Below are 72,089 nucleotides of genomic sequence, written 5' to 3' on the forward strand. Positions count from 1 at the left end.
GATACTCTGCAGCACTGGCAGCTGGATTCAGGAGCAATACCAGGGAGGAAAGAAATGATTCCAGCTGGCATTAAATAGACTCTATAAAGATACTTATTTAATTAATTAAATAATTAAGCTCATATCTGTTAAGTGTCTTCTATATAGCCCCAGGCACTATTCTAAGTGAAATTCTGTGGATACAGCAGTGAAACATAGAGACAAAATATTTACCTTGAAGCTTCCATTCCAATGAGGGTGAGATAGGTAATCAGCAATTACATAAAATGTCAGGGAGTAATAAAACTTCTGAAGGAAATTAAAGCAGGGTGAGGGAAATAGAGAGTAAATAAGAAAGGAAATTGCTCTTTTATAGAGCAATATTTTAAAAAAAGGTCTCCCAAAAAGGTGAGGGGTGAGAACTGAATAAGTTCAGAGGAAAGTAAGGTTGAGCCATGCTGGTATATGTGGGAAGCTGCTTCAGGCAGGAGGAGGTCAAATTCAAAGGCCCTGAGGCAGAAGTATCCTTCTTGTGTTGAAGAAGAGAAGGAAACAGGGTCAGTGTGGCTGCAACATAGTAGAGAAATGAAGCAGGGAGGAAATGAGGTCCTACAGGCCACAGAATTGATCTGATAAGTCAGGGTAAGAATTTTAGTTCTTATTCTGGGTGTGGTGGAAAAATCATTGTATTATTTTATCTAGAGTTTTGATCTCTTCTGATTTGAGTGTTTAGGGGATCTCTGTATGAGAGTAGGATACAGGAGCACACAGGTAAGAGACTATTGAAATAATTCAGGTAAGAGATGTTGGTGATCTAAATCAGAGTAGGAGTCACGGAGGCAGTGAGAAGTGGTTGAATTCTAAATACATTTAGAAGGTATAGCTGACTTGAGGTTGGATTGTATGTAGAGTATGAAAGAAGGGAGGAGACAAGTATGACCCTTGACCAATTGGAAGAATTGGCCATAATTTCCAATACTAAAGTAAGGAAGAGTTTTAGAGGAGCAGATTTTGGGAGGAAATCAAGATATTCTAGATATGTTGTTTGAGATGAGTATTAGAAATCCAAGTGGAGATGTGAAAAATGTAGTTAAATATTTAACACTTGGATTTAGAGGCACATTCAGGCAGGAGTGATAAAGTTGGACGTCATCAGAGTATAGAGAGCGTTTACTGCCATGACTGGATGAGATCACTCTAAGAGTAAGTGTCAAAAGAAGTTCCAAGGCCTGAGCCCTGGAGGCACTTTATTGTTTAGGAGTCAGGAAGATGAAGAGGAATCAGCAAAAGAGATTGAGAAGAGGCCAGTGGGAAAAACCAGAAACAGTAATGTCCCAGATGGAAAATGAAATACATTTTCTAGAAGGAGGAAGTTGATCAACCATGTTAAATGTTGTTACATCACATAAAATGAGAACTGGGAATTATTCATTGGTTTTGGCAACTTGAGGTTAATTGGTGAAATAATAGGGACAAAAGCTTCACTGGAGTGGATTCAAGAGAGAGTTGAAAAGAAATTAGATCCTGAGAAGTTTTTCTATAAAATGTGGTGATTTGAGGGAAGCATGGGGTAAAGGGATTTTTTTTGTAATTTAAATTAAGAGATATTGTAGCAGATATTTAACTCAGTCTACAGATCCTAATAGGCTGCTGGCTGAAGTCTTTGGAACTGATAACTGGATCTTTGAGGATATAAGATACTGGATAGCTTTCTAAAGATGTCAACCATTGGCACATGTAGACAACATGCCAAGCTGGACCAGCAGCAGCTGTAGGTGTTATTGAGGCAGTCCTCAGTACCTGCCACTTTTCAAGAAGACCATCAAGCAGGTAATCAGTTTCAATCAATGTCGACAAACACTGGACTCATAAATTAAATCCCACAGACCTTAAATACAAGACACTGGCAGTCTTTGTAGGATTACCTGATATCTTTGGGATTTCTGTTTTTAATAGAAGATTTAAAAGATGATAGTTTGCTTTTTAAAATTAAACTTAGTGTCCAAAAACCTTTTTGAAAAGAAAAGTGTGAAGCTTCAACCCTTCCTCTTGGTGAGCAGCACCCGAGTAGAGCCTCCTCATTTTCAATGTAGAAAATGGCCAATTCCTGATGTGTCCCTTTGGGCAAATTTTAATTGTGGTCTCAGAGACTTCTTTTTTCATTTTGTTTTTTATTGAGGTAACATTGGTTGATTACATTGTGCAAGTTTCATGAGTACAACATTATATTTCTACTTCTGGGTACACTATAGTGTGCTCACCACGAAGAATTTAGTTTCCATCCATCACCATAGCGCTGATCCCCTTTACCCATCTTGCCTTCCCCCTGCCTCTTCCCCTCTGGTAATCACTACTCTGTCCTCTGATCCTCAGGGTTTGTTTTTGTTTGGTTTGGTTTGTTCTTTTATTTTGTTTGTTTATTCTACTTGTGAGTTAAATAATAAGGTCTTTCTCCATCTGAATTATTTCACTTAGCATAATACACTTCAGATTCATCCATGCTGTCACAAAGGGCAAGATTTCTTTTTTTTTATGGCTGGGGAGTATTTTATTGTGTGTGTGTGTGTGTGTGTGTGTGTATCACATTTTCTTTCTCCATTTATCTGTTAATGGACACTTAGATGGTTTCCATATCTTGGTTATTGTAAATAATGCTGAGATAAACATAGAAGATCATGTATCTTTTTGAATTAGTGTTTTCATATTTTTAGGACAAATACCCAGAAATGGGATAGGTGGATCATATGGTAGATCTTTTCTTATTTTTTGAGGAATCTCTGTACTATTTCCCATAGTGGCTACATCAATTGACACATCAACAACACTGCATGAGGGTTCCCTTTTCTCCACATCCTCACTAATACTTAGTATTCCTTGCCTTTTTGATAACAGACATTTTAATATGTGTAAAGTGATATATCATTGTGATTTTGATTTGCATTTCCTAATAATTAGTGATTTTCAGCATGCTTTCATGTGTCTGTTGGCCATCTGTCTGCATATCTTCTTTGGAAAATTTTAGATTTAGATTTAAGGTTAGATTAAGATTTAGATTTAATCTAACCCTATTTAGATTCTCTACCCATTTTTTAATTGGGTTTTTTGGTTTTTTATTGTTGAATTGTATGAGTTCTTCATATACTTTGGATATTAAACTCTTATTGGATGTATCATTTGTAAATATCTTCTCCCATTCAGTAGGTTGTCTTTTCATTTTGCTGACAGTTTCCTTTGTTGTGCAGAAGATTTTTAGTTTGATATAGTCCCATTTGTTTATTTTTGCTTTTGTTTCCCTTGCCTGAGGAGACAGATCTGAAAGACATTGCTAAGACCAAAGTCAAAGAGCATACTACCTATATTTTCTTCTAGGAGTTTTATGGCTTCAGGTCTTACATTTAAGTCTTTAATGCATTTTGAGTTGATTTTTGTGTATGGTGTGAGATAGTCGTCTGATTTCTTTTTTTTTTCTTCTTTTCCTTCCTTTCCTTTCCTTTCCTTTTCTTTCCTTTTCTTTCCTTATGTGGCAGTCCAGTTTTCCCAGCACCATTTACTGAAGAGACTATCCTTTCTCCATTGTATGTTCTTTGCTTCTTTGTCATAAATTAATTGTCCATATATGCATGAGTTTATTTCTGGGCTCTCTATTCTGTTCCATTGATCTACATATCTGTTTTTCTGCCAATACCATGCTGTTTTGATTACTATGGCTTTTAATTAATTTATTTATTTATGGCTGTGTTGGGTCTTCATTGCCGTGGATGGGCTTTCTCTAGTTGTGGCAAGTGGGGGCTGCTCGTTATTACTGTGCATGGGTTTCTCATTGCAGTGGCTTCTCTTGTTGTGGAGCACAGGCTCTAGGTGCAAAGGCTTCAGTACTTGTGGTGCGTGGGCTTAGTTGCTAATGTGGGATATTCCCAGACCAGGGCTCAAACCCATGTCCCCTGCTTTGGCAGGTGGATTTCTTAACCACTGTACCACCAGGGAAGCCTTTAATGTATTGTTGTACTCAGTTTGCTAACATTTTGTTGAAAATTTTGGGGTCTATATTAATTAGAGATATTGGCCTGTAATTTTCTTTTTTTGTGTTGTCTTTGTCTGGTTTTAGTATTAGGGTGATGTTGGCCTTGTAAAATGAGTTAAGAAGCATTCCCTCCTCTTCAATTTTTTTGTAAGAGTTTGAGAAGAACAGGTATTAAATTTTATTTGAATGTTTGGTAGAATTCACCTATGAAGCTGTCTTGTCCTGGACTTTTTTGGAGGGGGGAGGTTTTTGGTTACCATTTCAACCTCTGTACCAGTGATTGGTTTATTCAGATTTTTTTATTTCTTCATGATTCAGTCTTGGAAGATTTTATGATTCTAAGAATTTGTCGATTTCTTCCAGGTTATCCAAATAGTTGGCATATAACTGTTCATAATATTCTCTTATAATCCTTTGTATTTCTGTGGTATCCATTGTTATTTCTCTCCTTTTGTTTCTGACTTTATCAGAAACATGTCTCTTTTTTCTGAGTCTAGTGAAAGGTTTATCAATTTTGTTTGTCTTTTCAAAGAACCAGCTTTCAGTTCCATTGATCTTTTCTATTTGTCTTTTACTTTCTATTTTATTTACTTCTACTCTGATCTTTATTATTTCCTTCTTTCCGCTAACTGTAGGCTTTATTTGTTCTTTTTCTAGTTCTTTGAGATGTAAGGTTAGATTGTTTATTTGAAATTTTTCTTTTTTTCTTGAGTTGGGGTTGTATAACTATAATCTTCCTTCTTAGTAAATCTTTTGCTGAATCCCACCGATTTTGGCATGTTGTATTTTCACTTTCATTTGTCTTCATGTAAGTTATGATCTCTCCTTTGATTTCTTCACAGACCGAATAGTTGTTCATTAGCATGTTGTTCAGTCTCCACATTTTTGTGATTTTTCAGCTTTCTTCAAATAGTTTATTTCTAGTTTCATACCATTGTGACCAGAAAAGATGCTTGATATGATTTCAATCTTCTAAAATTTATTGGGACTTGTTTTTTTCCCAACAGATGGCCTATCCTTGAGAAAGTTCCATGTGCACTTGAGAGGAATGTGTATCCTGTTGCATTTGGATGGAATGTTCTGTACAAATCTATCAAATCCTTCTGGTCTAATATTTTATTTAAGGCCACTCTTTCCTTGTTGACTTTCTGTCTGAATGACCTCTCTGTTAATGTAAATGAGGTGTTAAATTCCCCTATTGTTATTTTGTTGTAAATTTCTCCCTTTTGTCCTGTCAGTAATTGTTTACATATTTTGGTATTCTTATGTTAGGTGCTCCTATGTATATTAATAATTGTTATGTCTTCTTGATTAATTGTCCCCTTTATCATTATATACTGTCCATCTTTGCCTCGTTTACCTTTTTGGCTTGAAGTCTATTTTGTCTGATATGAGTATGGCTACACCCTCTTTATTTTGACTGCCATTTTCTTGGAGTATCATCTTCCATCCCTTCACTCTGAGCCTATGTTTGTTTTTAGAGCTGAGGTGAGTGTCCTGAAGTCAGAATATAGTTGGGTCTTATTTTTTAATCCATCCAGCCACTCTGTGTCTTTTGATTGATGAATTACATTTATTTAAATTTAGGGTGATTATTGATAAATGAGGACTTAGTATTGCTATTTCATCTTTTGTTTTCTGGTTGCTGTATGTCTCCATTGTCTCTTTTTCCCTGTGTTTCTGTCTACCATTTTGGTTTGGTGGTTTTCTATGATGTTTTTCTCAGTTTCCTCTTTTTCTATGTTTCACATCTCTGCTCTAGATTTATGTTTTGTGGTTACCATTAGGTTTGAAAATAACTTCTCATAGGTAAAATAGTCTTTTTTCTGCTGATTGTATCTTATCTTTGTTGACCTATATGGATTCCATCCTTTTTCTCTTTCCCTTTTGTGCTTTTCTTGTCTCAAATGATTCATTTTTATGCCTGAGGTCATTACCAAATTGAAGTAGCTATAGTTATTTTTTCTGGTTTTTTTCCCTTTTAACCTTTATGTTATAATAAAGTGTTTAAAACCTACTCTAATACGGAATTTCAATTTTCTTATTCTGTCTGTCTATTTATCCCCTTAAAGTTTTGTGTACTTTTGCCTTTTTGTGTTTGGTAGAAGAACTCCTTTCAACATTTCTTGTAAGTCAGGTCTAGTGGTGATGAACTCTCTCATGCTTTGTTTGTCTGGGAAAATCTTTATGTCTCCTTCATATCTGAATGATAATTTTGTTGGATAGAGTGTTCTTGGGTGACAGTTTTTCTCTCAGTATTTTGAGAATGTCTTTCCACTCTCTTCTGGCCTATAAAATTTCTTCTGGGAAATCTGCTGATAGCCTAATGGGAATTCTTTTGTAGGTTACCATCCTTTTTTCCTTGCTGCCTTTAAAATTCTTTATCATTGACTTTTGACAATTCTAATATAATCTGTCTCAGAGAAGGTCTTTTTGCATCGAGGTAATTAGGTGTTCCCTTAGTTTCATGAATTTGTATATCCAGTTCCTTCTCCAGGTTTGGGAAGCTGTCAGCTATTATTCATTTAAATAAACTCTTTTCTCCCTTCTCCCTCTCTTTTCCCCTAAGATACCCATTACTCAAATGTTGCCCTTCCTAAAAGAGCTAAAGAGCTCTCATAGAATTTCCTTACTTTTCTATGTCTTGATTCTGTTTACTCTTCTACTTGTATTATTTCTATTTTTCTATCTTTGATCTTGCTAATTCTCTCTTCTCTGAGGTCTTCTCTCTTTATAATGCTTTCTAATGTATTATTGTCTGGGTTATTGAGTTCTTCAGTTCCAGAATTTCTTTTTTTTAAATAAATTTATTATTTTATTTATTTATTTTTGGCTGCTTTGGGTCTTCTTTTCTGCACATGGGCTTTCTTTAGTTGTAGTAAGCAGGGGCTACTCTTTGTTGTGGTGCACAGGCTTCTCATTGCATTGGCTTCTCTTGCTGCAGAGCATGGGCTCTAGGTGAGTGGGCTTCAGTAGTTGTGGCACAAGGGCTCAGTAGTGGCTCATAGGCTCTAGAGTGCAGGCTCAGTAGTTGTGGCACACGGGCTTAGTTGCTTCCCAGACCAGGGCTTAAACCTGTGTCCCCTGCATTGGCAGGTAGATTCTTAACCACTGCGCACAAGGAAAGCCCCAGAATTTCTGTTTCATTCTTTTTTAGAGTTTCATTATCTTTGGTAAAGTATTCCTTCTGTTTATTAATTTTATTCCTGAGCTCATTGAATTGCCTTTCTGACTTATCTTGTAGCTCATTGTTTCTTTATGACAGCTATTTTAAATTCTCTATCAGTTAGATTTCAATATTCTGTGACTTTAACTTTGGTTTCTGGAGAATAGTCATTTTCTTTTTGTGGTACAGGGTTACTAAGTTTCTTTATGGTGCTTGGTAAGTTGCTTCACTTCTGGCTAACTTGATGTAATGGTCACCTTTCTACTTGATTCTAATGATTTAATGTTAGAAATTAGAGGCATTTCATTTATTTTACTGTAGGTGGCGCTGTATCACAAGTTTTTGGTTTCTCTTGCCTAAGCTGCCTCTGGTTATATTTGAGAGTCAGCACTTTCCACTCTCCACTGCCTGTGTCAAAGCTGTTGCCCTGTGGTTTCTTGTGTCTCTGGGGTCATTGATGCCTTGCTACTGCCAGTGTTGCTCGATCATCACCTGGGGCACTGGTACGGTGAGCTCTTCCTGTACATCCAGGATCCCCTGAATCACAAGTTCGACCCCTGGAGGGAGGGAGTAGGTGAGTGGGGCACTGTGGTTGCCCCAGCTCCTCTGCAGTGGCCTATGTTGTAAGGTTTTCAGGCTCCACCACTGAGAGTGGGGTGGGGGCAGGGACCCCAGGGTCATGGGCACCTCAGTGGCTGGAGGGATGGGGTCCCAGGCCCCACTGCTATTGCTGCCCAGTTACCTGCGGCTGTGGGTGCTGCTGGGTCTGGAAGGCTGGAGTCATGTGCGTCATCTCTCTGCTGCGACCAGGTTCTCTGGGGCTGTGGACTCAGCTGCCATAGCCAGAGGCCGGGATCAAAGGAACTGCTTCCACTGTTCCCCTGGTTCTACCTCTTTTATGTTTTCCAGTCCACCCACCTTAACATGTAGAGATTTATGGAATTCTCTGGCATCCTGTTGGGTTGGGTGGGAGCACCTCTGATGCTTTGATGGTTGTAGGTAAAAGGGGAGAGACAAAGCAAGTGTCTCACTTTGCCATGCTATTGACATCACTTTCTCAGAGACTTCTACGCCTGCCTGCCTTGCCTTGTTCTTTTCATCTTTCCACTGCACTGTTATTTTGGCCTCTTTCTCTTTGTTACACCAACACCTCATTCTCCCCTTTTGCCTGTGTGATTCACCTGTTTGGCTCCTCACCTAGCTCTCCCTGCTCTTAACTCACATTGACTTTCTGATTTCCTTCTCTAAACCAAGTGGGAACCTGGGGTGCTGGTCTTGGTTTCGGAGTGTGAACCTTGAACTCCTAATAACTTCTTTGGGATTTCTGAGTTGGTCATGAAGTCCAGATCCAGGAGATAAAGACAGGACAATGCAAAAGGGCCCAGAGCCATGGAGACAGGATGTGGGAAGTAGGAAGACAGTACTCTAGGGAACTTCCTGATCCAACAGAGCTACAGAGCAACTCTTCTGAACATGGCTCCCAAAGCCTGCTCTTAGGGTTTAAAAAAACATGTCCTATATATCAGACTGCCAATTTAATATCTCCACTTGAATGTCCAATAATCACCTCAACTCATAATTTCCAAAACCAAGCTGGTCTCTTTTTACTCTCCAAACCTACTTCACCTGAAGCCTCTCTCATTTCATTTAATAGCACTACATCCTTCTAGTTCAGGCAAATACTGTGGAGTTATATTTGAGTGCTAATTCTCACCCTACATTCAGTATGTCAGGAAATTCTCATTGAATTTATCATCAGAATATATCCAGAATTTGTCTACATCTTACCGCCTCCACTACAACCACCAAGGTGAGAACCACCATCATCTCCTGCTTGGATTACTGCAGAAAACTTCTACTGTGTCTTCTTGATTTTACTATGGGCCCCTTAGAATCTATTCTCAATAGAGCAGCCAGAGTGATTGCTTTAAAATATAACTTAATTTTTGTCAGTTCTTCTAAATAAAATTCTGCAAAGTTTTTCATTTTTAGTAGAGAGCAATTCTGTAAATATATATTTGGGCTACTGAATCATCTGGGGTAGTTGTTCAAATGAAAATTACTGGGTCATACCCAGCAATCTCCCAAAGGTTTTCTATGCATAGGAAGAAAAACCTAGGAAAATTTCAAGGAGGAGATAGGACTTAGATGATGGACTGAATCTGTATCAGGAAAAAAATGGAAGAGTTTGAAGAGCTTCTGCACTTTAGAGAAAACCGACAGGCTGTTGTTTATAACTTTCCTACAGATACCAGCAGGTAGATATGTATGTGCTGGGCAGTCCCAATCTATCCACCATAAGGTTGGATTTGAGACCTCGTAATGGCTGTGGATTTGTCAAACCAGACTGTCAGCAAAACTGTACCTCCACGACATTGACAAGTGCTATCCATGATGTAGGCCATCAGGATACCTGTAGTTCCATGTAGGCATTCTTGCTCAGTCCCATGCAGGGGCAAAGCACACTGTTAAGGTTGTGGTCCCCTTGGCTTTGAGGACTTGGAGGCCCAATACGGCCCCTGCTCCAACAAGCCCACTGACTTATCACTTCACATTTTATTATCAACTGAATAAGAACCAAAGCCTACTTATCCTCCTCCTGTTATAATGTCAAGAAAAAAAAAAGTTCTATAAACACGTGGTATTTATAGGTAGCATACCATATATGATTTAAATTGTACAATTTGTAAATGATAGATATTGCAAAATGGTGTATATAGTTCAAACTATTGGGTAGACTTGATATTATTTTTATTTCCTTAGCACTAGAGAATATAGAGATCAGAAATGTTATGAAATTTTCTTCCCTTCCTTCTATTTCTTTTCCAAATTTTTTTAAGGAAAATGAAAACTATTAAATTTTTGGCTAGTACCCATTCTCTAGTTTTAGTTAGATTTTCCACCACCATAATTCACATGAGCAGCACATGTTGCTCTGAATGTCAGGGAAATGAATCTTCTGAATGTGGTTCATAAAGTAGTTGAAAGTCTTTTGACAAGAGACACCCCTCAGAGAAGACTGTGTGCTCCTTTCCCTTGAAAATGCCTCCCAAAGAAGGCTGACATTAATGTACACAAAGACCCATTAACAAGGTTCCCACCTGAGGATTCTTTAGAATAAACCTAATTAACATATGTGGAGTGGATGGATGTAGAAATTGTCACTATTAAATAAATGTAGGTAGAAACAATTTTTCTTGGCTACATTTTTTTTTTTTTTTTGCAGTACGTGGGCCTCTTACTACTGTGGCCTCTCCCGTTGCGGAGCACAGGCTCCAGACGCGGAGGCTCAGCAGCCATGGCTCACGGGTCCAGCCGCTCCGCGGCATGTGGGATCTTCCCGGACCGGGGCACGAACCCGCGTCCCCTGCATCGGCAGGCGGACTCTCAACCACTGCGCCACCAGGGAAGCCACTTGGCTACATTTTGAAATGATTTCCACATGATTAACCTAAGGAGAAATTTGTTTCATCAGTAGAACAATTCTATAGAGGAATACTTCAAACATTTAACTCCTAAGTTAATAACTTCCTAAAGTTTTAAAAGCTACATATTATTATAATGTCACAGTAAATAAGGAATATGTATGTCATAGTAAGACCTCATGTAGAATGTTGGTTGTGTATTTAGGAATATCCTTCTCAGTGCTATATGAAATACTTAGCTTAATTCTATTACTATATTCAACAGTATTTCATTTAATTTTTTTTGTGAATTAAAGAATTTTTTAAAAATTCTAAACTAAATTAGTAGTATAATATAAGCAATTTTTCTAAATAAAGTTTGTACTCAGTGAATTAAATAATACTTAATTTGTTTTTCTGTAACACTGTACATAAGGAATATTCCAAATAACTAGAGATTGTCTTGATTTCTCTGTAGATTCTGGAAGCTTACTTTACTTGAGAGTTTTCTCTCCACTCATTGTAAAAGCTTTTACTTTGGAGGGAAAAGACCTTTTTTACTGTAAACTATAAGATATACCAATATATTAAAAAGGAATGTTATTATAGATTTATGAGGGTAAGTCAGATGCAAAAGTTTAAAAGTCATAATAGTCTAATGATTACACATAAAACCAAAACAGGCTATTCACCTATTCTTCATCTTGTCTTCACAACTGACTGAGTATCAGCTACCTAGAAATAGTGGTTCTGCTTCACAGTGAATAATGATCTTAACCAACAACATGTTAACTCCAGTGGATCAAGGGCAGATGGGTAGGAACAATCACCTTGCTTTCTAGGAGTGGACTCTGGGTGGAACATCTTAAAGAAAGACCAACGTCAAAACAAGGGCATTTCACTTCCTTCCTCATCTGACTTTACAGAGCAGTATGACTTCTTATTCCCATGGCTATGTCACATTCTGAAATCTATTAAAACCATAACAATAAACTCCTAAAATTTCATGTCAGAAGCATAACATCTAAGGCTTAGTGATGAAAATTTAAAAGCGGTGGCTTGTATGTTAAAATAACAATAACAAAACTTGGCATCACTTCTCACTCCTTCTTGCAGGAACTGTTTCAAAGAAATTCTTGTTTAAAGGAAATGCACACTGTAGAAGCTAAATAATAAATGTGGTATGACTAAATAGGATTAAGGTTAATTAGGACTGGGGAAGTTTTCTGAGCATAAAAACAACTGTGAAGGGAAGAACATAGTTTAGAGTGCCAGGAGATCTAGGCCCTAGCTAACTAACCAGCCCTGCCTTACTAACCTGCTGTGTGTCCTAGAGATTCTCACATCAATCTCTGGGCTGAGATGGCTTAAGAAATTCTTTCTAAGTGTATTATTTTGGTGATTCTAAATTTTTTAGAAAACAATTTTCATATCTAGCAAGATATTTGTATGTGCAAACCAATAAGGTTTATAGATGGTTAGGTTTTCCCTGCATCAAATGATTTTTTTTCAGTTATAATCATGGAGAAGGGGGAACCCAATCACCAAAGAATTGCCAAAGTGACTGCCTTTGAAGCAATTTTGCAAATGTCTGAATGATATATTGCATAAAAGACCTATAAGCAATTAATAGAGAACTTATTAAAGAGTGAATTTTTAAGTTCAAATGCCAAAATATTCCTATAAAATAAACATATGTGCATGTAAGAGAAAAAAAGCTGCTTGATGTTAATATGTCAAATTAGCTTTCAGTACTAACCAGTCGGAGGAAAGCATGGAAATCATCCTTGGGAAAGATGGAAAAAGCTAACTCATTTACTGGAACTGAGAAAAAGTTCTTGATAATGTTTATTTTCAGATAAACAATTGAATAGTTGTTTAAGAATTCATATGTTATTTAAAAATCCACAGGATATTTGCCAAATCATCAACATTTTTCCAACTTTCTGTCTTTTATACTTCCATTCTGTGCTGTAATTTCTAAACCTGATGGCATGAAGTATGATTTAATAGAAGAGTAGATGAAGCACAGTGTAGTCCAGACCATGATTCTGAGAAGAAACGTAGTCCTGAAAATATAGAGAACACTATTTGTTGCTACTAAGAGAGAGTATTACTAAAACATAATATCCATTTGCCTCTGTTATGTATTTTTATTTTTTAATTATTATTTTCTTCTTATGAAATTAATTAGTGATTGTTAACAAATATAAACATCTTAGAAATATTTATCGTAAAAAGTGAGAGGCCCCTATAATCTCAACTCCTGGAGAAATCTAGCAGATTAGCAGCCTTCTGTACTTGCCTCCTAGAACTTTCCCCTATGAATATATTAATGTATGCCGTATATTACTTGATCATTTATATGTTGGGCCATAGGGAGAGGTGACAGATAATTGTGCTAGGTAGCTGACAAATCTGAGTAGTTCTTAAAATTCAGTGCATATAACATCAGCAAAAAACAGGTAATTATAGGTTATGTTTAAAGTACTTTAATGTTAATAATAATGTGCTCTAAGATGTGGCCTGAGTTGGAAAGTCTAAGATAGTCTCACATCAGTTCAAATCAATAGCATAAATTCTTTCTAATTATAGGACATGAATGCTTTACACCAGAGCATCTAAGAATTGGAAGACACCCCAGTGCTCTTCTAAAGCCTAGGCCAACAGGTTTGATTCACTGACCAGGCCAGAGAGCAGGTTCAGCACAGCTCAGGCCAGTTCAGTCGATTGTCCTGTGAAAAATGAGATTCTAGAAATTGAATGTATAAAGATGATACAAACTCTGTCCTTTCCCTTGATAAGAGACAGGCATATTAACCATTAAATTAAAAGCAAAATAGGTCTTCCCTGGTGGTGCAATAGTTGAGAGTCCGCCTGTTGATGCAGGGGACACGGGTTCATGCCCCGGTCCTGGAAGATCCCACATGCCACGGAGCAGCTGGGCCCGTGAGCCATGGCCGCTGAGCTTGCGCGTCTGGAGCCTGTGCTCCACAACGGGAGAGGCCACAACAGTGAGAGGCCTGCGTACCGCAAAAAAAAAAAACAAAACAAACAAACAATAAAACAAAATAGAGTTATGATGAAAGCAGGAAAGGCTTGTTGTGGGATTAAAGAATTAAAACCTGGCTCTAGCTTTGGGATACAAGGAGCTGATGCTCAGGAAAGATCCCTTAGTGATACAGGAAGGAAGCGGGCAGAGCACAACCACTAAAAGAATGACACAACCGTTAAGAAGAACAGGGTACCACAAAAACCGGTGAGGACCTACTAGGCCCAAGATGGAGGATGATTTGACTTCCAGTTGACCTTGAGCCTCATTATATGCTCATCAGCATCTAAAGGACACACCCACAGGTGCCAAGACAGTTCTGATGAGGTCGACCATAAAAGGCCAATAATTGGGCAGTGTCCCAATCCCTGGAAATCCCCACCTCTTCTCCAAGATAGTTAGAATACTCTTCCTACTTGTTAGCCTATGAAATTACCCAGCTCATAAAAACTAACCACTGGCACACCTCCTGTCATCCCCACTTTTCTAGATATGACCCCATGCCCTCTGGCCTCTCACCTTCTGAGATGGCCTACACTCTGCCTGTGGAATGTGCATCTCTATAAATAAACCTGCTCTCACTTTACTGTGGCTCACTCTTGAATACTTTCCTGCATGAAGCCAAGGACCCTCACTTGGTGGCCCATCCCAGGGACTCACTCAAGACCTGGGAAATGACCATCTTCTCACGCCCTTTTTTTCCCTACAACATTAGGAGAACTGGCACCTGCATTGGATCCGGAAGTATTAACAGGAAGTGCAGAAGCCAGGGAGGGAAGGACAGGCAGTGAATATGGGCCATAGGAAATCCTGAAACAGAATCATGCATTTGGGAAACTACAGGCAATTCCGTGTATCTGAACTACGAAATGCAAAGTAAAGAGGGTGGACAGTGGGCTTGAGTAGCAGCAAGGGCTATGGCCGGCCAGCCTACCATGCTGATGGGCCTGGATGATGCTCTGTGGTGACAGGGAAGCCTTGGAGGGCTTTAATCTTGCAGATTCATATTTCAGGTATCTTACTTTGGGGGCAATAAAGAAAGTACCCCATGCTTAAAGTTTTCCTTCAGTCTGGGGCAGTGTCCTCTGCAGTGGTTTCCCTTCTCCCTGGCTGTAGTCCATGACAGGTGTCCAGCATGAAGGGGACTTAGGCTGTGTTCTGACAAAGTGCTAACTCCTGTCCTTGAGGAGGTGCAGTGTTCTTGTTAGGTGCTTTGATTTGCCTTTGTACAAGTGGAAATTCTTTCATATCACCAAACGTACTTTTGTTCGAAGTTGTTTTTATTCTTTACTGATATAATGACACACAGAAGGCAGATAGATGAAGGAGTAAATATTGTTTCCTAATCAACTATCTCAGGACAACAGTGCAGCTCTGACATCAGTGTTTGGAATGAAAAATCTCCTTAATCAGGAAAACAGAGTGACCTTTTCTGTTTTTATGATGGTAATGTCTGAGAGGCATCATGTTTCTTTTTCAAAGCTCTAATTTCTAGATTGTTTTCCAAAAGTGAAGTCTGTTTTTTTCTTTCTTTCTTTCTTTTTAGTTTTGAAACTTAAAAAATATCATCAAAGCATTGTTAGTATTTCATGAATGTGTGTGTTTCTGTGTGTTAGAAACAGGGGACTTTCTTTTAACAGCACCAACATGACAATATTGTTGGTTGAACATTGAGTACTATATATGTGGAAAGAAATGATGATATTAATGCCATTTGCTGGCAGTGACTTGTAAATGTGAGAGAAAGCAAACTTTAAAATAAATATATCATTGTATATCTATCATCTTGAAATACACACTCAGGATGTGGATTCTAAGTTATAGTTATCTTATAGGTAAAGACGTAGAATGGGGAATTGGAATCTTTATCTCACTAATATGAGGAGAGAAATAAGATAAAAAAATAATGTGTTCACCTACTCATTTAAGAATGCCTAATCTATTTTCTACCCAGTAGAGAGCAGTAAAAGCCCATGATGCTTTCATAAAATCTACACTCAGAATCATAGGCACATGACTGTTTGTACTCTCATCCGGGTTCTAGCTGAGTAAGGGCCGTCTAGGACACTGGCCTCGTGTACTTTCCTATATGTCACATTCTTTCTCATACTTGTTCTTTATATTAAGTAAAACATTTATATATCAATTTATATGGATGTTTATTTGGATATAAATGAAGACATGGGTCAAGCTTGTGGTCAATTAGCATGCTTTAAAGATCTGTAGGTACACAAAGTATGGTGTTGGAAGAAGTTGTAGATACATGGGAAACTCACAGCATGAAGGTAGGATAAACTTAGGATTCCTGAAAGAATACCCTAAGTGCCACTAGTTAGGCAAGCCTCATAGTTATCAGCAACTAATATGTGACATTCTTATGGCAATATTAGTGAAATACAAGGATTTTTGACTGGTAGACAAACAGGAAAAATTAAACTAAAATCACCAACAGAAGGTGTTGTGAAGGGATACGTATGTGGGGTTCACCAGACCCCATCTTTGTTACCTTTCCCTTGTTCTTTCAGTGTTTCCAGAGGGGATTAAAATATAGAGGGATGCTATCTAGTTATACAGATAGAAAGTACATCTTATCATCTTTTTTTCTTAGTTATCTGTGGTTTTGATTTGTATTGTAAAAAACCTTTGAGTGCAGACATTTTCAGCTTTTCAGACGTCTGTTCCCAGAAAACAGTTCTGAAGGAGGCATTTTTGAAAATGCAGATACTGTAGTAGCTTCTGTTTAGCCTCATTGACAGAAACAAATATGCAACTGAGTAAGTGTGACTGGAAATAAAGAATTAGATGTATTAGGAAAGTGTCAGAATAAAGACTTTTAGTATATATATATATTTTTTTCTGGGCACTGAAAAATATGTTCATCTTTTCTTTTTATAACAATAATGTGCACCAAGGGTAGATTCAGAGAGTATGTTAAAACGTCGTCTACATTTATGCATCAGTGACATTGTTGATTCATCATCAATAAGGCGTAGAATTTAGGGTGGTTTTGTTCCGGTAGTGATGCTGTCACAAGATGCTACATTCTTTGATTTGGCCATCCTTACAACCACAGTCATACACTTTAACTGGTAGTCAAGAGTTAGGTGTGAGGGCTTCCCTGGTGGCGCAGTGGTTGAGAGTCCGCCTGCCGATGCAGGGGACACGGGTTCGTGCCCCGGTCCGGGAAGATCCCACGTGCCGCGGAGCGGCTGGGCCCATGAGCCATGGCCGCTGAGCCTGCACGTCCAGAGCCTGTGCTCCGCAACGGGAGAGGCCACAACAGTGAGAGGCCTGCATACCACAAAAACAAACAACAACAACAAAAAGAGTTAGGTGTGCAATTTGTGGCAGTGGAGCAGACTGGAACTAACTACCCAACATGTGGTAAGCTTGAATGTCATCCTGATCAGCTCTACTCTTGCCAGCTGAGCTACTGTATCACAGCAACCATTGTTAAGAATGATTTAATCACCACTAGTAACAACTTCTTGTACTTTCTTTCAAAGTGTAAGTATCTATTGAAGTTAAAAGTTTTGTCACTGAGGAATTAACAATGTTTGAATTTGGCTCTAATGTTTTTCTCAACATGTCAATATTCCTCAGTAAATGAAATAAGAACTAATTTTTGAGTAAGCTTGCCTCTTTTTCCATCTATTATGAGATTTACTAAAAATTTCATTTCAATGGTCAGTATGTATTAATTAAAAACAATTACTTTTTTTTTTTTTTTTTTTTTTTGGTGGTATGAGGGCCTCTCACTGTTGTGGCCTCTCCTGTTGCGGAGCACAGGCTCTGGACGCGCAGGCTCAATGACCATGGCTCACGGGCCCAGCCGCTCCGCGGCACGTGGGATCTTCCCAGACCGGGGCACGAACCCATGTCCCCTGCACCGGAAGGTGAACTCTCAACCACTGCGCCACCAGGGAAGCCCAAACAGTTACTTTTTATAATTATAATTTAGTCTTACCCTAGGTAGATTAGTAACCAATTAGTTTCATTTTAGAAAAACAATACAGAGATACACACTATCATGTCTCTTTGTGTTTACACTTGAATGAGACAATGTAGTATAGCCAGAAGAACTTGGACTTCAGAGTTAGGAGATTCCGATCTTAATCCTATAACCTAAAGTCCTATGCTCTTAATACACCATGCTTTCCTCTGCGCAAATAAGAAACCGTAGTCAGTATGTGTAGAAATAGGGCAAATTGGTCCTAAGTATCAGTGGAGACAAGGGGTGGCTTTGGTGACTTTTAGCTCTTTGTCATCCCCATCGTTTCCATCAGCCCTTCAACCTACTCTTTGATTTAGATCATGAATAGTTTTGCCTGGCTTTGTTTAAAGTGCTGTACACAGGAAGCCTTAAAATAAGTCCTCTAGCCCCTCCTTCCAATCAGATAACTGCTGTAAGCCATTTCTACAGAGACATAATTCTGAGGATAAAAGTGATGATAGAGTTCAAGGGGCAAGGCCATGTTCCAAACCTCAGTTGTGGTTTAGAGCCAAGCTCTAGGGGCCACCATCCCATCTCAGAAGAGGAGGAATGTATGTCCTGATGTGAAATGACATGGATCTAGGCCAAGTGGGAGCTCTGGGACAGAGATAAGGACTAAAGCCAAAAGACATTTCAAGGAGGCAGGCTGGGTGGATCCAGTGCATATAAGAACATGCAACACAGTGAGAAGAAAGCATGAAGAGTGATTGCACATTTTCTAGTGTGTGAAGGGGACCGTTTTGTGGAGGAGAAAAATGAATCCAACTGTCGATGTGTTGAGGAAATATATTTTCCTTGTCGATGTGTTGAGAAAATAATATATTATTCCCAGTTGGAAAAATGAATCCAACTGTCGATGTGGCCCCATGGTATCTTAGGATGTTCTTTATACATCTTCAGACATGGGTTGAAGGGCAGGTCAGAGATTAAACTGGAGACATAGGTTTAAGTGTAGATGAAGTATAATGCTGCTCATCCTTATCTTCTCTCTTACTACCTTACTTACAACTCTCTTTGTTCCTTTGATGGAAATGGGGGTTGGGATTTTGCAATTACTTTCAGTTCAGTCTATTGCGGTGTTTCCACAGTTGACAATGTTGTCTATAATGTGGGCCTCCTACACCTGAACATGCATATGCCCACAGATGATTCAAGGAGGTGTGTTTCCATCACTTTAGAGCAGGTTGTGCTATTCATTCTGGCCTCAGAAGTTAATGCAAAGCTTTATGGCATGTCTGGCTGGTATTGGAAATTTGATAGAAATAAAAGCTAAAAAAAAACCCTAAACAAATCTTTTTTACATATTACAGAGACAAAGCAACCAGATAAAAGAAAGGATTTTTAAAATTTCCCAATAGCAATTTTTGCCACCACCCAGATGTGATTATATTGAATCTCCTCTGGGAGTTTATATTTCATATTTAAGTGGTTTGAATAGTTTGTTAATTCTTTCCAGCAAATATATGAGGAGCTCTACTAAGTTCCAGGCAGTTTTCTAGGAGCTAAGGATACAGTGGAGAATAAGACAGGTAATACTCCAATTTACATACCAAGGAGGTAGACAGGCAAAATACATGTGAACCAATATATGGAAGGTGATTTTAGATAAAGGCTATGAAGAGTCTGAAATGGGGCATTGTATTAGAGGGTTAGAAGGATGTTGGGTTTCACTTGGAATGGGTAATCAATGAAGAGGTATGTTTTGCATTCAGAGTTGAAAGACAAGAATGTATTAGCAATGTGAGGATATGGGGTCAGCATTCCAGGAAGAGTGAAGAGAATGTGCAAAGACTCCAAGGCAGGGAAAAAGTTGGCCATTGAAGGACTTAAGGAAGGACAATGTGGCTGAAGTGTGATGGGAGAAGAAGAGAGGCCAGAGATATGGCTGGGGAGGTAGTTGGAGACAGATCAAGTGGGACCTTGTGGATCACGGAAGAGTATTTGGATTTTATTCCTACTGCATGGGAATTTATGCAGAAGAGTGAGATGTTGTACTTAATCACACTCTTTGTAGTATTGGATTGGCCCGAAAGTTCATTTGGGTTTTTGCGTAACATCTTACGGAAAAACCCAAACAAACTTTTTCGCCAGCCCAGTAATACTGCTGTTTTTCAGCATTTGTGCATCTACATTTCCATTTTAATAAAAAGTTAAGCAGTTTCTAGGTTCTAGAATTTTTATGTTAGAGTATCCCAATAATAAGTTAGAAATGTACATATTCTAGTGTGTTAAAAAGGTGTGCAGGAAATATAATAGTCCCAGTGTCCTCATAGTCCATATACACTTGTACTTGAAGGCAGGTTTGTTGGCCCAGTGAGTCTGTGTGGGAGACAGTACACCTTTGCTGGGCAGATTAGTGTCACTGTCATAAAGGCAGAGACAGGTCAAGGTAAACATGTTCTCAGCATATTAGGCTGCAGACCAAGGCCTCTCAAACACCCAAAGCCATTAAATGGATGTTTTGAAAACTATCATCTGAACCTGAATATGAATTAAAATGTTTCTTAAAGTTGGCTCTTGAAATGTATAGGACTATCTTAAATGTTAGGAAAACATTATTCCAGTATTTTCATTTCACTTCCTTTAGATGGACTGCAATATGATTCCCACACATGGTCTGGCAATATCTTCCCCTTGAAAAACAACAACAAAAAACCACTGTGCCCTTAGCAAAACATTTTTTTTTTCTTTTGTGTTGTGCTGGAACCAACACCTTACAATTTGAATTTGGAGAATTATGCTTTCCATTTGAAAACAAACTGAGGTTTGTTTCCATTTGAAAACAAACTGAGGTGCTGAGATTGTATCCTCTTTTTTGAAAACATTGAGAGGATTTTACATGTTCATGACTATGATGAGGGTGTATGATGGGTTTCCTGGATCTTAAGGAATCTGCTTGGTGGCCTCCCTGAGAAGCAAGAGTCTTTGTGAGGTCCATCCTCTGACCTCCTTCAAAAACGAGATGGGGATCAGATCCTGGGGGTTGTATTTATGGAAAGTTCTTTACTTGTATTCTCAAGAACCTAGAGGTGAAAGGATGAAGGGAAGAAAACGACTCTCCCTTAAGCTCTCTATTCCCTGAAAGGATCTCAGAACAGCCCTGAATGGAAGCCTAAAGGTAGAGAGTACAGTCAGACGAGATTTAGACTATGGATAGTATCTCTTAGATTTCATATGCTGAGTTAGAGGTTGTGTTTTATATATACGCTTGTGTTTGTCTCTATATGTGTATGTATATTTGACTCTCATTATCCCCAGTGGTTACATTCTCTGGAATTGCTGTGGACATGGAATTAGTGAATCCTGAATCAACCATTGCTCCTAGGGGAAATACAGGGTTAGGGTCCCATGAGCTTCTGGTTACATTTTTTGTCAACTGATCAATATGTAACATTTCAATGTGTTTTTCTGTTTAGACACCTTATAAAATACGTTATTGGTTCATTTACACTGAATGACATTAAAACTCATGCCTTGAGTGAAGTTTGCCGACACACATATTGTTCTCATAAGGTACATACATCACAGTCTTTCTGCACTGAGGAACACTAGACAGCACTTCGGCACTGCTCTTGGTATCCATTTTAAACAACGAAATCACCAACAAAAAAGCACAAAAATGTTCTGGCAGAAGAGCCTAGTGTACGGATTTTGCCATTACAAATAAATTTTAGAGAGGAGGAGGTGAATTTGCAAATATGGGATTCTTGAATAATAAGGATTATATATATATAATTTTTACTATTGCATTCAATTTTTCCATTAGTGCTACACAAGGAAAAGATCTTTTTGTTTTGACACTTTCTCTGCATCATTTTCCAAGAGTAATACTGATAATGATTGTTGTAAACACATAGTCTGAGGGAAGCTTTTCATTTTTACTTTGAAACTGACATTTCATTTTTTTCCAAAGTGAAAAGTGTCAATCAGTCATTGAAAGAATAACCAGAAAGTGTCAGTTCCCATCAGCGAATGCCTAAAGCCTGCTAGTGTGTTTTTTCTCAGAACCTGAGAGAGAAATTCAGAAATATCTTAAGTAGATTTTTCTAGCAGAAAGTGGGAGCATATTGATTTTTAAATTCCCACCCATAATTAATGAGAATGTAATGCAACTGGAGACAAATTGCTTTTTAACTTGGTGGTTATTTTTTCTCTTGAAATATAAATATGATTTCATCCTCTATAAATCAATAAACGCTTGAGTTGGTCACATTTTCTAAGCTTTGTAAAAAGGAAATTGCATCATAATAGCAGTCTTCAGATAAGTAAGAAAAACTCATTCCCTAATGTCAGCATTTAAACCACAAACTGAATATCAAGACCTTAAATTGTTGTTTTCATCTCATTGTAAAGTTATTAAAAAATTCAGAATGATCCAAACCAAAAAAAAATATATAAAAACAAACCCAGAAAACTACATATTCAATTTTTTTTATCAGGACAATACATGGAAAAATTCTTAGTAAGAAATAAGTTGACTGGGCTTCCCTGGTGGCGCAGTGGTTGAGAGTCTGCCTGCCGATGCAGGGGACACGGGTTCATGCCCCGGTCCGGGAAGATCCCACATGCCGCGGAGCAGCTGGGCCCGTGAGCCATGGCCGCTGAGCCTGCGCATCCGGAGCCTGTGCTCCGCAACGGAAGAGGCCACAGCAGTGAGAGGCCCGCGTACTGCAAAAAAAAAAAAAAAAAAGAAAAGAAAAGAAAAAAGAAAAAAAAAAAGAAATAAGTTGACGGAAACATGTAATCTTGACTTATACACTTGCAAATTAAAAGAGCATAATAGCAAAATATAATTCATTTTAGTTAGAAATGACCATCCCTTTGTAGGGCTATTTGAGTAGAAAGCTTGTACCTGAAGCCTGGTGTATGGGAAAGACCACTCATCACCTTTAGGAGAGTGGAATTCCCAGACCCGACTCTGCTACCAATTAGAAATATGCACTTGGGTTGCATAGTTAGCACCTCAGGTTTTTGCTTCTTAGCACTAAAATGTGGAATTTCGTCTACAAGGTCTCCATTATCTCTCTCAGCCCTGAAAATTTCTGGGGCTCTAGTATCAATACAAAACACCTATAGTAGACATTTACTTGAATTTCAGAAAATTGCTCAAGAATTGATTATGAATAAAATTGAGTAACAGAGTGATTCTAAAAAACACTATGACTATGTCAATCATATAATTTCCCATAAAGCCAGAGCATTTTTGAGAGGGATGCTAAAATAATTTAAAATACATAAGCTTTTGAGATATTTATTTATAAACAAATTGTTTTTATTATATTTGTGGACCAATAAAACAGTTCTTTTCAAAAAGTGCTTGAAAACAAAATTCTTTTAAAAAGTAATATTTTATACAAAAACAATATAGAGCAATTATTCATATTGCTTATTTTAATTTTAAAAATTGCATAAGTAGAGTATTTATTCAAGAACTTTAATCAATGTTTAAAAAAACCCATATCTATCTCTAATATCATGTCACTGGTATTTTCCCAATGAATGTATTTGTTATAGTACATAGGCTTATTACCTTTTATTCATGAAATTGCATATAATCTTGCTCAAAGTTATATTTATGGTTAATAAATCTTGAAAGCTTTTTTATTTTAGACATTTCTCTGTATAACCTTAATTGAGAAAATATTTTCTCTACAGGTATTAAGTTACCTGGAAAGTTCAGAGCAACTTCTTGATAAATATAGGGTATTTTCATTTCCAATTATTTAATTGTAATATGTAAATATTTCAGTCCAAATACTGATACTCTTTTTTATTTTAAACTTTTATTTAGGTACCTCAACAAATATTTTTATAAGAAAATCAAAATAAATGTCTCTATTTATAATCCTTTTGACTTTTGCCAAATTCAGATGCTGCAAAATCATAAGCATATACTTGTATCCAGTGGAATATGGGAACTGTATCAAAACATTTCTCCAAAGAGAAATTATAAAATTACAAAATTAAATTTTGTGTACTTTTGAATTGTCATCATTTAATTGATTTAATTCCTCCTGTGTTTTAGAGGGACAAATTTTGATGTCTTCTCAATTGCAAGCTTGATTTCCAAGAAAAGCAATTCACTAAAATCTTTAAATACTATTTTTTTCGTACTTCATTTTTTGAATAATTTAATTAGAGATTTCCAGCTAATTTTGAACACAGTAGAAATATAAAGGACTCATTTGTAAAACGTTTCACATGAATTGTAAGATATGTTGAGTTACAGAATAATTCTTTAAAGTTCCAAACATTTAAAAATCTGATTGGTAGCAAGTAACAGAAAGTAAAAGTACTCTTTGGCATGTTAAACAATTTTTTTTTGTATTCAACACCTGCTTTGTAACAGAATTTTGAGGTAATAGTTGCTCTGTAAAAGTATATAGAAATGTAAATTTTGACTACAGTTTCCATTTAAATTGACAGAGTCAATTTAATTGTTTGAGCACAATTGTGAATTGTGTATGTGCCACAATCAATTCTAGGTGTATTTCTGATGTTTGTGTTTCTTGGTAAAAAAAATGGTATTTGTGCCATTTTTCTCTGCTCCCCCAAAATTAATATTTGTATTATTACTGCAAAATATTATCTTCTGTGTAAACTTTAAAAAGAAAGATCTGTAAAATCTCTGCATATTTCATGTGTGTCTCAGACACAAATAGGTAAGAGGTACCTTGGCAGAAGTTAGAACTATCAAGTGGAGTAGCATCAAACCCATGAAAGCTTATTTTAATGTAAGTGTTAATAATCAAATCTGGTTAAATTTTTTTTTTAATCTGGAAAAAATTCTTAATCAGATGAGACTTTAGGAGAGTAAACATAAGTCAGAAAAACTGGCATGTCTGGTTATCCTGAAAATGACTAAACTTATAGGAACTAGACCTTATTGGAAGTTTTGGGAACTATGGCAATTCTTAAAAGCAGTTCTTTAACATTTTGCTTTCTGTTTCCATGTTTTCGTGTGATCTTGCTGGCTAGTTTTCTTAACTTGCTAGCAATTGATTCATTTATCCAAATCACATTAGAGGGATATGTAGGATATCTATATATTTTTTAATATATTTATATCCTAAATATAACACAGTAGACAGCATAACACGCAAGATCAAAATTAACCATGGACCTTACCTTCAAGAAACTTACATTCTGGAAGGAAAGATAAAACATCTGTTTTATATTTATACATGAGTATACACACACACACACACACACACACACACACACACACTCTAATACCAGTCTTACTGGTATTCTTTTTATCACTGCTTATGTCATCATTCTTGCTGTTGGCTTCCTCCTTTATGGTCTACTTGATATTTTGTTCACTCCACATTTAACTTCCTCACACAAGTGGTGTTTTTTTCTCCCACCCCACCTCAGCATCCCACTCCCAAGGTCTTTTCTGTAACTCTGCATTAGTAATGACTATGTAAACTCCAAAATCTGTGTCAGGATCTTGATCTCTGACTACTCCCCTCTATCCATCTGGCTTACTTAAATTGTACCATTACCGAGTACAAGCTCGTACTGCTCACTGCACAACAGGCCACTAAACCTAAAGATGAGTTACTGGGGCAAGAAATAGTGACTTTATTCAGAAAGCCAGCAGACTGACAAGAGGGTGGACTATTGTCCCAAAGAACCTTCTTACCCGAGTTAGAATCTGGACTTCTTTTATACTTAAAAAAGGAGGGGCTATGGCTGGTTGCTGCAAACTTCTTGGTGCTGGAATCCTTTGTTCTTGTAGCTGTCCGTGTAGATCTGGTCACAATGGTCCTATAAACCTCCAGCAAGACTATTGTTATTTCCAGTTTTGCAACTTTTATCTCTATATGAATGGAAAAATGTTATACCTTTAGCAGTCAGAGCCTTGAGAATGGGATATCATGCATATTTCAGGCTAGAGATAACATTCCTTTACAAAGGTGCAGAGCCAGCATGACTAAGCACAGGCAACACAGCACAGGGTTAGAGCTAAAGGAATAGATCTGATATGGAGTCAGGTTTTTTCTTCTCTGTTCCAGTACTCCTACACCCACAATTCTCCAACCCCTCTTTGAACCCCATCACTTTGGCTCTCCTTTTCACTCTACAGCATCCTCTTTATAGTTCAATTTCCTCCTTACTCACAGTGAAGTCCTTGGCTCCACAGTCCACTACTATAATCACTTTCTTGTAAACAGTCTTTTTTCTGTTTCACTTTATTATAGGTAAGGCCTCAGTTTTAGACATAGCTCCCTGGGGAAGAAACCTCAGTGTTCTCATATTAAATTAATGATCACAAATCCCAGATAGTCTCCAGCTTTGGCTAATATCTCTCCATTCTTCTACTAAATTTCCATCCCCACATTCTAAGAAAGTTATTCTGTACCTTTTCTTCTTCACAACACTCCCAACTCTGACATATGACTTCAGACCAGATACCACTGATAAGCTCTAAACTCACTAACAAGACCTACCTCACCTCACCACTATGTCTTCAAGCCAGCCTTCATCTGTTCTAAGATTCATTGCTTCACTTCTTCTTAAGAGGAGTCTGTGATCTTACTGAGGACAAAGACCCTACCCTTGTCTACTCAAGAACTTTACTTATGCAATAACTGTGTCTTGCTCTCTTTTTCAACTTCAATTTCGCCTACATTGGATGGTTTCTAATGGCATATAAAAAAGCCTTAATGTCTTTTATCTAAGAAAAAAACTACACATTTAAAATCCTTCTCTCATCCCATATCTCTATACTTCATAGAAAAACTTCTCAAAAAGGTTGATTACTCTTTTATTTTCCCTTTCTTCCCTCTCTATTCTTTAATTATTCTATTCCAATCAAGCTTTCTTCACCACTCCAAATAATAACCCATTTCAAGGTAACCAAAGGCTTCTACCTATCCTGGCAAGTCCACTGGTCGTGCTGTGTCCTCCTCTTACTTGATCTTTCAGCGACCTTTGACAAAATGGAACCGCCCCTCCTTCTTGAAATGTTTTATTGTCTTGACTGACATCAGAGTCTCCCGGTTCCTTTCTACTCCACTGACTGCTCCTTTTCATTTGCCTACGCTGTGCTGGTTCTTTCTTCTCAGTCAGACTTCAAATGCAGAAGTACCCTTTCAGCTCAGTTCTGAGTCCTCTATCTTTTCTGGGTATCAGAGACGGTTTTGACCTTGTGTCAGAATCACCTGAACATTTGTCAAAATACAGAGTGTTGGGTCTCACTCTCAGAGTTTCTGATTTGGTAGGTCTGGAGTGGGGTCTAAGAATTTGCATTTATAACAAATTTCCAGGTGATGGCTTGTGCTGCTGTTCCAGGGACCACTCTCTGAGAACCCGTGGTTTAGTGACTCAATTACACCAAATGATTTAGAATCGGCCTTTCAGTTATACTTCCATCTTTTATTATCTGTGCAAAACTGGGCAAATTATTTGATCTTTATGTTCCTCAGTCTGATTGTTTGTAAAATAAAGATAATACAAGTTGCTGTCTCAGGTGTTGGGAGAATTAAATGGAATAATCATATGACTACAATACTTTTTTTAAAAAAAACCTGTTCTTCCTGCTTATACTCTTACCTCTTTAAAATCTATTTTCTGAAAAGTAGCAGAGATGTACTTTTAAAGATATATGTTAGGTAAGAATCACACTCTCTCTCCCCAGTCTTGTCATTCAAGGGAACCCAGAATAAAATGCCTGGTCCCCTTCCAGATCACAAGCTCCTTGATGCATCATGCACCTGCCATATTGGTCTTTTTCTGCTCTAGAAAATGTTCCAGTTACTCTTCATGGCATAACAAACTTCTCCAAAATTTAATGGCTTAAAACAACAACCATCTTATCATTTCTCACATGTTTGTGAGTCAGGAATTCCAATAGAGCTTGGCTGGGTGATGCTTCTGCTCTTCATGGTGCATTCAAATGGCTGCTGGCCTGGAGAGGTCAAAAATAGCTTCTGTCATGTGTCTGGAGCCATGAATGAGTAGCCAGGAAGGCTGCAAGGCTGCACTCAGCAGGACCCCTCTCCATCTGCCCATGCTTTTAGTCATGTCCTCTTCCTGGGGTCTCTCCAGGAGGGTTGCTAGAGCTACCTATCTGCTAAGGGCTCTGAGAAACCAGGTGGAAGCTGCCAGTTCTCTGAGAGACTGGCCTGGAATAAGTACAGCCTCACTTCTAACACTCTTTGGGTCAAAGCAGTTGGAAGCCTGCCTAAATTCAAGGAGAGGGAGAAAAGATGCCACCTTGCAATGGGAAAAAAAGCGTCTAAGAACTTGCCACCTTTAATCTACCACGGGAGTACCCCAAGATCTTTCCTGCTAGATGCCTTTCATACCTGTTCCTTCCTCTGGGAATTCTGCTTCCAAATCCTTCCATGACTGACTCCTTTCAAGTCACAGCTCAGCCATTACCTCTTCATTACAGAAGAGGTCTTCTGACTGCCTTATATAAATGTACTTCCTCCCATCATCATGTATTCCATCAACTGATTATTTTCTTCTGAAATTACTGTATTTATAACCTGCTGTCTCCCACTGTAATGTCAAATCCACAAGAGTAGAAGCCCTGTCTTGCTCATCAACACTATGGTTCTAGAACTCAGAATGATGCTTGACACATAGAATTTTCTCAATAAATATTTTCTGAAAGAATGAAGTAGTGATGACTATATAATTCATTCATAGAAATGTAAAGAAAATTTATAATTACCATAAAACCAGTTTTAGTATTACTATCTGTACTTGAATTTTCTGAGTGTAAGGTATTTATGTGTATAAAAGACGTTTTTTCCCTCTAAATTGATTCCTTTTGATCATAGATAAAACTGACCTATCAAGTGAGAAGATGGTGTTTTTGCCATTCCATAATGGTACCGTTTTCTTCATTACATTTTTGAGACGCATTCATTTGAATGACACTTTTACCTAGAATTACTTTTGCTTATCCAAGAGATCTTCAAGGAAATTAAACAGATTTCTACTGACTTACCAAAAACAATGTCATAAATGTCAAACCAAGTAAAACTTAATATTAAGAGCCACCTATACCTACTATGTTTTCAAGTTTCTTCTTACTGTGTTAAAGAAAACATTAGTTTCAGTAAAGAAACTCAGTCTCTCAGTATAGTAAGTAGTTCTTAAAAAGCAGTAGGAATTAAATGAAAGAGATTGGAAAATGACTTCATGTTTTTTCAGTATAACCAAGCATTTGATGTTTTCTGAGAAAATAAATTTAGACTTTATAGAACCAAAAATGTTTGGAAAACATTTTAAGTTGCTTAGTCCAATATGCATTTGATTTCACCTTTTTCTCTAGTACATCCAACATTTTCAAGATTATCTAAACAACCAAGTAATAATTTTGAGAGTAAATTTATAAATAAGGATTTTTTTTAAGTTCAAGACCAAACATTGGTAAACAGAGAGATAAACCATTTTTTTACTTTGTTATACAGCCAAAGTCATGGCAAAATACTAACCTTTTGTAAGTTTGTTAAAGAAATAGATTCAAGGCCTTTTTTTTTTATGGCTCCTCTAGTGGATTTTGCCTTCCCATCTTCAATCGTTACTCCATTATAAGTGCTCATAATACTCTGCTTTACATATGGGACTCTGATTTGCACATAGTCAAGATTCAGTACATATTCATTCCAGTGAATAATCATATTATAAAGGTACCTACAAAAACTTCAATGCATTTATAGCAAAACTTACATATATGCTTTTACAAATAATAGCTAATGTAGCATTAAAACATGTCTATTTTCTTTATTTTCCCCCAACTTTTTCCAGTCTTTATTCAGGAAAGGATAATGAAGTAAAAAGTATGGAAGCACAAAGTATAGAAACAAAATGTAGAATAAAGGAAGAGAAAAGTTAAAGCTAAGTGGAATAAAAGAAAGCAGGTGATGGGCCTCAGTAGTAAAATGTGTATGCCAGGTTATTCCATTCCCTCTAAGATTTACTATTTTCTATATTTGTGTTTATGATTTCCTATAAGGCAAATGAAGCAACTGAGGTAAGTATTTTTAAAATATTTTTCTGCCTGGTATACTCATGTCATGATTTCTGAGTGTGCTGGTCCTAACTACTGCAGTGTTTTAAGGCCCCCAAGAAGAGAATGACACTGCAGTCATTGTGGACACATCACGTTAATTGTGGTTCCTTAATTAATGATAAATGGACTAACTAGTTTATGCTAAGTACTGCATTCAGTTCTCCAGGAAAAGCAAAATAAATAGAATGGCTTCTGTCTCAAAGAGTTGACAGTCTAGCGAGTGAGTAAAATTTTTTTATAGATCTGGGATAAAATGTGTTGAGATAGTAAGTAACTGACTTGGAATTTAGATCTAAAATTTAAATCTGATCACAAATTATACATATGCATTTTTTAAAGAACATGTATAATACCTTCTCCAATATGTTAGACCTTCCTGTCTCCACTGAATCTTCTATTGCTTTGAGTGATTTTTAGGTAAAGAAAGTCTTTGATGTTTAGAATTTATCTCAGGATGTGTCCGAATATGAAAAAAATTAAAAAAACAAAAAACAAAAAACAAAAAATCACAGATCTTTCTGGTTCACATGTTTTTTAAAAAAGGTTTATGTTGGGTTCTTGAAATGACATACCTGGATTACAGTCATAGGTACATTTATATTAACATAGTCAGAGCTTGGATTACCTCTATCTCTAATTTTGTGAGACAACTAAACATTCAATATTTAACTAATTTTCTTCTGAGTCATTTCACTTTTCTCTTGATCTCCTCAGTCTACATTTTTTCCTCTTCTGTTTTCCCCCTTTTAACCTCCTTTAAAATTTGTCTTTATTTACTAAGTTACCTTGATGTTTAGCTTTAGGTTTAACATTAAATCTTCATTTTTGGTGAGTCCTTGAGATGGATCTGAAACATGACATAAGATACTTCAGAAAAAGATGAGCTCATTAATGTTCATTCAAGTAAATGCTAGACATGTAATCGGGCAACAGCTTCTTCTAGCTTAATAAGAAAAACAACCTGGAGTTTTTGTTTTAAGTTAAGTAAAATCTGCAGGATTACATCCCCATAAAATGTTGTAGTAGTTGGCCAAGGAAAATATAGTGTAATTTATAACATTTCTTTTTTTAGGTATCTATTGGAAAAATGCTTTTGCAATTAGAAAGAAGTAAATGGACTCATTCTTCCCTCGTTAATTTGGCAAACACTTTATTAAACTATTGAAACTAAAAATGGTCACTTCCAGTGAAATCATAAGGTTCAAATGAAAAACATCACTACAATGGTGCAATATTCTTATATTCTGGGAAAGAAGAAAGAGAATTAATATTTTTGAATACATAATATAAGCCATCCCTGAGCTGGGAAATTTCTACTACATTCATAATATTATATTTTTACAACATTATTGTAATCAGTAGCCCATATTTCATGTAAAGAGATGTGAAGTAATTTGTCTAAACCCTAGATATAGCGTATGGCCAAGCTTCAGTCTGCCTTGGTCCAAAGCCAGACCTCTTTCCATAAATCAAGTTACCTCCAATTTACTTCATAAATAATAAATCATTTTTATTATTCTTGTACATGATAATTTACATGATTATATATCAGTAAAGGTAATGCCAAAAATTCAGACAATTTCCATAAAAAATGAATGACAGATAATTTTAATGCAGATGTAACAATATTCTTGAGAGTTATTTTTATAATATTCAGAAATTACAGCAAAATTTATAATAAAGTATTAAAAAAGCTGCATAAAAATGAAAATAAATTACAGAGAAAAAATGATCAATTTTATGTAATAGCATTTTATATACAAACTGAAATTATTTTGTAAACTGAATGAAAATATTTCTCTCAGTACCAAAAACTAACTTATGTCATGCCTAAGTAGCACTTACTAACTGGAGAATTTAGTACAAGAATATTTAAGCAAATGATAGGATTCTACAGTGGCTACTGAGGCTAGTTCATTTGCAGAAGAGGTTTTTTGAGCCAAAGCTGGGTTTTTTCTAAGTGCTGGACCAGCCAAGTTTTAGACAAGTTTTTCTGTCCTTGAGTTAATTGATATGATGTAACTGATTTCTTAGCCAGAAACCAAAATTGTTTCCAAGACAGGAGAAAGAATCATGATCTCTTTCAAACTAATTTATAAGTCAGGGTTATAACTTTCTCAGTAGACTAAGGATTGAGAGCTTTGAGTTTCTATAGCAGGTTTGAGTTTCTATAGTAGGTTTGTTTCTTCACAAACAAACCTAAAAGACCTTTTACCTGTATCTCAGTATTTTCATCTTTAAAATGGGCATATTTCTCTAAGGAATGTCCTATGATCTTTGAAACCTTTGAATGTAGAATTGCTGAGGAAGCCTTTTGGGATAAATGCTTAGAGATGAAAAATAGGAAGGGAAGTATGAGGGCAGAGAGAGAGAGACAGCGAGAGAGAGAGAGAGAGAGAGAGGAAAAAAAGAGAGAAGTAACAGGTGAGTTTCAAGAGGAATTTATCTATGGAAATAAGAATTTCTCGATCAAAACAGAGACTTGCACATTTCACTTAAATATTATCTTTTCATGAAATTAAAGCATTTTGCTATTTTCAGAAGCTACCACTAGAACACTAAATAATTAGAAAAGGTGGCTTAAAATTCATGAAAAATGTTTATAGGGACAGGAGGCAGGTAATATAGAGGTCAATTTTAGGAGTAATATAGCAGATTAATGAACACTCTGACATTCTTTAACTCAAATTCACAGATAAGTCCAAGATGATCCTTGTTCTTCTTGATCAGGCTGAACCTTAATGGTGAAAACTCCTTAAATCCAGTCTCAACAAGAAGGGCAAAATCAGGGCCTTGAAGGGCATTCTGTAAGCACAAAGGTGTAAAGTGTTTGAAACATCAGAACCAGAAATTACTTGAATCTAATTTTCAGGTGTACAAGAGGCCATTGTAACACGAGCGCTACAAGAAATGGAAAAAGTGAGATGTACTGCAGAACTTTGGATGGACTTAAAGCATGTGATGGATGAATGGAGAAGGGCGGCCAAGGAGCTGTTAAGTGAGGACTGAAGCCCGAGCCAGAATCTTGGCAGCCAACAAGTGAAGACATCAGCAGATTCTGAAAAGATTAAACAGATCACAATGAGAGGATAACTCTGGTGATAAGGCTTCTCCGATAACTGGTGATAAACTGGATTACTCAGATTATTAATGTCTAAACAAAGAGCAGGGAGACCATCAGCAAATCGCTTATTGTTATTATTATTTGTTTGCTTTTGTTGTTGTCATTTTTCAATTAATGGAGATCTGATCGTTTCTCTGCTAAGAATCATTTTTCTCGGCTCTCCTGTTGACTAAATTAAAATGAACTTCTTTGCATGCAATTATAAGCCCTCCATGATCTGGCTGGCTCTGACCTGCCTTCCCAACTCTCGATCTGACTGCCACCTCACCCATTCTCCACTACCCTCTTCAACGCTGACCTGGTCAGTGCTCACTGGAAAAGTCCTGTCACTGACCACCTCAAGGCACTTCCTTCTCAGAGCATTTCTTTTATTTTTTTATGCCTTCTTCTGCTTCTTTTCCCCTAAATTCTAATGAACATTTGAAACCTCTGGCATGAAATCTTCCTTGATTCTTCCCCAAAGAAATGATCCTACATCTTTTGTTCCATTGTGAGACTTTGATTTCTGATTATAGCACCTTAGAGATGATCCCCGTATATTTCCTTCTGACAGACTTTGTGCAGCTGTCAGTCTCTCCAAATGGGCTGTATTTTGCTTAAGGCATGACTTGCCTTGTTTGTCTCTCCATCCTCAAATGCATAATAAACATGTCAGCCACGATTTTTGCTTCAATTTGTATGGAAGACTTTTGGTTTAGGAGATGACAACTTAAACTGGAAGAGCAAGAAGCTATGGTTACTATTATGGCTTTGATTTGTCATGCTGTAGTCGTAGCATGTGGCAAAATACTAAGCACGCAAGGTGACATCAATGTTTCCAAATCCTTAGAAAACAGACCAGGGTGTTGTCATGTGTGTGCAATTGAAAGAATTGAACTAATCTTTTTATTGACATTTTCTACAATAAAAATCGTTGTTTAAAGCATAAAATGAACTGAACAAAACAGATTGACAGAGTATTATTCCTGTGCCTATTTCTACCCTGACTACGTGAATTTAGGCAAGCTATCAATTTTTTGATATTTACTTTCTTCTGTTATGGAATAAAGGTGTTGCAGCAGAGGTGATCTCCAAGCTACAGCTCAGCTTTATAGCTCCATGATTCTGTTATACTCTGTACTAACAGAAGTAGCAACTTATGACTTATTTTCATCTTCTTGGTTTGTGTATCATATAAACACTCATGTCTATCATTCCTGATTAGAGGGGTTTGGTTAGGAAGAGTAATGGGCTGGGCATGTGGATAATGACAGCCAGCCCCCACCTAATAGTCCTCGGGAGAATAAGGGTCATCCCTGAGTATTCAAGGCATTGACTGAAAGAGACATTTAGGGTGTCCAAGCTGGATGAAGGAAAGTGCTCTTGTCTGGCACTAGGCCTGTTCTGTCTTAGTTCAGGCTGCTAGAACAAAATGTAACATACCGAGTGGCTTAAACAATGAGACATATATTTCTTACAGTTATGGAGGTTGGGAAGTTCAAGATCAAGGTGCTGGCAGATTTCATTCCTGGTAAGAGCTCTCTTTCTGGCTTACAAATGGCCCTTCCTGCAGTGTTTCTTTTGGTAGAGAGATAGATAGAGACAGAGATAGAGATATATATAGAGGGATCTGGTCTCTCTTCCTCTTCTTATAAGGGCACCAATCCCATCATTGGGGCCTCACCATCATAACCTCATCTAAACTAATTACCTCCCAAAGGCCAGATTTCCATGTGTCATCACAGTGGGGGGGGTTAGGGCTCCAACGTATGCATTTGGTGGGGACACAAGCATTCAGTGCATAACATTCCATGATCATTTCCATTGGATTAATCAGAGTCCCAGGGCTAGGGGGTTGTAATTAAAACAGAGAAAAGTCAGGTAACTGAGGAGGTTTGGTGGGACATCAAGAGCCCAGTGTGAAGCTGCTGCATCTCACCCACAGATGGCAGTAAGGCTGTCTGCAGCAGGTTCCCTAACGGGTGAGCCCCATACAATATTGAGATTGGTTGCTTTAGGGCAATGACCAGTGAATCAAGAGGCCAAGTAGGAATGTGGAGGCATTCTAGTTCTGAGACTTTGCATTCACCTTCCCCGCTGAGCCAGAGACTCAGCAAGAAAGAGGTTCAACTCTCCAACAAATGTGCAGCACCAGTGAGCAAAGCAAAAGGAAAATCAATGTTATTATTTTTGATCAACTTTTTAATGAACTCTTTTGCTTTTTTTCCTGCTCTATTATTCATCTGTGCTCATAGCACTTAGGGCAAAGAATGATAAAACATTTATATGGATGATTTTATGGTTGCTTTCAGCTCTAATTTTCTATATCTTTAAATACAAATAGAATTTAATAGAAGAGTAGAGGAATTGTGCTTTTGGCAGCATAATTAAATTTACTGGAGCTGTGAAATTTGTTCTTTACAAGTGGAACAGAATAATGAGGGAGGTGAGTTAAAATAAGGCTGAATATAAGATAGTTGCCTTGTATACACCACACTCTAAAACCTGATCGTTCTTTACTTCTATATGAAGCAAAATGTACTTATTCAGAACATGAGTTTTAAAAGTTTTTTTTTAAAGAAATCTCTCATTTATGTCCTTGAAACATAAAAATACCTCACTTTGGAGGAAAAAAAAAACCTGAGTACTATCTTGTGCTTACGGTGTGTATGTTTATAAAACTTAAAAAAGTAAACTTAATTCCAAGAGATTAAAGACTTAAGAAAAATTCACCCCCTTCCATAACAATGCAGGGTCGTATTTTTATTCTTGGTCCCATGTCTGACTTGATTTGTGAGTTACCGTTTGTTAAAAACTTCAGATGTCCTGGACACCCAGAAGTTGTTTCCATGTTCTACAGTCAGCATGTGAAATGTTATTTAAAGCCCACATTTTCCTTTTAAATGTTACCCCGTGGTTTCAATTCTACAGAGGTCGAATTTCAACCCAACTCCTTGGACTTCCAGGCCTGGAAATCTTTAGCACGCTCTGTCTCTGTTTCCATCTCCTGAAAAAGTTGTCTCTGCAGACAGAGGTTTGGCATCTGCATACTTCCCTCACATATTATATATGACTTATGGAACCTGGGGAAACCAAAAAGCGTTATGGATGGAAAACATGGAATGTATAAGAATCCCCGGATATCTGCATTCAGATGTTTAGTATTTCTTCATTAATGAAGTTAAAATTTAGAAATTAAAACTCAAAATCAGATGTTTTAAAGAGGGTTAGAACATAACACATTTATTTATTTATTTTTATTGGAATATAGTTGACATACAATACTATATTAGTTTTAATTGTATTGTACAGTGATTTGACACCTACATTATGAAATGATCACCACGATAAGTCTAGTAACCATCTGTCTCTATACAAAGTTATTACATTGTTATCGACCATACTCCTTATGCTCTATGTTACTTCCCAGTGGGTTATTTATTTTAGAACTGGAGGTTTGTACTTCTTAATCCCCTCCACCTATTTCACCCGTCTCCCCACCTCACTCCCCTCTGGCAAGCACCCATTTGTTTTCTGCTTCTATGAGTCTGTTCTTGTGTTGTTTTGTTTGTTGGTTTGTTTTGTTTTCTAAATTCCACATATGAGTGAGATCATATGGCACTTGTCTTTCTGATTTATTTCACTTAGCATAATATCCTCTACATCCATCCATTTGTCTTAAACGGCAAGATTTTATTTTTATGGCTGAGTATTATTCCATTATATTTCCAAGCAATAACATTTCTTCTTTATCCATTCATCTACTGATGGTCACTCAAGTTGTTTCTATATCCTGGCCACTGTATATAATGCTGCAATGAACATCAGAGTGCATATATCTTTTCAAATTTTTGTTTTTGTTTTCTTCAGGTGAACTCATACAATTCAACATCAAAAAATCAAACAAGCTGATTAAAAAATGGGCTGAGAACATGAAAAGACATTTTTCAAGAGAAGACATGTAGATGGCCAACAGGCATATGAAAAGATGCTCAACATCAATAATCATCAGGGAAATGCAAAGGAAAACCACACTGATGTATCACCTCATACCTAGTCAGAATAGCTATCATCAAAAAAAAAAAAAACAGGAAAAAGCAAGGCAGGGATGTGAAGAAGAGGGAACACTCATGCATTGTTGGTTGGATTGTAAATTTGTGTAGCCTCTATGGAAAACAAGATGAAGATTCCTCAAAAACTTAAAAATAAAACTGCCATATGATCCAGCAGTTTCAGAACAAAATGTACTTAAAAATCTAGTGAATTCACTGTGGAATTACAGGACAAATCTTGAAACCTGTGCTACAGTGTATGTCAAAGCATGTTTTCTGAATGATCAGATTTTTTTTCTGGTCATCCCAAGTCAGTTCTAGATTTGATGTAGTCCTATATTTTTGCCACATTAGGTCAAAACTCAATTTATTCTTGCTGTTTTGGCTCTGTAGTGGTAAAATACTGGGTACAAAACTTCCAGAGCCCAGATCTATTCATGGTTGAATAAGTAATTCAGTGTGTGGCAGATTCTATTCAGTATGTTGCATAGCAAGGTTTGGTAATCTGAGAGTAAGCACTGAAAAAGTCAATTGCGTTTATGATTGGAAATGGAAGTACAGTAGTATTTTCAATTATCTCAAAGGTTATATGCAATTTTTTTAAGTGCATAATTCTATTTGCTGTCTTTATTAAGTATGATGACATAGTTTTTTTTACTTAGGGACAACTGATGATAAAACATTATTGGAATGATTTTAAAGCTTCTTCCAGCTCTAATACAATATATTAAAAAATAAGAGAATTGCCTTGTATATACTACACTCTAAAACCTGATAGTACTTTACTTCTATATTAACCAAAATATACTTATTTGGAACATGATTTCCAAATTCCTTCTTTTCTTTCTTATATTTTCTGTTTTATATGTTACATATGTGTATAAATATATATATATATACACACTTATCTCCTAGATATATTATCTAGCTTTTATATATTATCTAGCTCTTAGCAATTTTTTTTTTTTTGCAATATGCAGGCCTCTCACTGTTGTGCCCTCTCCCGTTGTAGAGCACAGGCTCCAGATGCGCAGGCTCAGTGGCCATGGCTCACGGGCCCAGCCGCTCCACGGCATGCGGGATCCTCCCAGACCGGGGCACGAACCCGTGTTCCCTGCATCGGCAGGCGGACCCCCAACCACTGCGCCACCAGGGAAGCCCCTCCTAGCATTTTTAGTAACAAAAACACTTAAGGCTACGAATTTGCTTTTGGGAAAATCTTTGACCATATATTCTATTTCTTATATAAATTGTTTTTTAATAATTATTTTCTAAATATCCTATAATTGCAGCATAATTTCCTCCAAAAACTTTATGTAAGATTTTATTTTTGAAAATTTAATTTCCATATAATTAGTCTTTTATATTCTAATTTATTTTTACCTACTTGTTCTGTGTACTGCTACATTGTTTCTACTGTATTTCTTGTATTTCTAAATATTTAAAAATTTTTCTTGTTCAATTTTAATGCTACATTATCCATAAAATTTGATCACTGTTGTAGACATAGTTATAGATTTTATATAAAATAATATAAAAAATAAAAAACCTCATCCTTGCATATTTCATCTGAATCCTACTTGACCAGCTACTCCTTTTGAGATTCCTACTTTATTCCGTATTTTCTTCATATATATTTTCAGAATTTTTTACTTTGAAACATTCCAAAAACTTATTTTAGATTGTCTGTTTTAAAAAACATATGGTTAGGGCTTCCCTGGTGGCGCAGTGGTTGAGAGTCCGCCTGCCGATGCAGGGGACACGGGTTCGTGCCCCGATCCCGGAGGATCCCACGTGCCGCGGAGCGGCTGGGCCCGCGAGCCATGGCCGCGGAGCCTGTGTGTCCGGAGCCTGTGCTCTGCAACGGGAGAGGCCGCAGCAGTGAGAGGCCCGCGTACAGCAAAAAAAAAAAAAAACAAAACAAAAAAACATATGGTTAGAAATATTCTGTTATTGGAAACAAGTTGTATCCAAATTTCTAAAGGCAGAGAGGACAAAGGAAGGGGTAAATCATGATCCATATGAAACCACAAACAATATAATTTTAAAATGTTTGTTTTGCACTTTTTGCTTTGTTTTTTATTGTAAAAATCTTCCAGTATTAAGAAAACATTTATTGGAATTAGTGAGAGGAGAAAATGTCTCATTGAAGTGTTCATTGGAAGAATTCAACTGAATGTTAACTGGACGAGCTCACATAAGTCAAGAGGTGGGAGCACTGATTGAATTATTCTGTCCCCAAACATAGGTAGGAGTATACAAATTATGGTTTAATCATTTAAAATTTGAAATTATCCTTTTTGTTTTCATAAGCATTATGCCCAATTAACTAACCCAAAAGCTAAACCACATGTAAGCAACTATTCCTTTGCTGTAACCTGTCTGTTCCCACCCTTTCTCAAACCAGGTCTATGATTTGGCACTTCCATATCATCAATGGTCTTCTGTTCTGGCTCTGTGTTCCCAAGACCTGGGAAGCTTTGTAAACAGCAGAGCCTGCTCCCGGACCCACTTCCAAAAAGAAAACAAAACAAAACAAAAGATTCTAATTTAACAGGTCTGCTCTGAGACCTGGTAAGGGTATTAAACAATTTCTCCTATTTATGAGGCTGTAAGGCACAGCCACTGACCTACTGAGAACCACTAACATTTAGAAAGGGACTGAATTCCTCCAAGAAAAAGGAAAAAGAAGGATGGTGATATGATGTAATTTTACAATTGTTTTTAGCATCTGGCTATTATTATTATTACTACCAGTCTATAATTAATATTAGTACTTCTTTTGTACTTCGAGACTGTGAAATTATATAAAATATAGTGGGGCTTTTTTTTTTTTTTAGTTTTCTTCAAGAAGCTTATATCTATCAAGGAATAAATGTAAAAAATTCTATTCTATTCTGTTCTATTCTATTCTATTCTATTCTATGTTGAGAGTAGAATGTATGAAGTGCCATTGTTCTACAGTAGTTAATTTAGTTCACGGGGTAGAGATGAGGTTGAACGAATGCTACAGAAACAAAAGGGGGCATTTCAGTCAGACTTTATTGGTTAGAATTTTCTATGTAGGAAAAGGAGGAATTGGGAAGAGGGTAAATACTGGCATCCAGATGAAGAAAGCAACACAGGTGTTTGTTTGATCCATTATAGTGAGGTAAGGGGGGAAATTGACACTTAGACTAATCAGAGGGCTTACCAAAGACAGTATTTGCTGTCAGAGCCAATATTCCCCTCCTCCTTTAAAAAAAAAAAATCTTGTTTTAGTGGTCTTTTCACTGAACTATGTCACTAAGGACTGGGAACCATCCAAGTCTCAAGAACCTTTTCTCTACTTGCTAAATTTTCTAGCCTTTTAAAAAAATGTATTTTAAGGAAATACAGAGAAATAGATGGCACTTTATGGAGATATATTGGTCTTGTTAAGACGTTCAGTTTAAACAACAATTCAATAATTAATAAATACTATTGTTATTTTGATAAAATAAAAGCTTATTTTTGGAAATAACTTGCAATTGGGAAGCTGTAGATTACTTCATGTTGTTTAAAATTGTGCTTATACTAGAAAATATATAATGTGCTTAAAATTTTCATGTAGGCAAATAACTCTTTAAATTCCCTTTTCTGTATTACTTTCTATTCAATGAAATAATTTTATTTAGGTCTCTGTATCAACTGTATGAAAAGTTGATCTAGAACTGATTTTAGTAACAGATTCTACAATGAACTTATTGACAAGGAATAATATTTTGAATTTATTTTTTGACTTTTAAAAATTTACCCAGTGCTTTTTTGAAGTAGATTTGTTCTTTGAAGAAACAAAGACATCCATATACGTGAGGTGAGAAAGAGAATTATGCAATAGAAATAATTATTCTTACAGAATTAGTTGTGGAATATTTGAAATGAAATGTATGTACTTTGGATAAGTATATTGTGAAGAGTGAGTTTTGTAGCTGATCTTTCAAAGGTATTTGGGTTTAAATCTCAGATTTATCACTCTATGTGAACCTGGATTAGCATTTAAAATTTCTAAACCCATTTCCTCATCCTTAATAAGAATTACATATGGTTATTTTGAGGATTTAAATCCATGCCTGGCACATAGTTAGAGCTTAAGAAAGATTAACGATCTGTTTCTCTTCTCCTTTGTTTTGTCTTCTGAAAGAAGGATCTGATATCAGTTTCTCTTACAACTTGTGGTTATGAAGGGAAAGGTATAGTAACGACTTTCTTCTGTGACCCACCAAGTTGGTATTCACAATCAGCTGCCAAAACTATCACTGTGTTTGTTTGCACCATTGGAAGTATTGCTAATGCACCAGTTTTAAAAATCTGTCAGCTCTGGGCACCAACAGCATGGCTACAGTTGTTAAGTCTTGGTCAAGTTCAAACATGTATTTAAAGCAATGTCTGAATGAGTGATTTAATACATCTCTTTATAAATACAACAGAATGCATTCATTAGAAATGGCTGACTGAGAAAGGCAAATATTGCATGGTATCACTTATATGTGGAAACTAAAAAAGCTTAACTAGTAGATATGAGACTGGAATGTTGGTTACCAGGGTATGAAAGGTGGGGGAAAAGGGGTAATTGTTAGTCAGAATACAAACTTCCAGCTATAAGCTGAATAAGTTCTGGGGATCTAGTGTACAGCATAGTAATTATAATTAATAATACTGTACTATGTTCTTGAAAGTTGTTAAGACAGCAATTATTAATATAATTTAATATTCTCACCACAAAAGGGAATGGTAGTTATATGATGTGATGTAAACATTAACTAATGCTATGGTGGTAATTATTTTGCAATATATGTGTGTATCAAGTCAACACGTGTACATCTTAAACTCACAATACTGTATGTCAGTTATATCTCAATAAACCTGGAAAAGAAAAAAAAAGAAAAAAGAAATGGCTAATCTACTTTGTAGATGAATAACTATATGTTAATTACCATAATGTTTTAAGCATAATTACAAATAGCAAAACACATTTTAAAAACCTGATGCTGCGGTTCTGATATGAATTTATAATTCATCCTCTCTAGAAATTGGTAAAACGTCTATTTCAATATAAAGTTGAGGTGTTATGTTTTGTTTTATTTCCTGAAATGACTGCAACTTTGCTGCTTCTTTACTCTTCTTAGTTTGCATGATTCCCTGCTCTGTGTCTCACCCTATTTTTCCTCTTCCCCGGACTGTGCTAAAGTCACTTTCTTATACTCATTTATTCACTAAATTTTTACCAAGTCCCTATTATGTATCAAGTGTTATTCTAGGCATTGGAATGCAATGCAAAATGAATGACAAAACCCCTGTAGCCACAGGAATTTCTAGAGCAGGAGACAGAAAACAAAATCCATACATAGTTGTTTCAGTCAGTTCTCCGTGCCACATAGAGAAACAAGTACTGTAAGGAGTTGCGCAGAGAGAGTGAGGTTGCTGTGGTTTAGTGGGATATTTGGAGGTCTCTGTGAGAGGACACTCCTTGACTAGAGACCTGCTATAAAGTCTGAGTGTTAAAGGAAAACTACAGAGAACTTTTATTCTCTATCTGCAATTGCCTTAGATTTCAAAGAGTCTTTAGCAAATATCAGACCAAAAAATTGCTTTCTAAAATATATTATGGGGGACTTCCCTGATGGCGCAGTGGTTAAGAATCCACCTGTCAATGCAGGGGACACAGGTTCAAGCCCTGGTCCAGGAAGATCCCACATGCCGTGGAGCAACGAAGTCCATGCATCACAAATACTGAGCCTGTGCTCTAGAGCCTGCGAGTTACAACTGCTGAGCCCACATGCCACAACTACTGAAGCCCACGCACCTAGATCCCATGCTCCACAACAAGAGAAGCCACCACAATGAGAAGCCCGCGCACCGCAACGAAGAGTAGCCCCCACTCGCCACAACTAGAGAAAGCCCGCACGCAGCAATGAAGACCCAACGCAGCCAAAACTAACTAACTAAATTAATTAATTAAAAATAAAATAAAATATATGGTGTAAAGCTTGATAGCAAGTACTTACTACTGGACATGGCTTCACACTCTGTATCAATTTATAATTCATCCTCACCCCCCCACCCCTTTTCTCACTCTGTCTCTTCCTCATCCTCTCTCTTCCCCTCTCTCCCTCCTTTCCCTCCCTTTTTTCTTTCCCTTTCTTTCCCTTCCCCTCTCCTTATATTTTTCTGGCTCCTGTAGACTTGGAATTCATTGATTATCCATTTCATGACTCTTGTTTATAGGATTCGCCATCAGTAAAGGAAGGATTTTAAAGGTGTGGTGGAAAAGACTGAAACATTTATTTCAGAAGTGATCAATATAGAAATAAATATAATTGACATGATTATCTAATTATAAATCTTTTAACTGGTCATTGTTTTGAAACATTTTGGATTAAACTCAAATAAAATTTTAGTTTTGAAATTATAGGAAAGATCAAGGGAAAAGAAAAATAGAAGCAAATTTCTGCACAAAGTATAGTATTTTTAAAGGTTATCTACAGAAACTCTAGATATGTGTTTTCCTACAACATAAATAAAATAGATTTATCTTTTTTACCCACCATGATTATTTAATAAATATAGTGAAGAAAAAGCTTATATGTTAAAAAAAATATTTTTCTATACTGACTCTATCAAACCTATCCCAACTGTGTTTATTTGGAGGAAAAATAACTACATGAAATATGAAAAGTTCAGTAGGTAATTTAATATTACCCAAGGTAGAGAAATGTTAACATTTATTGTATATCTGACACACACACCATAACATTTCTGTAATATTTATTTATTAAAACAAACCTAAGAGGTTATCCATGCCACTACTTTACAGATGAGGAGTTTCACAGGGGAACTTTCGCAAGGTGAGTTACGTATCAGTCCCCTCAAAAGTTGAGATTTTTAAGGTCTTTCTAGATTGTAAAAAGCATGCTCTATTCCTTGTAATATGTATCCTCCCTAGAAAAACAATCAGACATGGATGGGATGCTCAGAGGAAATAGGAGTAGACATGAAATATTGAATCAGCCAACTGCTATTTTTCCTAGAATTGACCCCAGATGTAGATAACGATTCAGTTTCCATCAAAGTAGTATTTTACACTTAGATGGTGAAACTTCATGCAAAATCAAGTCAGTTATATTGATTCCCATTTTCTACAAATTAACATAAAGGCATTTTTGTTTTTTAATACTCCTTTCATGACCTACTAAAGACATTAAGAACACAATATTGAAATTTACTGTAGATTATTCCATTTTCACAATTCTTTAGCCTAATATTTAAATGCCAGATCAGTACCTAGTAATGGAATTGTTGGCTGATATAAGAAATTGCTTAATTAATTTTACTCAAATTACTTTTATTTTCCATTGCAATATAAGTTAATAAAACAAAAAGGATGACACATTTAAACTCACTGTTCATTACGCAGTTGATAATGATCTTATATACAGAAAATTCTAAAGACTCAACCAAAAAACTGTTGGAAGTAATCTATGAATTCAGTAAAGCTTCAGGTTATAAAATCAACATACAGAAATCAGTTGTGCTTTTATACATCAACTAAATATCTGAAAAAGGAATAAAGAAAACAATTCCATTCACAATAGTACCAAAAGCCATAAAACACTTAGGAATAAATTTAACTAAGGAAGTGAAAGATTTGTACAATGAAAACTACAAGACATTGATGAAAGAAACTGAATAAGATACAAATGGAAAGATATCCCTTGTTTAGGGATCAGAAGAATTTATATTAATAAAATGTTCATACTACACAAAGCCATCTACAGATTCAATGTAATCCCTATCAAAATTTCAATGGCATTTTTCACAGAAATAGAAAAAAAAAACCCTTAAATTTGTGTGAAGCCACAAAAGATTTCAAATAGCCAAAGCAATCCTGAGAAAGAAGAATGATGCTGAAGGCATCACATTTCCTGATTTTAAATGTGCTACCAAGTTATAGTGAGCAAAGAGTATGGTACTGGCATAATAACAGATACATAGATCAATGAGACAGAATAGAGAATCCATAAAAACCCCTGCATATAAGGTCAGTTAATATTTAATAAGGGAGCCAAGAATACTCAATGGGGAAAGGATCGTCTCTTCATAAATGGTGTTGGGAAAACTGGATAACCACATACAAAAAAATGAAACTGGATCCCTATCTTATACCACTCACAAAAATTAACTCAAAATATTTTAAACACTTAAAAATAAGACCAGAAACCATAAGAGTTTCAGGAGAAAACATATGGGGAAAGTCTAATAATCTTGGTAATATTTTTGGGAGTATGACACTAAAAGCACAAGCAACAAAAAACAAAAAGCAACAAGTGGGATTACATCAAACTAAAAAGTTTCTGCACAGCAATAAAACCCCCAAAACAATCAGCAGTGTGAAAAGGCAACCTATGGAATGGAAGAACATATTTGCACACCATATATTAGATAAAGAGTTAATTTCCAAAATATATAAAGACTCAACAGATGATGAGGATGAAGATGACGATGAGGACAATGAGGATGATGAGAATGACGAAGATGAATCTGAAGAAGAAGCTATGGAGACTGCACCAGCCAAAGGAAAGAAAGCTCCAGCAAAAGCTGCTCCTGTGAAGGCAAACAGCACTGCTGAAGATGAAGAGGATGATGAGGATGATGACGAGGAGGAGGAAGAGGAGGAAGAACATGTCAAAGAACACCTGGAAAACGAAAGAAGGAAATGGCCAAACAAAAACAGCTCTTGAAGCCAAGAAACAGAAAGTGGAAGCCACAGAACCAACTACATCTTTCAATCTCTTTGTTGGAAACCTGAACTTCAGTAAATTTTCTCCTGAATTGAAAACGGGTATCAGTGACTTTTTTGCTAAAAATGATCTTGCAGTTGTTGATGTCAGAATTGGTGTGTCTAGGAAGTTTGGCTATGTGGATTTTGAATCTGCTGAAGACCTGGAAAAAGCCTTGGAACTCACTGTTTTGAAAGTCTTTGTCAATAAAATTAAACTTGAAAAACCAAAGGGAAAAGGCAATAAGAAAGATCGATATGCGAGAACACTTTTGGTTAAAATCTGCCTTATAAAATTACTCAGGAAGAATTAAAAGAAGTGTTTGAAGATGCTGTGGAGATCAGATTAGTCAGCAAGCATGGGAAGAATAAAGGGATTGCTTATATTGAATTTAAGACTGAAGCTGATTCAGAGAAAAACTTGGAAGAAAAGCAAGGAACAGAGATAGATGGGCGATCCATTTCCTTGTACTATACCAGAGAGAAAGGTCAAAGTCAAGACTATAGAGGTGGAGAGAATAGCACTTGGAGTGGTGAATCAAAAACCCTGGTTTTGTGGGCTTCCCTGGTGGCACAGTGGTTGAGAGTCCGCCTGCCGATGCAGGGGACACGGGTTCGTGCCCCGGTCCGGGAGGATCCCACATGCCGTGGAGCGGCTGGGCCCGTGAGCCACGGCCGCTGAGCCTGCGCATCCAGATCCTGTGCTCCACAACGGGAGAGGCCACAACAGTGAGAGGCCCATGTACCGCAAAAAATATATATATAAAAAAAATTTTTTTTAAACCCTGGTTTTGAGCAACCTCTCCTATAGTGCAACGGAAGAAACTCTTCAGGAAGCATTTAAGAAGGCAATGTTTATCAAAGTGCCCCAGAACCAAAATGGCAAATCTAAAGGCTATGCATTTATAGAATTTGCTTCATTTGAAGATGCTAAAGAAGCTTTAAATTCATGTAATAAAATGGAAAATGAGGGCAGAGAAATCAGGCTGGAGTTGCAAGAACCCAGGGAATCACCTAACGCAAGAATCCAGCCATCCAAAACTCTGTTTGTCAAAGGTCTGTCTGAGGATACTACAGAAGAGACATTAAAGGAGTCATTTGATGGCTCTATTTGTGCAAGGAGAGTCACTGACCGGGAGACTGGATCCTCCAAGGGGTTTGGTTTTGTAGACTTCAACAATGAGGAAGATGCCAAAGCTGCCAAGGAAGCCATGGAAGATGGTGAAATTGATGGAAACAAAACAACAATGAGGAAGATGCCAAAGCTGCCAAGGAGGCCATGGGAGATGGTGAAATTGATGGAAACAAAGTTAATCTGGATTGGGCCAAGGCTAAGGGTGAAGGTGGCTTTGGAGGCCAAGGTGGTGGCACAGGTGGCCCAGGTGGATTTGGTGGCAGAGGCCGGGGAGGCTTTGCAGGGTGAGGAGGCTTCAGAGGAGGTGGAGGAGACCACAAGCCACAAGGAAAGAAGACGAAGTTTGAATAGTGTCTTCTATCCCTGTCTTTCCCTCTTCCAGTTGAAAGAAAGGACTCTGAGGTGTTTACTCTGTTGCCTGCTCAGTGACGGAGCCTTCTGAGTACATTCCAAGACAGTATACAGCCCTGTGGTCTACTTGGAAATCTGTATAGGTAACATTTCAAGGGAGATAACCCTGTTGGTGTTGACTGGATATTCATATAAACTTTTGAAAGAGAAGAGTGATAGAACTAACCCTTATCTGTAAGTTTTGAATTTATATTGTTTCCTCCCATGTACAAAACTATTTTTTTCTCCTACGGAATTTTTTGGTTTTGGTTTTATTGTTTGTTTGTTTGTTTGTTTTGCATTGGGGGTTATAAAGGAAAGCAGAAGGTTTTATCATGATTTTTGCTTTAGCAACTTTGGGACAAATTAAAAGTTCCAAAACTCATACAACTCATACAGTAACAGAAAACCAATCTAACTAAAAAGTGGGCAGAGGAACTGAATAGGAAGTTCTTCGGATAAAACATGAAAATGGTCAACATGTACTTGAAAAGATGCTTGACATTATTAATTATCAGGGAAATGCAAATCAAAACCATAATGAGATATCACCTCACACCTGTTAGAATGGCTATTATGAAGACGAGAAGAGATTAAAAAGTGTTGACAAGGATGTAAAAACAAAACAAAACAAAACAAAAACCATAAAACAAACCCTTTTGTACTGTTGGTGGGAATGTAAATTGTTTTGACCACTATGGAAAACAGTATGAAATTTACTCAAAAATTTAAAATAGAACTACCATATGATCCAGCAATTCCACTTCTGGGCATATATCAAAAAAAATGAAAACAGGAAATCAAAAAAGATATCTGCACCCCCATGTTTATTGCAGCATTATTCACTATAGTCAAAATATGAAAGCAACATAAGTCAACAGATGAATGAATAAAGAAAACATGGTATACACACATATATGTGTGTGTGTGTATATATATATATATACATACACACACATATATGTGTGTGTATATATATATATATACACACACACACATATATGTACAATGGAATATTTTTCAGCCAGGAGAAAGAAGAAAAGCCTTTTATTTTTGACAACATGGATGGACCTTGAGGGCATTACATTAAGTAAGATAAGTCAGACAGAGAAAGAGTTGTATGAGGTCACTTATATGTAGAATATAAAAAAAGCTGAATTTACAGAAACAGAGAGTAGAATGGAGGATACCAGGAGCTGGGGGTAGGAGGGCAGGAATTGGGAAGATGTTGGTCAGAGGGTACCAACTATATATTTTCATAGTTTGTTGTAATTAATTAATTATTGAAAATATTAATCTGTACTATACATTTTCTTCTGTTGTTAATAAATAAAAATCCAAGATCCAGCCATTATTTTATTTTCAGATGTTATATAATGCAAGAAAAAAATAAGGAAAAATAATCATCCCATTAGAGGTTTTCCTCAAGATTATTTTTTATTAATGCACCTAATAGACATCATTAACTATGATTTCTGGCATTTTAACGTTAACTAAAGATATGTGAGACTCTGGATATGATGATAACGAAAAAATTTTTTAAATTTAACTTTTTAGATAAACTACAACCAAACAAAATATCCCATCATTTTAATTAAAGTTTTGCCTGGCACCATCATCTGTTAATAATGCCACTATAAACAAAGATAGTTGCCTGGGTACCAAAAATAGGAGACCTGGTTTGGTTAGGATGACAGTCACTCATGGAAAGCATATGGTCACTGTGAAGAAATATTCGTCCCCCAAATAAACAAACTGGGGCAAGAAAATGAAAGAATGCTTTTAGGAAAATGAAAGTAATCTGGTAGTAAAGAGGATAAAGCTTCATTAAGTACAAGACATAACTGAAGTGTTAATCTAAAACATTAATATTGAGCAGACAGATGTGTATCTTGTGAAAAAGTTAGCTACCAATTATAAATGTTTACCTGTGCAAGTACTATTTTAAATACTTTACCTTTAAGCCTCATCACAATTCTATGGGCTAGCTACTATTATCTCCCCACTTTACAGACAAGGAAACTGAGGCACAAACGGTAAGTATCTTCCTCAGGCTTCCATGGCTAATAGATGGTAGAGCTGGGAGTTGAACCCATGTAAAGAGGTTCTGGAATCCATGCACTTAAACATTGTGAGATACTGAGGTTTGAGGGGAAATTAAGATTCAATGATAGCATACCATTTCAATGATATTTCACACTAAATTGTGTTTGGGTTATGCCACATTTGCTGTGAAGTTAGGCCTCATTTCAATTTATTTAGCACAAGTTGTGGCCATCCATAGGACCACTGATGCTACACAATAAATACTCATTACTATTATCATTAAGAAAAAAATGTATTGGAAAACTTTTGGTCTCCACATCTTCAATTAAAAGAAGGACACAAGTAAGTTCCAATCATACATCTCATCCAGAAAGGACTGGCAAGCTTTTACCACCAAAATTAGAGTCCACCCAGAATTTATAAGACTGGCATTTTGAAGAAAATGCAAATGTTCCACTGTTTTATCCCATTCCCTTTGGCAAAATGCAACTTTTATTCTTGAAAATAATTATCTTTGACAACACTTCTTGCAAAAGGCATGTAGAAGTTAATAGAAATGACAGACAACATAGTTCACATAACTGAAGTGATTGCGGGATAATAGCAAATTATTATTAACAAGTATATTTTTAAAAAATTAGACAACATTCAAAGCAGCTAGATTTTTTTGGTTTATCCTTTCATGCCTTTAAATTTAAACCTCATTTCACAAAAATCTACAAAGCAGTAAAACTGAATTAGAAGTAGTTTATTAAAGGGAATTTAGTATCATCAAACTATATATATACTCTTTATATGTACTATGAATATAGTAAAGAAAGATTATTTTTAAAAGCAAATTTAAAAGCTCACTGGGTAAGAATTTATTTTTATAATATTTTTATTGTCGAAAAGTATACCTTGTATAATATTGACCATTTTAACCATTTATAAGTGTATAATTCAGTGGCATTAAATACATTCTCAAACTTGTATAACCATCACCACTACCTACGCCTAAAACTTTTTCATCACCCCCACCAAAACCTCTGTACCCATTAAACAATAACTTTCCCATCCTATTCCCCCCAGTCCCTGGGACCTCTATTGTACTTTGTGTCTCTATGAATTTTACTGTTCTAGGTACTTCATATAAATGGAATAATATAATACTTGTCCTTTGTGTCTGGCTTATTTCACTAGCATATTTTTTTTTTAATTTTATAGTTTACTTTCAATGTTATATTAGTTTCAGGTGTACAAAATAGTGATTCAATAATTTTTAGATTATACTCCCTTTAAAGTTATTATAAAATATTGGTAATTTTCCTGTGCTATACTTTACACCCTTGGTTCTTATTTATTTTATACCTAGTAGTTTGTACCTCTAATCCCTTCCTCTATCTTTCCCTCCCCCCATGACTTTCCTGTCTGGTAACCACTAGTTTGTTCTCTGTATCTATAAGTCTGCTTTGGCTTTATTACATTCATTCATTTGCTGTATTTTTTAGATTCCACATATAAGTGAAAACACACAATATTTGTCTTTCTGTCTGATTTACTTACTTAGCATAACACACTCCAGGTCCATTCATGCTGTCACAAATAGCAAAAGTTCATTCTTTTTTATGGATGAGTAATATTCCACTATGTGTATATATACTTCCATATCTTAGCTATTGTAAATAATGAGGCTATGAACATTGGAATGTTAAGGTGCATATATCTTTTTGAACTAGTGTTTTTATATTCTTCACTCATATACCCAGGAGTGGAATTGCTGGATATGATAGTTCTATTTTTAATTTTTTGAGGAATCTTTATACTGTTTTCCAAAGTGACTGTACCAATTTACATTTCCACCAACAGTGAACTATGGTTCCCTTTTACCCTCATCCTTTCCAAATTTATTATTTGCTGTATTTTTTATGATAACCATTCTGTCAGGTGTTAGGCGATATCTCACTTCAATTTTGATTCACATTTCCTTAATGATTAGTGATGTTGAGGATCATTTCATGTGCCTGTGTTTTCTTTGGAAAAATGTCTATTCAGGTTTTCTGCCCATTTTTTAATTGGATTGCTTGTATTTTTCATACTGAGTTGTTCATATGAGCTCTTTATATATTTTGGATATTAACTCTTTATCAGACATATCATTTACAAATATCTTCTCCTATTTAGTAGGTTGTCTTTTCATTTTATTGATGGTTTTCTTTGCTGTTCAAAAGCTTTTATACACAACATTGTAAATCAACTATACTATGTAAACTCAGACTATCCTGAGTAAATTGGAATGTAAATTCTCATTAAATGTAATATCATTGAAAAATTTAAATACACAAAACAATACTATAAAAACACATATTTCACAAATATGTTGAAAAACAGTAAAAAAAATATTCTAGGAGTGAAGAGGGAGAGAGAGATGAGGGAATTGACGTTTACCATATCTGATAGACAGAATAATGCTCTAACCCCCAACCACGATGTCCACATCCTAATCCCTGGATCCTGTGAATACATCAGGTTATGCGGCAAATGGGGATTAAGTTTGCAAGTGGAATTAAGGTTGCTAATCGGCTGACTTTATGATAGGGAGATCATCTTGGATTTCTGAGTAGACCCAGTATAATCATAAGCATCCTTAAAGGAGGAAGAAAGAGGCAGAAGAGGAGGGCACGATGCTGTGATGTGAGAAGGACTAGACCCTCTGATATGTCTTTGAAGATGGAGGAAGGAGACTGTGAACCAAGGATGCAGGCAGCCTCTAGAAACTGGAAAAGGGAAAGGGGGAATTCTCTCCTAAAAACCTATGAAAGTAATTCATCCCTGCCAGCACCTTGATTTTAGCCCAGGAAGACCCATGTCAGATTTCTAATCTGTAGAATAATAAACAATATGTGTTGTTTCAGTCACTGTTTGTGGTAACTTATGATGATAGTGGTAGAAACTAATTCATGTTTTATTTCATTACATAAGGTGGAAATATAAAGCCTGTGTGGTTGGCACGTAAGTATCTATACTTTTATATATATTCAAATAATCCATACTTTAAAATTCAATAAAATATATAATATACAATATACATTTTGCATACATATAATCTAAATGTAATAGATATAATACAATCTTAGCTTAGTCTTCATGCAGTGCTGATTCAAAGAAACAGCATTTAGAGAGAAAAAATGTATGTCTATATTTTTAAATATATCCATATGTAATTGATATATTCATTTTTTACGAACATTTAAAGTTGGAAGGATGTTTGTATGCATAGGTTGGAGGTTTGGGGGAGCACTTTTGGGGTACACAAACAGCTTAAAGTTCCTCTTCCTCAGTCACTGTCTGATTCACTGTCCTTTACAGTGGCCACTTGCTAACACCTTTCTCACACATACTCTTAACTCTCAACCAGGAAGTTTTCCTTTCATTCATCCTATATAGGTTCTTGTCCTTAATCCTTATCCCTTTTCTTTCTATCTTAGTTATTCTTTTTCTTGGTGATTTCTGCTCCTAATTACCCAGTGTTGCCAGCTGTACACCTTAAAACTACATACGTAGCTGGAATTCTCCTTAAATTCATCATACTTGTGGGTGTTTTAGTTTGCTAGGGATGTGGGAACAAAGACCCCAAACTGAGTGGCTTCAACAACAGAAATATATTGTCTCTCAGTCTGGAGGCTAGAAGCCTGAGATCAAGGTGTCAGCAGGAATGTTTTCTTCCGAGGGCTGTGAGGCAGAATCGTTCCGTGAGTTTTGCCTAGCTTTCTGTGGTTTGCTGCCCATCTTTGGCATTCCTTGGTTTATAGAAACATCACTTTAATTTCTTCCTTTATTTCTAAGTTATGTTCTTCCTGTGTGTGTGTGTCTGTGCCCAGAGTTTCCTTTTTATATAGGTTCCAGACATACTGTATTAGGAGCCCAACTTTCTCCATTATGATCTCATCTTAATTAATTAATAAAGTATCTGCAAATACTCTGTTTCAAATTAGGTTACCTTCTGAGGTACTGGAGGTTAAAGACCTTAATATACAAATTTGTTTTTGAAAGGGACAGAATTCAACCTGTAACAGTAGCGGAGAAATGAGGAAGCCTGTGGAACTCACTCTTTGCCATTACTTTTTGAATTTAAATTTTTAAACAGATTATTTAGCAGATATTTTTCCAGGGAAAAATGCTTATCAAAAATATATTTTAAAATACTTTTATTGCACTCATTATATATTTGCAAAGAAAATAAAATTGAGTTGAACAATGATAGCTCTTTTTCTGGAACTCTTTGTCTGGAACTCAATATGGTGACAGTGATAGATGAAAGACCATTTTTAGTCATCTCCCATCGTTGGATAAAGTCTTTTGACAAAAATCTCTGTGATAAAGAGATTTACAGCCCATCAGAGGATCTTTCAATGCATTGTATGATAAGTGATTTGACTTCTCATCAAGTAGACCTACTAACTGAAATTTTTATCGAGTCCTTAAGAAACAAGCACTATCCTGTTCCTTTTGGCGCACATTTCTCTGGCAGTTTTTTTTTTTGTGTGTGGGAGGCGCATATTTGTTGTTCCAGTTGAGGAACAGTCAGATTGGAGTGTGTTTTCTCTTTTATTTCATATTATTTGTAGAACTTTAAGCAATTTTCTTAAAAACTACAAACATCAGTTTCCTCATCTAAAATATTATGGCACCAATAATTTCTATTCTGAACTGCTAATAGGCTTACTGGGAAATTCTAATAAAACAATGCTTGTCAAAGCATATTGAAATTATATATATTATAAAAATATAAAGTTTTGTTATGAAAATAATTAATATATACCTACTTAATAGCAAGTAAATATAAGTTGACATAGAGGATAAGGCTTAGGGAAAAAGGGTCTGGGGTTACCCAGAGTAGAGGAGGAGGAGAGTGAATAACAACAAAAAGATTCATATAAATTATATAATGATAAATATTTTCTATGTAAGAACTTTTGTTTCTGCTACTTGGATGTACTTCATGGTTTAAAAGTTAAAGATATTTGTTTTTGATAGTCTAAGTGATGTGGTTCCTTTCCCCACAATAGATGGAATGTCCCTGTTATTATCTGTCAACAATCACTGAAGATGTTGAAGCCACTGTGTAGAGATGGTAATGCAGAGAATTTGTTTCTTTAAGGTCTTACTGTGCTCACCCCAAATTTATAAATATTAGAACTTATCAAAGTGATCCCCAAAGTGTTAGAAAGCATTAAAGACAAGAAGAATCAAGAAGCAATCAGTCACAAACAGCATATAATTCTAACCAGATGGATAAATTGGCTGGATATGTCATGGATTTATGGCTCTAGAAGAGTGAACTGCAGTTCCTCCCTCTCAACCAGCAAATTAAGCTTTTAGAAGAAATTTCTGATTACAGTTCATTCTTTTGCTAATTAAAAGATGCTAGAACCTCACCTTAACCCCACTTTGCAGGAATATTCTTGGGTAAATCTTGTATTCGTCCATTGAGTCCTGACTTGTATTTATTAACTTCTGGACACAGGTATTGCTCTTGACTCATGAAAGAAAAGTCTAACTTCTTTCTAGGAACTTTGTTCTCCTTGACTCCAACCACTCTAAATAAATGCTATTTCCTCATGTGTGGTTCGCAAATATTCAATCAGCCAACAATATTTTACTTTTAATTTTTTTCTAATTGCTGCTGACAAGTATTCTCTTCCCACAACAAAACTTATGCAAACAGTGGAGATGTTTACAACATTGCAATCGTCTCAGTAATATTTTTAAATGTTAGCACCAAATACTAGCAGCTTAAAATCATTTGTGTTGTTTGGCTAGGTTTTATTTTTCTCTAGTGTGTTTATTTTTTCCCCATAAGCAGTGTTTCTCTTCTTCATCATGTTCAGTATAAAGAATGCTTTTTAGGTGTATATTACCTTTTAAGATGATTATTTTAATAGATAATATATGCACATAATCCATATTCAAAACTAATAAAATGGAATTCAGTGAGAGGTAAGTCTCTTGCCCACTCTGTACACTAGTTGATATTTAATCCTATCTCACAGGCAAACCGTACTACCAATTTCTTATGTACGCTCCCAGAGATATTGTATTTATTTATCAGTGTATATATGCACTTATAACTGCAGGCAATTGTATATCTTACATACTTTTATAAAACCTAGTTTTTTTCTTTTGATAATGTATCTCAGTGGGTATTCTATATAGGTCATATTGGAGCTGCCTTTTGCTTTTTAACTCTGAATAGCTTTCCATTGTACTGACCTACCTTCATTTATTAAATAACCTTATGTTGGTGGACATTTGGGTTGTTTTCAATCTTCTGCTCTTACAGAGCAATGTTGCAGTTAATATCTTTGTACATAAATCTCTGCAAAATTTTTGAAATACAGTTGCAGGATAAATTCCTAAAAATGAATTTCTCAGTAGAAGAATAGGTATATTTGTAAGAGATAGATGATAAATAGATCAATATTGCCAAATTGTACTCTGTAGTGATTGATGACATCAATTTTTAAAGAAAAATATTTTCTTTTAGGAGCCAAAGAGCTAAAGATTAATAATATATTCTGCTCAAGTATATCAGTTGCCTCAATGACAAAAATGGGACTACCATATACTTTTAAAGTGACTATGTAATTGTAACCAAAAGAGTTTAATTCCAGAATCTTACTTTGGGGAGGAGAAGGCAGGGAGTTCCTTGTGGTATTTGGCTTAGGGATTTTTGGTTGGGTCATTTAAAAATGAAATCAAAATAAAGTTTGTAACCCAGGCATGAGGGTTTGGTTTGGCTTAAAAAAAACTAATTTATATAGAAGAGGGAGGAAAAAGGAGCTTGTGGCTAGATTTTTTTCCATAGTAGTTTGCTTATGTTTCATTATAACTTGAAAGATATAGAGAACATCATCACAGTCTGACTCATACAGCAATTTGAACTTTAAGTCTATAAGAAGGCTATGTTTATTTTATTCACTTTCTAATAGTGAAAAAGAGGGAGTGGAAGACACATTCTTTCTTTTGTTTGGAAATTTGGTATTTTCAAGCTTTATGCCTCATGCATTTTCCTGGTATAGCTTTCTGGAAAAACAAATGCTCATATATTTCCTCAAGCTTTCCTTAATACCCCAAATGCCTTAGAGCATATTTAAATATTCACTGGAGTGGAAACACCATGAAGAATATATTTATGCATTAAATAAAAATCTTAAACTCTGATTGCCTACAGCATAATATGGGTATTAAGCACACTTTTAAAAGGAAGAATTCCTTAAGAATTCTAATAAGGAGATTTCTATAAAAATCCACAGTAATTTTCCATCTCATAAATGCCTTTTTAAGTACTTTAGAAACCTTTTTTTTTTCTTTTAGCTGCTCCCAGGGCCCTAGTCCATCCAATATATTTTCATCATTTTCCAATTTTCAATCAACCACAAAATACTGCAAAATTCTTGTACATCTTCAGAAAATAACCAACTCTCAAGTATGTATGAGGAAGTTAATAAGTCTAAATTCCAGAAAGGAACTATCAGACCCATTAGACCAAGTCATAAGAACTAATCAATTCTTGTTTGTTACTCATGCCGAGAAATAGCCAAAATTACTAATTGCAAAGGAATACACACACATACACACAGTTTTTGATTAACTCACTTTTTTGTTTTGTCAAACACCTGGTGAATTAAACATTGCACATAGTTAAATCTCCCTTTTGATCAGTTTTGTTTACTGTAACAAGTCTCACATCTACCTTACACTAAATTTTTTAAAGTTCTAATGCATGTAAACATATATAAATGTAGCATATTTAATGTTTATGTCCATAATAGATACAAACGTTAATTGTATTTGTAGAACATTATACATTTTTTAGTGAAAATAGGAGAGTAGAAAGTCTGTCCCTCATTTGACTGATGGTGATCTATGAGGTGACCTGCCCAAAGTCAAACACTGAATTCTTTTATCTACCTTATATATGCAGCATCTGTAGAATGGGTTAGTAACACTGAGTTTATAATACCGAGAAGAATGAGTCTGTAGTAGTAATACTGGTGTAATATGAGGGCTAAGGTTTTTTTTTTTTGATGCATAGATATTATCACAGCATCATTTGTTGAAAAGACATCTTTTCCTCCCATTGAATCCATTGAATTGTGTTTGCTCTTTTATTGAATATCAATTGTCCGTATATGTGTGGAATATTTCTGGACTTTTAATTCTTCTCCATTGATCTATGTCTGATCCTACACCAATACCACATTGTCTTGTTTATTCCAGCTCTATAATATAAAGTCTTGATGTCAGGTAATGGAAGTCTTTTGACTTCATTCTGCTTTGCCAAAATTGTTCCTGTTATTCTAGGCCCTTTGCATTTTCATAAAAACTCTTAGAATCAGCTTGTGTATGTCACAACAACAACAACAAAAAAACCTAGGTTTTTGTTTTTTTTAGGCTTTTGATAAGGCTATAAATCAACTTGGGGAAACCTGACATTTCATAATTCTGAGTCTTCCCATTCATGAGCCTGGGATGTCTCTCAATTTAGTTAGGTCTTTAATTTCTCTCAGCAGTGTTTTGTCATTTCTAGGGTATAGACTTCCCAAGTATTTTATTAAACTTGTCCATAATCATCTCATATTTTTATGCTATTATAAATTATGTTTTTATTTTTAAACATCAATTTCTAATTTTTCATTATAAGTATATAGAAAGTGTTGAATTTTTTACATTGAATTTTTTTTTTTTAAAGAAGATGTTGAGGGTATGAGTTTATTAATTTATTAATTTATTTTTGCTGTGTTGAGTCTTCGTTTCTTTTTTTTTGCGGTACGTGGGCCTCTCACTGTTGTGGCCTCTCCCCTTGAGGAGCACAGGCTCCGGACGTGCAGGCTCAGTGGCCATGGCTCACGGGCCCAGCCGCTCCGCGGCACACGGGATCCTCCCAGACCGGGGCACGAAGCCGTGCTCCCTGCATCGGCAGGCGGACTCCCAACCACTGCGCCACCAGGGAAGCCCTGAGTCTTTGTTTCTGTGTGAGGGCTTTCTCTAGTTGTGGCAAGCAGGAGCCACTCTTCATTGCAGTGCATGGGCCTCTCACTACCGCGGCCTCTCTTGTTGTGGAGCACAGGTTCCAGATGCGCAGGCTCAGTTGTGGCTCATGGGCCTAGTTGCCCCACGGCATGTGGGATCCTCCCAGACCAGGGCTCGAACCCGTGTCCCTTGCATTAGCAGGCAGATTCTCAACCACTGCGCCACCAGGGAAGCCCTACATTGAATTTTTAATCATGACTTTGCTAAAAATAATTATTTATTCTAAGACTGCATAGATGGCCACTCACTTGCCTGTGTGCAGAGCCAATTCTGGCCATGTAAGAACAACAGTAAAGTGGAAGTGGAAACCTGCTTCAGTAGCTTCTATCAGTTGCTCCAGGTCACTATTCACCTTTGTGAATTTTGGAAAGTTTGATCTGCTTCCCATCTTGATTAGATGTGGAGGCCTTGGGAGTGTCTTGGCATATCTACACAGGTCCGCTATCTAGTTCTTTCACTGCCAAGCCCCAGTGGACTTCGTGTGTGACTAGAACTGTGCTCTTTTAAACACAAGGCAAAGAGAAATGAACCACAAAGAGTGGAAGGCTCTAAAACAGTAAAATAAACATTTGTGAATACACAAAATAAATATACTATACATCTTTATAAGTTAGATACACACCCCGGGATGTAACACTGTTGTTTGGAAGGGGGTGTGAGGACGTCTTTAAACATACAAATAACAAGCTGTAAAATTTCTGCCCATCATCATTACAAAAAAAAAAATGTGTTTCTATATACATATGTATATGTGTGCATATCCTTCAGTAAAATCTATATAATGGACATTTTGGATATCAAGTATCTAGAAGTGGCACAAAAGCTGTTGAATGTGGGAAAGAGTGAAGAGTATTTTAAGTGTGTATGTTTCATATTTTGATCCCCAAAGATTTAAAGTTTGTTTTTCCCCACTGTGAAATCAAGTGGTAAGAGCCACACATTTGGGTTTTCCTTGTAGCTGAACAATACATCGGCTGGATCTGGGTTCGTTTGGGGATTCCCGGGGGCCTGAACAGCATCCCACATTCTCAAGCCCCCTGGAATTCAGTCTCTGTGAACACTGGCTGTGTAAATAGGAGACTCAGCCAGAGTGGCATTTGTGGCCTTCTACCCACAGAGGGTCAGTGTTTAGCAAAACTCTATAATTTCAGCTTTCAAAGCCCCAAGGCCCCAATTTTGTAAACTTTCTTAGCTTTTTACTGAAATTTCTTCCCTAAGGGAAGGAAGGAGAGAGAAGAGAGTTTGCTACTTCATTCTCAGGTTTTCAAGCATGTTATTAGCGTGACCAGCAAATCTCTGAAGGCCGCACAGAAGCCACGCGCTGCTGATTCAGAGAACTATGGGGGAATTCTTTTGGGGGATTTATTGTTTCTGAGAGGAACTTTTTTTGGATCTTAGTTCCCTGACCAGGGATGGAATCTGTGCCCCCATAGTGGTAGCCTGGAGTCTTAACCACCAGACCATTAGGGAAGTCCCAGAAGGAATTTTAATTTGTAAACACTTTGCATTTTGGGGCCCATTTTCCAGGATACCCTTTACAATCATATTTTCTAAGTGATTTGAGGGTATCTGGACTGAATTCTGTCTTGCCTCCTTCATTTCCTTTGGAATAAGCTTGCTGAGTGATTGCAACATCCTGCAGTCTCAGTAGCTTTGTACTTATAACTGGAATTGGATAAGCCTGTCTCATATTATGTGCTTAATAAATGTTGGATGAACTTAATTACATTAAGAAATAGAATTGAATATTACCAGAGAAGGTTTTAACCTGATATAACCTTGGTTAAGATTCTTTATTGCTTTGGACCACCTTCTATCTCATAAATGATATGAGGAGTTTGAAACAAACAGTCTCTAAAATTCCTTCCATTTTTAAAACTATTTTATTATGCATTGGTAAATTGCAAAGGTAATTTAAAAATACATAGATGTTACCTATAGAAACATATTGCAATGCATCCTAAATTTTGACTAATTGTTAGCTTTTATTTATGCTATATAAATATAGCCTAGGATTTATGGGTTTTTTTCTTACATGATGCAAAAATTCGTAGTTAAAAATGAAGACTCTATTACAACCATTTGTTTAGTCTACATTTCCCAACTAGCTTGTTGTGCATTTTGCTATATTTAGAAATTGACTAGTTGCACTGAGGTCACATATATGAAGCAATATCCAAAGATTTAAAAAAGGAAGAATTCAAATAAAATATGATTACATAAAATGCCATGTTTTATTGAAAAATAGTTAATAAAATGAAAAAAGAAAGCTAAAACATGTACCCCTCTTAAGAAGGCACAACTTGCTAAATATCTTTATCTTAATTTGTCTGAACAATTACACTCTTTTAAAAATCTTTGAGACCACTCCTTCTATTTTGTTTGTGAAGTTGTTTTCTTGATGAAAAGCCATTTCCCCATAAAGTTATATTTTCAAATTTGTCTACCCAGTGTTTTCCAGAGCATGTTCCTTGTGGGATAATAGATGTTTTAAAATTTTTAAATGGAGTCTCTTGTGAAATAAGCTTGAGAAACACTGAATTAAATAAAATTGAACAGATCATGGCAGGTCTGTCTAAAGACTATGTAGTAATGTACATTATGAATATCCAATGGGGGTAAATAGCAAGTGGTGATTTACAGACTTCACCATGAGCCTCTTATTGGAGAGAATATACACAATGGAAAATGCTACTGAGAAAATGTTAAAAAAAACTTTTAATTTACAGAATTGTAAATGGTTAGGAAATCTCACTACTTAAAAATACACTATTTTCCCTTCCATAGCATGTGTATATTTGTGTAATATACACAGTGAACAGAATAATGGGTTTCTTGGTATCAGTGAAAATTAAGATGTTTCTCCCTTTTGATAGAAATTAATTTTCAGGGAAATCTAAAATCTTCAGTATTTTGAAAAAAGCTATCTATCTATTGTATAAAACTTTTCCTTCTTTATATCTCCTACAATCATGTCATGAAGTTTGTTCCAGCTGTTAGATTTATGATTTTGGCACTTAAATAATTTCTGCCTAATAAATGTTGACTTAAAACCAGTTCTGAGCCTCCTTTTAAAGTTTGCTTTGACTGTAGTCTTGACATGTTTCTGTATGTGTGACTTCACACATCTGGACACCAACGTATTTCAATTTACGTTATTCTGTTTCTGGTCCAAGCCTAAGTTAAATGAAAACATTTATGTTGCCTCCTTCATTAACAATTCTTCCAGGAAACTGTTTGGATTAAAAATTTTTTTTTTTACTCTTCTTTAAGGCCCCTTCCAAACTTTGATGTATGCAGTGTCAGACACCCCAGGTTAGTCTAGGTCTAGTACATGATTTTTGGTTTGCAAACCTAAGAGTCATATGAATTACCTAAAGAGGTGGTTAAAAATTTAAATTTCTGGAACCCTTCTTCTAGACATTTTGACTTACTTCATCTTGAATGTTATACACTACCAGCCTGATTTTGATGCACTGCCAGACTTGAAAACCACTGTATTGTATATTATATGATAAATATTTTAAATGATGCTAAGCTAGTGATCCAGTGGAATGTGTAAGAAGAAATGAAGATTAGATATGGAATTTAAAATTGTTATAAACTCATCTGTATTGTCTCACCAGAAGTTATAATATCTAGAATTAATTGCTGGCATATCTGCATCTTTTAATCAGATTCTCTCATATATATAACTTATAGCAATTACATGAATATAGAAGGATAGAAATTCTGTCTGATCCAGAATGCCAAGTCACCACTGCAATTGATTCATCTTAACCAGGTGTCAATATATAAAAGTACAAATAATTTTAAGCATTTTCCCTAACCATTATAGGAAAGTAGAGGCTAAACTTCTTTGGAAAGAAACTTCCTTTGATTCATAGACTAGATTAGGACATTCTCTTTTTCATTTTTCTATAACCATTCTGTGTCTTAGTATCTTCTTCTATAAACTAAGGCTAATAATAATATTTAACTCATAGGGTTGTTACTTAAATGAGTCATATGTAACATTTAGAACAGTGTCTGGCACTTAGTAAGAATTCATAAAAATTGCTATTATTTTATTGTCATTCCAGCAATCTCCTTTTCTCTAGTCAGAAGTAAGCCTAAATAAATTGCCATTCTGTTAGGGGTACTTCTTTCTGGCTTTTCCTACTCTGGGAACCAGACTCCTGAGTACAACTGTCAGAGGTGATATTCTCCTTCTTGCATCTACCTAGAAAAACACTGTGACTATTTAACCTGGAAATCTATAAGAATTATAATTAATAGAAATGATTGGATATTTTTGAGGAAAAAATGTTTATAGTTTACTATGAAATGATATTAAAATTGAGCATCCAGGGCTTCCCTGGTGGCACAGTGGTTGAGAGTCCGCCTGCCGATGCAGGGGACACGGGTTTGTGCCCCGGTCCGGGAGGATCCCACATGCCGCGGAGCGGCTGGGCCCGTGAGCCATGGCTGCTGAGTCTGAACGTCCGGAGCCTGTGCTCCACAACAGGAGAGGCCACAACAGTGAGAGGCCCGCGTACCGTAAAAAAAAAAAAAAAGAGCATCCATACTTATTTTCAAGGTTTTCACACAAGAAATTCATGCAAATCTCTTAATTTGTCAAGCCATTGTTTCTTCTTGAGCACTATATGGATTTGTCTTCTTGTGTTATTCTTATCCTATTGATCTTCTTTATGTGGACCACTCATCATGGCTTCAAACAACAAGTGTTCATGGCACATTTTGTTTGCTGTAGCTCAACTTTATTTTTCACACTGTTGGTTATGTGAAATATATTTACATGCTCTTATGTGGTCAGCAGTGAAAGACAATGTTTATTTTATGTAGCTACTTAGAAACTTGCTCCAAGTTCATTGTCAATAGAGTCTTAATAATTGGGTCCTCCTGATCAAGAATTTACTTGTCACACCAGGAAATACTTTACTTTCTATCTGAGGCATTCTGAAGACATCAGTGGAAGCCATGTCAACATACTGGGATCATGTCAACATACTGGGATATTAAAAGTGTGTGTGTGTGGGGGGGTGTTGGTGTATGTGTGAGCATTTATGTGTGTGGAGAGGTGTTGGTTTGTTCCTTATTTCAGTCAGACTCCAATTAGCAGGAACACAGATATCACAAAACTTCTTTATGCTTAACAACATCCAAATTTTGTCTGGGGTACATGTAGGCTATATTTGCACACATTGCTGATTTGTCTTTTTTTATTACATTTGTAAGTAGGTAAGATTTTAGCTCGCAGATTTGCATTTATTTGTTTTATCTTGTACATCTCATGCTCTTATATTTATTTATTCAAAATATTTGTTTCACTATTGAATAAGACACACAAGGCACTCTTCTCACTGATCTTTTAGTTTACTTTTATTGTTTTTTCTTTTTTTTTCTTTTTTTAACATCTTTATTGGAGTATAATTGCTTTATAATAGTGTGTTAGTTTCTGCTTTATAACAAAGTGAATTAGTTATACACACACATATGTCCCCATATCTCTTCCCTCTTGCATATCCCTCCCTCCCACCCTCCTTATCCTACTCCTCTAGGTGGTCACAAAGCACCGAGTTGATCTCCCTGTGCTATGTGGCTGCTTCCCACTAGCTATCTAATTTACTTTTGGTAGTGTATATATGTCCATGTCACTCTCTCACTTTGTCCCAGCTTACCCTTCCTCCTCCCCATATCCTCAAGTCCATTCTCTAGTAGCTCTGCATCTTTATTCCCATCTTGCCCCTAGGTTCTTCTGACCATTTTTCTTTCTTTCTTTTTTTTTAGATTCCATATATATGTGTTAGCATACGGTATTTGTTTTTCTCTTTCTGACTTACTTCACTCTGTATGACAGTCTCTAGGCCTATCCACCTCACTACAAATAACTCAGTTTCGTTTCTTTTTATGGTTGAGTAATATTCCATTGTATATATGTGCCACATCTTTATCCATTCATCTGTTGATGGACACTTAGGTTGCTTCCATGTCCTGGCTATTGTAAATAGAGCTGCAATGAACATTTTGGTACATGACTCTAAGTTTAGACATGAAGTTTCTAGTATGGTATTGTAATATGGGTTTGATTTCATTCTTGACATTGCTTGGGCTTAATATGAGTGTGGTTCTAGGATAATTTGAAAATGCTTAATTAGCTATACAGGGATATGCTCTATTCTGTTCCACAGATTTATTTGTAAATTTACATTCAAAAGTTGAAGTATTATACTATTATCATCCAGATTTCTAGCTACCTAGTACCTTGTCTTCAGTAAGGTGCAGACTCTAGAATATATAATTTTATTTATTGAAATCTGCCTCTTTAGGGGAGAGTCTTAAACATTTTTAAACTTATGTATTCTTTTCTCCTTTAAAGAGAGCTCACAGAATTAATTAAATATTAGTATTAGGTGATAACCTACTTAAAATCCAAAATATGTGTTCAGAGAGGATTGTGCTTTTTCACTCTTCTTTCTAAGAAAGACATTGCTTTATGCAAGTTAATGGGCCAACTTCATTCATTTGGAATGTTGACGTTGAATACATTTTTAGCCTTTTTACCTAATAAGGTAAACCATTCATATTGGGTTTATTTAAACTAAACTTGGAGAATGATCGCAGATGATGTTCATGGTACCCGAGAAACTCTCAAACCACAAGAAAAGGCTTGTAATCATCAATAATATGTTACAAAATCCAAGATGAAATGTAATCAGGATATGTTTATCACTCCATAAGAAAAAATATGTAATACAGACTTCTAAATTGCAGTGTTTCATCAGATCTATCAATTGCCAAAGACTGCATAAAGTGTTTCTGTGAAAAGACTGTGACTTAATTGCTCTTATGGTCAACTATTTATGTAATCAATTACTTTGCGGGGCTGAAGGTGAAATTTGAACACAATTTTAAGACTAAGCTCTGAACTAACTTTTCCTCAGTAGAAAGGCCCACTGTCAGTGATGTCTGTCTTTTGACACTTTCTGGGACTCACCACATTTCAACAACTGTTATTCCAAAATTTATTTTAAACAGGTGTGTCTAAGGTACATATTTCGGTGAATTACATCTTCTGACTAGGTAATCTTATATTGATGATGAGTTCCCATGACAAGATGTATGAACTAGCTCAGATGGTCTTCTTTATATATATTGATCAAATAATACTTATAATTTAATATTTAAAAACATCTGAGGCTTATTTTCAAATGAAGAGAGGAATGTTATTTCTATAAATAGGAGACTTTGAGAAGGAAAGCTTAGGAAATAATATCTATAAATAAAATATGGAAATAATTATTTTCAATAGGTTCATCAATTATGAGATTTCATTCACAGGCAGACACACAAGCACACCTCAACACTGAGGATTTATAGCTACAGTTAATTATGCACAGTGGATATCTCTGGTCGTGGTGAAGTAGGAGGCAGATTTCCTTTGAATAGAAGTAGAGATAATATGCCATTACTCCCCCTTCAATGTCCATTCTCAAGGTCTTTTATACAAGTTCACACCTCTCACCTTGTCCATGTCTCCCTGATCAATGGATCTATGGAGATTATGATATCTAGTAAGGCTGGAACATGTTGATATTGGAATGGGAGTTCTTTAATCAATAAAATATCCCCAAAAGTCCATTTTTGTTTTAACAAGTAGAAGTTTTTTTTGGTTCAAATAAGACTTTTAAATTCTTCAGTCAATTTTTGTGCCAAAGATTCTGAAGATGAGATTGTCCTATTAAACTTGTGAGGTGACTTTGTATTTATGAAGTGAAATATTCATAAGGTATATTCTTTAGATCCACTTTGATATTGGTGAGATGTTGCTACCCATATATTAATTCTTAAGCAGGTTATCCTCAGACAACCATTCAAACAGGCAAACGAGACCCAAATCTCTTTTTCTGAAGTCACCTTTTTCTTCATTTAAGGAAAAATTTAATTCTATTGTCTGACTGACCAGAAGCCTCCATTACCAATAGTCCATTGATAACATGAGACTTTACTTACTGAAAAGCTGTTGCTTGACCAGCTTCTGCAACTGCTCTTTCCATTTGTCCACATATATCATTTTTTTAAAAATTTTTTTATTAGTTTCTGCTTTATAACAAAGTGAATCAGTCATACATATACATCTGTTCCCACATCTCTTCCCTCATGCATCTCCCTCCCTCCCACCCTCACCATCCCACCCCTCCAGGCGGTCACAAAGCACCGAGCTGATCTCCCTGTGCTATGCAGCTGCTTCCCACTATCTATCTACCTTACCTTTGGTAGTGTATATATGTCCATACCTCTCTTTCGCTTTGTCACAGCTTACCCTTCCCCCTCCCCATATCCTCAAGTCCATTCTCAAGTAGATCTGTGTCTTTATTCCCGTTTTACCCACATATATCATTTAAATTCTTGATTTAAATAGCCCCTATTATATATTTTTAATAACAGCTTTACTTAGATATAATTCACATAGCGTACAATTCATCTATTTAATGTGTACAGAGTGTGGCCAAAATGATAGAGTAGGAAGTCTCTGAGCTCACCTCCACCCACAGACACACCAAATTTACTGACTAGCTTCTTCCAAGGTTCACCAGTGTTTTAGCATGTAATAGTAGTTCGTTTCTTTTCACTCCTAAATAATATTACAGTATATGAATATACCACATTTTATTTATCCATTTATGAGTTGATAGACATTTGGGTTGTTTCTATATTTTGGCTATTATGAATAACATTGCTATCAACATTTGTGTGCAAATTTTTGTGTGGACATGTTTTCATTTCTCTTAAAGACATAGGCAGAAGTGAAATTGCTGGGTCATATGACAACTCTACCCTTAACATTTTGAGAAATAGCCAGTCTAATATTCCAAATAAGCTGCATCATTGTGCATTTTTACCAGTACTAGATAAGGATTTAATTTCTGTACATTCTCATCGACACTTGTTTTTATCTTTTTGATTATAGTCATTCTAGTCGATACAAAGTGCTATCTCATTATGTTTTTGATTTGCATTTCCCTGATGTATGAGGATGTTGATCATCCTTTCTTTGACTTGCTGGTCCTTTGTCATCTTCTTTGGAGAAATATCTATTCAGATTCTTTTAATAGAGTTATTTCTATCATTAGTATTGAGTTATAGGAGGTTTCATATACTCTAAATATGAGTCCTTATCAGATATATTCTGTGCGCTGTCTTTAGTCTGAGTCTTGGAATAGAAAGACATGTGGGCCAAAGGGATAACAGTTGACACACAGACATTGATAGCTAAAACCATTAAAATTACCACTATAACCATTTTGGTGGGTAAAATGATCAGCATGCTTTACGACTGTTTTTGAGATGAGGGAACTCTAGTAGAAGCTAAAAACAGAAGATTGAAATCTTCTCTAAGTCAAAGCATAGCTATAAAGTTCATGTGAGAGCAAAGCATAAGATATGACTTCTAGGAATCATGTTTATATTCGCCATGAAATCACAAATATGATCAGCTTTATATTGTGAATTTGGCAGTTTTTCTCACAAGAGAACTCATTATCTCTTTATGGCCCCCCGTTTTCATATATATAATACCCCTCAACTTTTCAGCTGTTGCTAAAAACCCTAGATCTTATTGCCTTTAAGTCTATCTCTCCCAGGTCATTTCCTGTTCATTATCACCATTTCTCCATCAAAACTATTTGGACATACATCTCATTAACTTAGGAAGTCAGTCACTTCTTTCTTTCTAAGAGTGTTAAACGTCCAACAGGTATAGATATAGATATCTAATTTATGCTACTGGACTAATGGGATAGTGTTACCGAGCCCAAGCTCATTCTGTTCTCCACACAGCAGGCCAATAAATCGGGACACAAGTTGTTGGAACAAGGAATAATGATTTTAATCAGGAAGCTAGCAGACTGAGAAGATGGCAAACTAGCATTTCCAAAATAGGCATTTCTCCAAAGAAGTTATACATACTGCCAACAAGCACATGAAAGAATGTTCAACATCATTAATCATTAGAGAAATGCAAATCAAAACTACAATGAGATATCATCTCACAGCAGTCAGAATGGCCATCATCAAGAAATCTAGAAACAATAAATGCTGGAGAAGGTGTGGAGAAAAGGGAACACTCTTGCACTGCTGGTGGGAATGTGAATTGGTACAGCCACTATGGAGAACAGTATGGAGGTTCCTTAAAAAACTAAAAATAGAACTGCCATATGACCCAGCAATCCCACTACTAGGCATATACCCTGAGAAAACCGTAATTCAAAAAGAGACATGTACCAAAATGTTCATTGCAGCTCTATTCACAATAGCCCGGAGCTGGAAACAACCTAAGTGCCCATCATCGGATGAATGGATAAAGAAGATGTGGCACATATATACAATGGAATATTACTCAGCCATAAAAAGAAATGAAACTGAGCTATTTGTAATGAGGTGGATAGACCTAGAGTCTGTCATACAGAGTGAAGTAAGTCAGAAAGAGAAAGACAAATACCGTATGCTAACACATATATATGGAATTTAAAAAAAATGTCATGAAGAACCTAGGGGTAAAACGGGAATAAAGACACAGATCTACTTGAGAATGGACTTGAGGATATGGGGAGGGGGAAGGGTAAGCTGTGACAAAGTGACAGAGAGGCATGGACACATATACACTACCAAACGTAAGGTAGATAGATAGTGGGAAGCAGCTGCATAGCACAGGGAGATCAGCTCGGTGCTTTGTGACCGCCTGGAGGGGTGGGATGGTGAGGGTGGGAGGGAGGGAGATGCATGAGGGAAGGGATGTGGGAACAGATGTATATGTATGACTGATTCACTTTGTTATAAAGCAGAAACTAATAAAAAAAAGTTGCCTTGAAGAATGTAGAACTGTATACTTTGTATAAAACTGTATACCTTGTATACCTTCTGTATACCTCAGATTGGAGCTAACAAAAATTTATTTTGGACCAAAGATGTTTAGTCTCTCTAGTGTTTTGGCTCTCTTATCGTTCCTTGAGTATGTTTAAAAATACTTGAAAGTTAAGGTATATATGTATATAACTACATATATATTGTATAAGCACAGAAAACAAAAAGAATATATATTAACATTCCAGAAATGGGGTAGGGGATGAGTGTGTTTTTTTAATGTATGCATTTATGTTTTCTGAATTGATTACAATAAATATATATTAGTTAAAAAAAAAAAAAAAAAAAAAAACACCTTACCTCCGACTGACTTTGGGCTCCTTTTATGTACAAGAGGGGAAGGGGGTGGTGCCCACTGTGGTGCCAGCCAATGGCTGAGCAGGGCTGCTGTAGCCCTCGCCTGCCTCGCAGCTACCACACCAGGAGCAGAAAGATGTGACACCAGAAAGAGGCCGGGTCTGAAGAAGTACCCGGCCATTCCAGCAACGCTGTCCTCCGGCTCGTGGTGGGGCGAGGCTCGCAAGTGACGGAGACCGTGGTGGCCACGTGGAGGCGGTCGACGTGCCCACCCCTGGGATCGCTCTCAGGGGTGGGGTGGGTGTGGAGAGGTGCGGCCGTGGGCTCAGCCCGCCGCTGGCTTCACCGGTCAGCCAGTGAATGAATGAATGAATGAGGTGGCCCGGGGCGCTGGTGCCCCCGGAGCAGAGCTCCCCCTTGTCGGCTTGCTCAGTGAGCGGGCGGGTAGGCACGGGGACAGTCTGGTGGGCTAGATGCAGCCCCCACGAGCAAAGGAGCGGCGGAGCGGCCCCTGCTGCAACCGCGCTCGGGCCACGCGCCAAGGAGGGAGGAGGGAAGGGCCCGCCAGGCTTCGGGTTCTGGCTGCTACAAGAGGACTAGAGTCTTAAACCTTTATTCTCTGTCAAATAATATTTGCACACTAAAATTATGCTGCATAGTTGACCATCATTTGCCTATGTGCAAAATTAATCCTGGCTAAGAAAGTAAAAGCAGTACTAAATAAATATAATGTAAAAGACATAACCCAGATTCTGCAACTGCAGCAATTCCCCAATCATTTATTAATCAACAAATATGTATTCTACTTTTAATAAGGTAAGGCACTGCGTTAGATGAATACGAAGTTAATTTAGAATTAAATTCCGTTTAATTTCATTCCATTTCATCCTATTGCAAGAATATAGGCAGCGCCCATTTTGGCTGTGCCTACTTTGCAGCCACACCAGTCAGAACATGAATGATTGTATGCCTACGTGTAGGCACACCACCCTACAGTGTGGAGTTGTTTAAAATCACTTTACTTTTCAGTTTTGTATACCATGAACTAGTTCTCTGGGGTAATTATGTGTGACCCTCTAGAGTCCAACTATGAATAGGGCAAGAAATAGAAGTAACAAATAGAAGAAATCTCACCTAAGCATTGGGGAAAAATGTCCCCAAAGGACAGAAAAGATAACATAGGAATAATGAGGTGATGACTCAGCTGTGTTCGACAGTTTGAAAAATAAATTTTATGAGAAAGCACAAAACAATGGGCATATTTAGCTATGCAGAGAAGTTTGACATACATTAATCAACTGTCTTGGCATTGGAAATTTGTGTACTAAAGGCTGTTTATCAAGTTCTGTTCCAGAGTTGTCCATATCCTATGGCTGGGTCCAGTTTTAGGGTAGCAGCACGATCCAGAAGTCTTTATGTCAGTTTTTTTCTTTTTTTTTCTTTTTTTTTTTTTTTTGCAGTACACGGGCCTCTCACTGTTGTGGCCTCTCCTGTTGCGGAGCACAGGCTCCGGGCACGCAGGCTCAGTGGCCATGGCTCACGGGCCCAGCCGCTCTGCGGCATGTGGGATCTTCCCGGACCAGGGCATGAACCCGTGTCCCCTGCATCGGCAGGCGGACTCTCAACCACTACGCCACCAGGGAAGCCCTATGTCAGTTTTTGAGACTCTTTTCAGTAGCTTTCATTTGAAAGATCCATTGGCAGAGACCTACTTCGGGTAAATTACTCTTATCAGCATAGTTTAAAGAAGTCCTTAAGTATTATTTTCATCATTAAGATATAAAAATACCTTTCCTTCAACATCATATAAGTGTACATTGCATTACAATTTACCATTCTGCTGCTTTTAATAATTGTTTTCATGAAAAAGTGTCTTTGGGACAGTCCTTTAAAGAACAGCCAGTATCACTAGAATTTATAACTAAATCCCTTTTATTTGTTATAAACATCAGAACTAGTTGGATGTTTGAAACATTATGAATATCATGAACATCAAACAAGTTTGAATTTTGGCAGAGAGGTACTTTCTGGGTACCTTCTGGGTACTTTCTGGGTAGACAGAATGTTTACTGCATGTTTGTGAACACAGGGTTGCTAAAAAACCTTCCCACAAAACCCATATCCTGCCCAAAAGGTTTACAATTCCTTCTCTTTTGAAATTCTGGTGGAGTCAGCAGCTAATCGGGTTTAAATAATACTTTTTAATAAAGTTACTCGTCAGTGGCTGAGAATTCAGACACACAGGTATGTTCTTCAGTAAGAATTTGACTTTAATTAAAAGGGTTGGACCTAATATATTTTGGTTACACATCAGTTTTATAAGTAATAATATTTTTTTGAAAATGTTCAGAACAACTTTATAATCGCTTGTTAAATTCCTGAGGTAAATCTCCCACAGTTTACCTCCATACGGAGAAGAGATATGCCTTTCATTCAGTAACTGAGTTAGCCCCTTTAAGTTCACTATCACGGGCTAAATCCCATCTTTTCATATGGATAAGAATATTCCCAGCCCCAGATCCTATCAGGATATGTAACTTCACACCACTACTATCCAGATACAACCTCAGCAAAGAGATGTTTCCCAGATCTAACAATCTAAGGAAATTGTTAGT

At 36.4% G+C, this 72,089-nt stretch overlaps 1 pseudogene; it reads left to right on the forward strand.

Moving 5' to 3' along the window:
* Window positions 1-45,234: 45,234 nt before the first annotated feature.
* Window positions 45,235-47,094, forward strand: LOC132499880 (nucleolin-like; annotated as a pseudogene).
* The last annotated feature ends 24,995 nt before the right edge of the window (window positions 47,095-72,089 follow it).

The sequence above is a fragment of the Mesoplodon densirostris genome, chromosome 12 (genome assembly GCF_025265405.1).
Source record: "Mesoplodon densirostris isolate mMesDen1 chromosome 12, mMesDen1 primary haplotype, whole genome shotgun sequence".
Classification (NCBI taxonomy): domain Eukaryota; kingdom Metazoa; phylum Chordata; class Mammalia; order Artiodactyla; family Ziphiidae; genus Mesoplodon; species Mesoplodon densirostris.